General features: G+C 44.0%; 1 long non-coding RNA gene across 1 annotated transcript; it reads left to right on the plus strand.

Moving 5' to 3' along the window:
• The first annotated feature begins 22,839 nt into the window (after positions 1-22,839).
• LOC120991361 lies at positions 22,840-30,504 on the plus strand. Its single transcript, XR_005776640.1, has 3 exons — positions 22,840-22,852; positions 24,709-24,712; positions 30,290-30,504. It is a non-coding gene; the product is annotated as an uncharacterized LOC120991361 (long non-coding RNA).
• The last annotated feature ends 41,585 nt before the right edge of the window (positions 30,505-72,089 follow it).

Below are 72,089 nucleotides of genomic sequence, written 5' to 3' on the forward strand. Positions count from 1 at the left end.
ACTGGTAAACCAGGCAGAATGCTTTGTAGAGCTAGCTCAGCTGAATGTAGTGATGCCATTCACTTATTGATCTGCTGCTTCATCCTGGAGAAAAATGACTTGTATTCCATATGCAAATGAGCAGTTAAGTGCACTGAGGGCGGACCCAAGTCACTCTGTGCACCTTTTCTCCTTCTGCAGGAGAGGAAATGGGGGCACAGAATGGCTTGGTTCCTACCTTGGATCACATAACTGCTCATTTGCCTATGTAAAATAAGTCTAAAGTTGATCAAAATGGACGATTTCAACCAAAACAATTTTTATTGGTGAAATTTAACAACAAATGATCATTTTAGCCAACTGATCACAAATTGCCATTGTCTGAAAAGTAGTAGTTGGCTGTGTAATTTTCATCAGACGAAAGATCAATGGTGGAAAGAACGTTTCTTAGAAAGATCTTTCATCAATTGTTTATTCTCTTTAAATGTTTCCAGTTTGAACAACTAGAACGGCCAATATGAACTAAAATGTGTATTACTGGGAAATTGTCATTCACCAGATAATCATCTGTTCAACTGCTATTCAACCATCAACCTACTTTTATCCGATGTGTATGGACACCTTTAGATCAAGCAGGCAATTGGTTTAGCACGTACCAGGAAAAGCTAACCATGGGAGATCAGAAGAATATAGCCCAGTCCCTCAATGATTTCCTTGGAAGAATTATGTGGAGTTAGGAGGAGGTGGACTGTTGCTTATATACTGTAGCTTTTTTTCTTATTTAGTCCCAGTGGCTATATAAAAAAAACACAGCAAAACTACAAAATGTGAACTTGGTCATTCACTTTGACTTTCTATGGAATAAACTACAGTCTTGTCAACTAAACCTCATAGCTCCATCAATCTATCAACAATAAAATAAGCAACAAGTAATAAGTCTAAAAACATAAGCACATACTAATGCGTTTAAAAGCTGTGTAATGCCAAAGATAACTGCAACACATAAAATCATATAATTTTTCTTACTATAATGTTTCTTTGCTGGAAAACCATAAACAGTTTTAAAATATGGGACTTTTTCCTGACCTTGAACTCTGGCAATGGGATATGATATTCCTGCCATGTACAAATATAAGCAAAATTGCTCCATAAATCTTCTAGGACCACTGGAAATAACTCAGGAGAAAGAATAAAGTTGGAAGGAATCACAAATACAAGTGGTATTGTACTGGAAATGACTGCCTCACAATAAGGCCTCATGCACACGACCGTATGTATTTTGAGGTCCGCAAAAGGTGAATCCGAAAAGTGCGGATACAGGCTGTGTGCATCTCACACTTTCCTCAGTCCCTATTATAGAAATGCCAGGACATGTTCTATAATCGGCGGAAAGGCCCCATGGATGCGGACAGCACATCGATGAAATCCCTATGCTGTGGCATCACCATGATGTCTCTGTGCTGTGACATCACTTTGTTATCCCCGTGCATTACGGAAAAACATATGGCACTAAGTGACGAGCAAAAGAATCACAACTTTTACATTTTCTGAACTTGCTGCTTACATTGGTCATGCTGTACATCCCTATTTAGTGCTACTGGATACAAGCACAAAAGATCTTTAATAATGATGTATACTATTGCAGTAACCCAGTGGGACACTGCAAATGGTTTACTAGTGTAACTCAATGTTTGCCGAGTTGAAAGATCTAATTTTTTGTTATAATACGTTTCTTTCTATACACTGTGTACATTCATTGAAATCAATGGACAACATAGGGTTAACTTTGTTAGAATGCATAGGTTACCAGTGAGATGGACTTGGTCTTCCCCCTTGTTAGAGAGTGTGAATGTAGCAGACTAAGAGAAGTGCAAACTCCTGAGAGCTAGTCCCAAGTCTGAAGAACCTCTGTTTGTGAGACTACGGATGCCAGAGAAGTTGCTTTATTACCTGAGGACTCCTGAGAGAAAGAGTCATCTTAGAAGGTCCAGAACAATCCAGGCAGTGCAAGTTTTTTTACTTGTTTATTGCAAAAAGGCTTTGCTGCTGTGGAAAAGATTTTTGCCTCTGGCACCTACCACAGTTTGAGATGGACTGGCCATCTGTATCTAAAGTCTTTGCCCCCATCCACCCCGTCACTGCAGAAGGAGTTAATAAGGACAGTATAGCACACCTTTGGTTATCTTGTGTATACAGCAAAGGGTTTGGAGTCAGACTCAGGGAGTACTACAGGGAGTACTACAACCAGCATTATTGTTGTTGCCTCTAAACTGCTATTGAGAAAAGGTTGTACTTTGGAACAATTTTGCAGCTCTATGTATTACTATTACTCCTACCATCAACTTAGTAAAGAGACTGGTATCTGTTACCCTGGTTATTGACTCCATCATCAGATCACCTTATCTACCCTCCTGCCTGTCACCCAGACAAATACCTAACATCAATGGCAGCCCACCTAACACCAGGCAGCAGCCCCCAACTCCAGGGAGTGCCAAGGTGAAACAAAGGGTGCGCCCTCCTGTCACTGCATAGCCCCAGGGAGAGCCAGAGGGGGAGATTGCCACTGTGAGTACTACTACCACCAGCATATCCATTACCACTCCCTTTCTCTGCACTTCCCCTGTGGGCTCACTGCACGGTTGATGCCAGGAGACTCATTTTACATGCTGTGTGGACACGTGAAGGTGGCACGCTCATTTTAACCACTTCACGACTGCCCATTGACGATAAACATCAGTGACAGCAGGGTATCCCAGAGAGAAGGCAGGAACAGTTCCCAGGTGTCCCTGCCTTCTAGATGGCTGTATACACAGCGCTCAACGGCTCCACATCCAACGGTCAGTACTGCAAAAAAGTAGTGCATGCACTACTCTTTTGTATTGCAGAGGCATGGAGAGAAACCCATGGAAGCACTATGGAGTGCCTCCGTTCCGCACCGCACCGTCAAGTGAATGGGTCCACATCTGTGATGCGGTGCACAAACGGCCATTGCCTGTATATTTTAGATTAAATGGACTAGTGCAAATGTAACACCCCAGAGTAGTGTTACCACTTCTGCACCTTGCTACTATCTTTTATGGTCTAACCTGTATGTCACCTATATATTTATTTCCAGGTTCTCCACAATGTACATTCCTATTTTGTTATGTAACTGTTCATGTAATGTGCATGGTTTACCAGCAGGTGGCAGCAAACATGGCAGAGCTACAGGTATATAGAATGGAGCTTTCCATTCCATTTTAACCCCCCTCTGTGGAGGAGTGGGTGAGTCCCACTTCCTGCAGGAAGGGTGGGGACCAGTTAGAGGTCAGTCCTAGCTTACCCCAGCTAGGGGAAGCAAGTGCTGGGCACATCGCTGCTGGACGTGCTCAGGCCAAGCAAAGCCAATCCAGCTAGAGCACCTTCAGCTCTGCTTGATATGGAGGCCACAGCCTAGAGCCTCAGGAGCCAGGAGGAAAGATTCCCTGGTATAATCTAGAGTCAGACTACAGAGATAAGTTGCAGCATAGAGAAGAAGCAAAGATTCTATTTAAGCCTGTCAGTACAGCAGAGCCAGAGAGCAACAGATGTAGCAGAGACGAGTTTGCCAGCCAGAGTTTTAATGCCAAAGCCTGCTGGAACCAAGATAAAGTCTGTAAACCGTTTGGAGAAACGTTTATGCAAAGTAAAGCTGCTTTTCAACTTCATCACAAGGTCTGTACTCAATTTATTCTTCATCCCTCAATTACTACCCTTTATTTGTCTGCTTCGCTGCCAACGCCTGGGGTCCAAGCGTATCCAGGTAATGGCACTGTGACACAAGTACACATTAAGGGACATTGTAGGCCACCCTATACCACTCGGCCATTCCTACACCTGGGTACCCCTAATAGGGCCCCAGGGATCGGCCCGTTGTGACTGGCGTCACGAACACCAGGGACCCTGCCTCCATGGCACCTTAAACCCACACCACCAAGGGCACCTGAACCACCATCTGGCAGGAGTCCCTGAACAACAGAGTGTGCCCCGAATGAACTGGTGCTGTCCTTCCCTTCACTGCACGCTAGCCCAGGGAGCGCTACTAACCGGAAGTCAAACTGCTACTACCCCCTGCGGCCCGTTCGCTGCACAAGGTACTTATTAAATCTTTTTTTTTTTAGCTATTTTGTGCATTAAAAATTGTGACTATGGCCTGTAAATTGTGTGATACACCTTCTGACACATCTATTGGATACAATGAATATGTTCCTTTTTCTAAGATTTTGCCACCCTGACGGCTGCTACAGGGACCCGAATATCCTTATAGGATTGCGTGAAGACAGGCTATCTATGCCATGCTTAATAAGGGTTAATAAGCAGAGAAGGGCCTGGGTGCTAGCATGTGTGTTTTGTATGAATGTTGGGAAAATACCTATGATTCTTTAATTTTGATGTGAGAATTCTCACCTTTCCTGTGGCTGTCCCATTCTTGTTTTTTGCGTTATTTGTTTCCTGAAATGCATGAATATTTTCTTTAAGTTTAGTTACCTTTTATGTATATTACATCAAATATTCTGAGTTACAGCCTGTAATATACTGTGCAGTCCAGAGCTGCATTCACAGTTCTCCAGGCTTCAGAGCTGAAGTTTCCACATAGCATCCTCTCATACTTTGAAATCAGTTAAGTATCATCTTTACACTAGGTGCCGTACAGTAGAAAGAGAAACTATTCTTGAACTGTTTTTATTATGCATGTGTGTTCCTATAAATTTGGCAGCTATGGCTGAGTGCACCTTGTGAAATATCTCAAGAAGACCACTATGATCTTCTTCATTGAGTTTTCTATTGAAGCTGAAGAACATCTGGAAACTCAAAGCTAGACATAATTGATATAGGGTACAAGTGATCCCAGAACTTTGAAATCACTCATCCCCACTCTGAATTTACACAACATGAATTCCCATTACTGTAAAGAACACCCCCGTGTCCATCAACTGCTGGAGATGTCAAACTCTCTCATCACTATTATCACTCACTAGATGCTACAAGCTGACTCTGCAAGCTGAAATAACAGCTGAATATTTGCACTACGCATGAAATAAAATAAGTTATGGTGGTAGTTTACATTTTTAGACACTTGCCTCCATGTATGACAGACACGACAAAAGAAAATGTAAAAGCCACATGGTCTCCAGAATCTCAAAGTATTTCAGTGAATGACATCACATGAGTATGTATTGATGGCCTATGTGCCTAAAAGCCAGCAAATGGAGAGAGACTTTTGCATGGGTTCATTATTGGGCCGATTATCGTATGAAATCTCATTCCTAATAATTTCCCTGTGTAAAGGTGCCACCCGTCATCCAATGAACGAGTCAACACTTGTTCCTCAGGTTAAACCATCGATTGTGGCACCTAAATCATTGTTCTATGTAAACAGGAATCTTCTGCCCAGAAACAATGAATCTCTATGGTAGGGATAGCCAACCTGAGGCTCTCCAGCTGTTGCAAAACTACAACTCCCAGCATACCCAGACTGCCTACAGCTATCGGCCTACAGCAGGGCATGGTGGGAGTTGTAGTTTTACAACAGCTGGAGAGCCGCAGGTTGGCCATGCCTTCTCTAGGGGAATGAGCGACCACAGTAGTGATTGCGTGTCACCATACAGAGAAGAGCATTGCTGCATGGAAATGAAGCTCTCATCTCCTCAGATGAGCAGGCAATTATCATGACTGAATGGTCACTTCTAATAATCGCCAGCTTTTATGGCCTGTGTAAAGAGGCCTTAAAGGGGTATTCCCATCACAGACAATGGGGCATATCGCTAGGATATGCACCCATTGTTTGATAGGTGCGGAGGAACGGAGGGCACACTGCGCTGGCTCGGCTATTTATGTCTGCCCCATAGAAATGAATAGGAGCAGGGGCCGCGCATGCGTGGTGCCCTCCTATTCACTTCTATGGGAACAGCAGGCAGCAGCGCTTGGTGGTGGACGGACCCCGGGAAATCCGGGGTCTTCCAGCCACAGCTCTCCCCACTCCGTTCTCGTTGTCGGTGTGGGTCCCAGAGGTGGGACCCGCACCTTTCAGATAATGGGGGCATATCCTAGCAATATGCCCCCATTGTCTGTGATAGGAAAACCCCTTTAACTCTGCAGTGAAGAAACTGATAAAAACTCCTTGATAAATATCAAAAGTATGAAAACTCCTTTTAAAACCTTAGGCTTCTTTCACATCAGCTTTATTGATTTCCATTCATCTGCACTGTTATAGGAGCAGAACAACAAAAATAATGGAAGTGGCATATCTGAAACACAATTGAACCTGTCGTCACCAGACGCACTCCATTGACTATAATGGGATCCATGGGATTTCTCTTATGGAGTCGACCATTTTACCAGACAAAATATTCCTGCATGCAGGACTTTTTGGGAATATTTTTGACAGAATCTGCAACAGAGGATCCAAACAGAGCCTCCGACGCATATGTGAACTTAGACTTATTTCTGTACTAAGATGATATTGGTTGAAGACACAAGTCCTTAGGATGTCCTTATGAGATATCTTAATGACAACATGTCCCCTTCACAAATTAAATAAACATTAAAGAGCGCCCATCACCTCTCCTGACATGTCTATTTTAGTAAACAGCGGTATACCCCCTAAAATAACAATTCTGGAACATCTATTCTTATGACTCCGCGTTGCGCCATTCCTCTGTTATTCCTCCTGAATGTTTGTGAATAAATGAATAACTGGGCATTACGGTACAATATCCCTTGTAAAAAAGGTGTATCCAAACACACTCTGCCACTGTCAGCACTGATTGGACATTTTTAGGCTGAGTTCACACTTCAGTTATTTGGTCAGTTATTTCGATCAGTTAGGCCGCTTTCACATGGCCGTAGTGCTCCCGTGACCGTATTGCGGGCCGCATATGGCGGTTCCGCAATACACGGGGCACCAGCAGTGTGCATTTCGCATCACGGATGCGGACCCATTCACTTGAATGGGTCCGCAAATCCGGAGATGTGGTGCGGAACGGAGCGGAAGCACGGAACAGAACCCCACGGAAGCACTACGGAGTGCTTCCGTGGGTTTCTGCTGCTCAAAAAAATAGAACTGCCGCAAGCAGGTCGCGACACCATACACTTGAATGGGGTCAGCAATCCGTCCGTTCCACAAAAAGATAGAACAAGTTCTATCTTTTTGCAATACGGAAGCACGGAATGGAACCCCCACAAAAGCACTCCGTATTCCGTTCCGTGGTTCCGTTCCGCACCGCATCTCCAGATTTGCGGACCCGCCATATGCGGGCCGCAATACGGCCACGGGGGACACCCGGTTGTGTGCAAGAGGCCTTAGAGAGTGTGTAGCAACCCCCACCTCCTAAAACACCAGCTTTTAGGAGGAACAACTGAATAGTAACACAACATAAAATTGATATTTCATTGGCAATACAAGTATTTACTAAAAAAGACATATCAGGAGAGGTGATGGGTCTCTTTAACCAAAAATGCTTATGTTGCCCATAGAAACCATTTTTAGCAGGGTTGAAAATAGGATAAGTTGGTTTATATGACATTTTGTTAGCATAGTTCATATGCATTAAGATTATTATGCATTATGTATTTTCAGAACCTTTATATCTCCAAAATGTCTGGGGGGTTGGCTCCCTCGTAAGGGGGAGGAGAGGGAGTGAGGAACCTGAGGGCCATACATTCATAAGGACTATGCACTCTGACAAATCTTCGTGATGTACAAATTTGGGTCCTTTTCTTGGAGTGTCTGCTTGGTTTGAAGCATTTTTTTGCACATAAATTTACAAAATGATGGACTCTACAGGGAGTGCAGAATTATTAGGCAAGTTGTATTTTTGAGGATTAATTTTATTATTGAACAACAACCATGTTCTCAATGAACCCAAAAAACTCATTATTATCAAAGCTGAATATTTTTGGAAGTAGTTTTTAGTTTGTTTTTAGTTTTAGCTATTTTAGGGGGATATCTGTGTGTGCAGGTGACTATTACTGTGCATAATTATTAGGCAACTTAACAAAAAACAAATATATACCCATTTCAATTATTTATTTTTACCAGTGAAACCAATATAACATCTCAACATTCACAAATATACATTTCTGACATTCAAAAACAAAACAAAAACAAATCAGTGACCAATATAGCCACCTTTCTTTGCAAGGACACTCAAAAGCCTGCCATCCATGGATTCTGTCAGTGTTTTGATCTGTTCACCATCAACATTGCGTGCAGCAGCAACCACAGCCTCCCAGACACTGTTCAGAGAGGTGTACTGTTTTCCCTCCTTGTAAATCTCACATTTGATGATGGACCACAGGTTCTCAATGGGGTTCAGATCAGGTGAACAAGGAGGCCATGTCATTAGATTTTCTTCTTTTATACCCTTTCTTGCCAGCCACGCTGTGGAGTACTTGGACGCGTGTGATGGAGCATTGTCCTGCATGAAAATCATGTTTTTCTTGAAGGATGCAGACTTCTTCCTGTACCACTGCTTGAAGAAGGTGTCTTCCAGAAACTGGCAGTAGGACTGGGAGTTGAGCTTGACTCCATCCTCAACCCGAAAAGGCCCCACAAGCTCATCTTTGATGATACCAACCCAAACCAGTACTCCACCTCCACCTTGCTGGCGTCTGAGTCGGACTGGAGCTCTCTGCCCTTTACCAATCCAGCCACGGGCCCATCCATCTGGCCCATCAAGACTCACTCTCATTTCATCAGTCCATAAAACCTTAGAAAAATCAGTCTTGAGATATTTCTTGGCCCAGTCTTGACGTTTCAGCTTGTGTGTCTTGTTCAGTGGTGGTCGTCTTTCAGCCTTTCTTACCTTGGCCATGTCTCTGAGTATTGCACACCTTGTGCTTTTGGGCACTCCAGTGATGTTGCAGCTCTGAAATATGGCCAAACTGGTGGCAAGTGGCATCTTGGCAGCTGCACGCTTGACTTTTCTCAGTTCATGGGCAGTTATTTTGCGCCTTGGTTTTTCCACACGCTTCTTGCGACCTGTTGACTATTTTGAATGAAACGCTTGATTGTTCGATGATCACGCTTCAGAAGCTTTGCAATTTTAAGAGTGCTGCATCCCTCTGCAAGATATCTCACTATTTTTGACTTTTCTGAGCCTGTCAAGTCCTTCTTTTGACCCATTTTGCCAAAGGAAAGGAAGTTGCCTAATAATTATGCACACCTAATATAGGGTGTTGATGTCATTAGACCACACCCCTTCTCATTACAGAGATGCACATCACCTAATATGCTTAATTGGTAGTAGGCTTTCGAGCCTATACAGCTTGGAGTAAGACAACATGCATAAAGAGGATGATGTGGTCAAAATACTCATTTGCCTAATAATTCTGCACTCCCTGTATTTGTTCAGTTTGCCGCATAAAATACCTATGGATTTTTAATCTAGTCTGTTTGTACACCAGCAGGGGAGTAGAGTACACTTGTGATTTTTTGTGTGAATTTTTGCAAAACGTTGCAATTATAAATCTGGCTAAAAATGTAGTAAATGCGTACTACTGGGCATGGAGCAAACCACTTGAAATTTGACTACTCCATTTACAAAACAGGCAAAATTACTCCACTTCTCTGTCTTGAGGGGACTTGATACATTACCCTCTATGTGTGCTCAAAAACATAAAAGTGACGGGCATGCAAATGTGGCTACAATGAATGAGATTACACTCCCATTGATTTCCAGATGGCCCTTGGGCTTTACAATAACTTGTTTTGTAGGTTTGATCCACTGACTGCTGGTCACCCATGGGAGCCACCTTTAAGCTCCAGGCAAACATTAAAGGGGTATTCCAGTTGTTAACATAAGGGATAACTATTAGATCAGTGGGGCTCCTCCCGCTGGGGCCCCTACCAATCACGAGAAAGGTGCCACCTGTTCCCCATACAGCCCCTCTAACATGCACATGGGCACAGCCACTCCATTTGTTTCTATCGGAGTTCTGGAGATAGCCAAGAACAGCGCTCCACTATCTCTGGAATTCTCATAGAGAATAATGGAGCGGATAGGGGATAACTTGTAACAGCCGGAATACCCCTTTAAGCACTTTCAACTTATCATGTTGCATAGATCCATTCTGCAAAATGACTTAACCAATTATCAGAACAAATAATACACTAGATCTTAGCCAGAAGGCCAAAATGTGGTCTCAGCAGTATGTGGCACAGGACCTCTGAGGTCAGTGATTGGCTGCAGTGGTCAAGTGCCGTATGCAGGAACATTACTGCTGCCACCAGGAAAACAAAGACTGTCAGCGTGTGATGGAGCTGAAAAAGAGGGGGTTTTGGAATGGAAAGTTAAAAATTTTGTTTATTATTCTGATAAGTTCCCTTCACTTATGAAAAAATTGGACAACCAGAACCATAAGATGCTTATGCATGGTAGGTTTAGCACTGGAAGATTAGTGCTTTAGAGTACGGGAAGAATAATCTCTGCAAATGTGTGCGAGTTTCTTAAAAATCTCAGACTCATTTTCCACTCGATCGCTCTGTTAGTGAACTGTAAACTAACTATGACATGGGCTCATTAATTTGGCAGCAATGGCAAGATGTAGCCATTTAGCGCACCCAAAAAGCTATTGTCTAGGGCAGGGTCAGGTTAGAGGGCAACTTAAACATAGTTAAACCTTTGAGGGGATCGAGGCCATTAGTGTTACAGACTAACTCCTTTATTGTCAGGAAGACTGATCAGAAAAATGATCCAAATTTCTTTCCAGACTGTTTCAAAGGAGCTCACTCCTTTCTATGATAGCAAATGGTATAATAAGCAGCTTCATTTCATCAAATATTTCCAATTTATTTGTCAAATGTAATAACAAACAAATAACAAAATCTGAAAGGACAATGTAGGCATTTATGGATGTCTTCTTCCATGAAAGTTTCGCTAATTTGGTAGCATGGTCTTCCAATGACATAAACATATTTATATGTTGGAAACCTAAATCTGTGAGCTACTCAACATCAGAGCTGGTTTTAGACAAAATGTGGCCCTGGGCAAAATCAAAAGTGGGGTCCCAAATCTTGCAATAATGTGCTTAAAACACAGTCCGACACCTGACACCCCCGCCGATCAGCTGTTTGAGCAGACGGCGCGTGCTGTTCACTGCACATAGACATACAGCGGTGAGCAGGAAGAGAGAAGGGGGATGGCACGTGCGCACAGCTGATCGGCAGGGGTGCCGGGTGTCCCTACAGTACCCTAGTAGTAATAATATAACCATAATGTCCCCCTGTAGTGCCCCCCACTAGTTCCAATATATAATGCTCCCCCCATAGTCCCAGTATATATATATATATATAATGTTCCCCCGTAGTGTCAGTATATAATGCTCCTCTATTTCTCCCCAGTGGTGCCAGGTATATATAATGATCTCCTTCCCCCCTTTCCTGGTGCCCCCAGCAGTGCAGACATCTAGTATAAAAAACAATAAACACCTCACTCCCGTTTTCCCCGCTGCTGTCTGTGATGCAGACCACAGTTTTATATGTAGCTTGTGTTGCTGCGTCCTGATGCATGCGGTCCCAATGACATCACCACTCCTGCTCCAGGTCTCACGTGATTACGTCATCATGCGAGATCCAGCGCAGAAGGTTGCGTTGATGTCATTGCAGCTTCTTGCTCTGTTCTAATGCCTTACAGGCTTGAGGCCTAGCGGCCTGAGGCTTGTGAATTTGGACGGCCATGAGTGTGTCCCCCTTTATGGGTAGCGAAGTGGTGCCCTAGACGGATGACTACCTTCCCCTACCCATCGTCCCGGCCCTAATTCAGAGCACATTACTGCAGCAGGTACAACAGGAGAGGACTATAACTCCCAGCATGTCTAAGCAATTATTATTTAATATCAGAGCACATTACATGGGGACGTATAAGAGGATGGGACTACAACTCCCAGCATATCCAAGCCATTATTATGTAATATCAGAGTACATTATAAGAGGAGGTATAAGAGGAGAGGACTACAACTCCCAGCATATCCAGGGTGTTGTAATATACCCTGATATTACATAATAATGGCATAGACATGCTGAGAGTTGTAGTCCTCCCCTGTTATATATACTCTTGTAATGTACTCTGCTATTACATAACAAGCTGGACATGCTGGGAGTTTTAGTCCTCTCCTCATACCTCATCTTGTAATGTACTCTGATACTACATAACAGGAGGTATAAGAGGAGAGGACTACAACTACCAGCACTTCCCTGGCACTTACCTACATTGAATCCTTCACTTCTTCCCATGCATCACTGGTCTTCTTCTTCATTACTTTACTGCATAGCTCCGCCTCCTGTTCTGGTCACATGATGGTGAGGTCATCGCAGGTCCTTCACCCCCTCTTCTCTGCTGAGCTCCGCCTCCTGCACGTGACATCATCACAGGTCCTACAGCTCCAGTAGAAGAGTGTTGCTGGTGTCTGGAGCTGTCAGTTTGCAGAGCAGCACTATGGTAATGACTTGTGTTATGTGTACAGGAAGGGGGCCTTACACTGCATTGTGAAGTGCAGCTTTTCAGCTGTCCGCCCGTTCGCTTCCACGGACGTTGAGCTGAACAGCAGCAGTGAAGCAGGGGGCCCCTTAGACAATGCGGGCCCTGGGCAATTGCCCAGTTTTTCCCCCTAACGCCGGCCCTGCTCAACATGAACTATTACTGTCGTTAAAATTGATAGAAATCACAGTAGAATATATTTTGGATCCTATACAAATACAGATGTGTCCTTCCTTACTTTGGCTCTTGGCTTCAGATCCTGAGATGAATGACATAAGATGAGCAAACATTTGCTTTACTCACAAAGCTAGTCATCTCGCTCCATTCATCTCGGGATATCTGGAGCCATGAGCCACAGTAAGAAAGGACACTTCTGTATAACAATGATTTGGTATGTGAAATATCACTTTATGGACATGTGTATCGCAAAATAAAATTTATGTCATATGAATACAGCCTTAGAATGTATATTATTATAATTGTTTTCATTCCTGATCACCAATTGAATGGTAATTTCCTCCAAGGTTGTGCTTTCTTCCCTTAGTGTCCACAGACTTTTCAATGGAGGGTTCATGATTTCTGTCATAGTGACAGTCAGCCCCGATAGAGGTGTAAACTTTCCCTATTTATCAATTTGACTCAACACTGATCCAGGACAGTCATCCAAATTACCAATTTATCTCTCTTTTAAATGTGGCCATGCAGGAGCTATACTGTATGTGTCACAGTTGTGCTGACAAGTTATATCACTGCTACTTATCCAATTTATGTTTCCCAGCACTTTCATCATTCACCGCAGCGGAGTTGTCAATTCGATATTATTTTAGCCAAGGCCTAAGTTAAAGCAAGTATAGATATGGTACAAAATTATGACTGTACTGTATGGGTCTTTGACAAATATGTCACAACATACACCTTTCATGCTGGCTAAAATTCTGGCACTATTTATTTTAGGTTTGTCGAGCAGAACAACAGTTTTACCTTTTTGCAATCTTTATTGCGACTTTTTAAAAATGACGTAATTTGTAATACTAACAAAGTTATGTAGGACAGCACCAAATTGAACAGGAGAATCTGGATGCATGAATGACAAAGTGAAATAGCCTTTATGATAGGCGAAGTTCAAGCTACTTTAAGGGGTCAAATTGTTGCATTTTCCGTATGTTGTTAGATCAATAATGAAGTCTAATACATGATGGATACTTTTGCCGCTTCTGCTTCTGCAATGTATAAATGTGTCTCAATTCTGTCCAGGCAATAAGTCATGCTTGCTTTTTATTGCACTCCACAATTGGTTAATAAATTTGTTGCACAGCAGATAAAGCACTAATTTGGAGTGAAAAGCACCAAAAAAGCAGCAAATACGATGATAAATGTTGGGCAGTGTTCTCATCTAAGGCACGCACACAGGAGCAAATTTCAGGGTAAGACCGACAAGACTTTGAAATTCTACCTACCCAAAATTAAAGACGACCTGTCACCACAAAATGCAATACAATCTGCAGACAGCATGGCATAGAGCAGGAGGAGCTGAGCAGATTGAAATATATAGGAAAAATTCAGCAAAACTTTATTTCATTTAAATATCTGCTTTTTCGGAACTCAGTTGTACATCATTGATAGCCTTCCTTGTGTAAGTGTGGCTCACTCGTTAGTAGTTATGGTATGGTGCTACAAGCTCAATGAAGGGAATCACCCTACCCTCTATTGAAAAGTGAAAAAGTTGAGAAATGAGTGGGCACTTGACCACTGAGGAAGGGAGAGTGAATTTACCCGAAACGCGTATGGTGAAACAAGTGATGTACCTGCATTGAAAAGCCTCCGATTAAACTGTATGGCCATACAGAGAAAAATTTCCACAGCAAAGGAATAAATACCTTTTTCGTCGAACGCTGTACCGAAGAAAATTGCGGAACAAAGTGTCAACTCCAGCGATCTTTGGAACTCCCGCGGAATTTGAACTAGGAGCGATCAAACAAGCCGGCAAACATTTAAAGCTCTAGGGAGCAATAGGGAGACAGCAGAACCCAGACAGTAAGCTAAATATCGATTTAAAGTTTACCTCTACCTAAAAAGGAAATGCCATACGAGACTTTAAGCTCAATATTATCGGATTCCTGTGGATGCTTTATGAATACATTGCGCTCCCAGGGGAAATGTACCTGCAATACTTCAAGTGACACTCACCTTCCCGATCTGGGATAGAGTTACAGAGGAAATACCTCCCTCTTTGTAATAACAGCACATATAAGATCTGGATAATACTTGAAGATTTTTGGTGTGATTTATATGATTGAACATTATTGAATTTATCGATTATATATTATCGAATATTATTGAACATTTTTGCATCTACTATCGAATATAATATCGAACATATTATCGATTGTACCCACCATTTATTATATGTGATTGCTTTTTATGTATGTTACTGCTTTAGTACATGGTTTTTATTACTTTTATTACTTGAATTTTATGGGAACTTAACAATAAATATTTTCTGCATATTTCAATTTGGTTGCCAAGTGTATGGGTGCCCGCTCATTTCTCAACTTTTTCATGTATATACAGGGAGTGCAGAATTATTAGGCAAGTTGTATTTTTGAGGATTAATTTTATTATTGAACAACAACCATGTTCTCAATGAACCCAAAAAACTCATTAATATCAAAGCTGAATATTTTTGGAAGTAGTTTTTAGTTTGTTTTTAGTTTTAGCTATTTTAGGGGGATATCTGTGTGTGCAGGTGACTATTACTGTGCATAATTATTAGGCAACTTAACAAAAAACAAATATATACCCATTTCAATTATTTATTTTTACCAGTGAAACCAATATAACATCTCAACATTCACAAATATACATTTCTGACATTCAAAAACAAAACAAAAACAAATCAGTGACCAATATAGCCACCTTTCTTTGCAAGGACACTCAAAAGCCTGCCATCCATTGATTCTGTCAGTGTTTTGATCTGTTCACCATCAACATTGCGTGCAGCAGCAACCACAGCCTCCCAGACACTGTTCAGAGAGGTGTACTGTTTTCCCTCCTTGTAAATCTCACATTTGATGATGGACCACAGGTTCTCAATGGGGTTCAGATCAGGTGAACAAGGAGGCCATGTCATTAGATTTTCTTCTTTTATACCCTTTCTTGCCAGCCACGCTGTGGAGTACTTGGACGCGTGTGATGGAGCATTGTCCTGCATGAAAATCATGTTTTTCTTGAAGGATGCAGACTTCTTCCTGTACCACTGCTTGAAGAAGGTGTCTTCCAGAAACTGGCAGTAGGACTGGGAGTTGAGCTTGACTCCATCCTCAACCCGAAAAGGCCCCACAAGCTCATCTTTGATGATACCAGCCCAAACCAGTACTCCACCTCCACCTTGCTGGCGTCTGAGTCGGACTGGAGCTCTCTGCCCTTTACCAATCCAGCCACGGGCCCATCCATCTGGCCCATCAAGACTCACTCTCATTTCATCAGTCCATAAAACCTTAGAAAAATCAGTCTTGAGATATTTCTTGGCCCAGTCTTGACGTTTCAGCTTGTGTGTCTTGTTCAGTGGTGGTCGTTTTTCAGCCTTTCTTACCTTGGCCATGTCTCTGAGTATTGCACACTTTGTGCTTTTGGGCACTCCAGTGATGTTGCAGCTCTGAAATATGGCGAAACTGGTGGCAAGTGGCATCTTGGCAGCTGCACGCTTGACTTTTCTCAGTTCATGGCCAGTTATTTTGCGCCTTGGTTTTTCCACACGCTTCTTGCGACCCTGTTGACTATTTTGAATGAAACGCTTGATTGTTCGATGATCACGCTTCAGAAGCTTTGCAATTTTAAGAGTGCTGCATCCCTCTGCAAGATATCTCACTATTTTTGACTTTTCTGAGCCTGTCAAGTCCTTCTTTTGACCCATTTTGCCAAAGGAAAGGAAGTTGCCTAATAATTATGCACACCTAATATAGGGTGTTGATGTCATTAGACCACACCCCTTCTCATTACAGAGATGCACATCACCTAATATGCTTAATTGGTAGTAGGCTTTCGAGCCTATCCAGCTTGGAGTAAGACAACATGCATAAAGAGGATGATGTGGTCAAAATACTCATTTGCCTAATAATTTTGCACGCAGTGTATAGATAGCTGTACACGGGGAGGTTTTATCAGTGATTGATAGCATTCTCTGTGTAAGTGTGTATACAGAGATAGCTGTCAGTCACTGATAGTTGTAGACGGGGGAGGTGCTATCAGTGATTGACTGTGTAAGTATGTATACAGAGATATCTGTCAGTCACTGATAGCTGTACACAGGGGAGCTATTTTTTGTGATTGATAGCATTCTCTGTGTAAGTGTGTATACAGAGTTAGCTGTCAGTCACTGATAGCTGTACACAGGGGAGCTATTATTAGTAATTGATAGCATTCTCTGTGTAAGTGTGTATACAGAGATAGCTATCAGTCACAGATAGCTGTACACGGGGAGGTTTTATCTGTGATTGATAGCATTCTCTGTTTAAGTGTGTATACAGAGATAGCTGTCAGTCACAGATAACTGTATACCGAGAGGTGTTATCAGTGATTGATGGCATTCTCTGTGTAAGTATGTATACAGATAGCTGTCAGTCACTGATAGCTGAACACGAGGAGGTTTTATCAGTGATTGATAGCATTCTCTGTGTAAGTGTGTATACATAGATAGCTGTCAGTCACTGATACCTGTACACTGGGGAAGTGTTATCAGTGATTAATACCATTCTCTGTGTAAGTGTGTATACAGATAGCTGTCAGTCACTGATAGCTGAACACGAGAAGGTTTTATCAGTGATTGATAGCATTCTCTGTAGAGTGTGTATTCAGAGATAGCTGTCAGTCACTGATAGCTGTACACAGGGTGAAGTGTTTTCAGTGATGTATAGCATTCTCTGTGTAAGTATGTATGCAGAGACAGCCGTCAGTTACTGAGAATATGCCTCCCGTGTACAATTTAATTCACAAAAGGCAGAGTCTGGTTGGTGAGGGTCCAACAGCTGAGACCGCCATGATTATGAGAACAAAGAATGTATAAGTGGAGCCATGATCAAGTATGTATGCTGTACCCTCATTCATCTCTATGGGACAGCTGAACATAGCCGATCACTGTACTTTGCTATCTTTGGCAGTCCCGTAGAGAATGAATGGAGCTTGTATTCACTCCATTCAAATGAGAGGACACAGGACCCTTGTGATTGTGATTATGGAGGTCCCAGTGGTCAGAACGCCATCGATCAACACATTCGCTATCTTGAGGATCGGGCCTAAGTTTAAAACTTGGCAAACCCCTTTTAAGGTTTTTTTCCCCGTGGATCCTGAATTCTTGGAATTGTAGAGTAACAGCTTAGCCACATTATACAGTTTGTTATTCCCCCTTATCAACCCTTTACTTCACATCTAATTGTTGTAATGAAATTCATACAAGGGTTAGCTTTACAATGTTTTACAATGTAGAACTATTTTTTGTGGTATTTCCATCTGCTTTTTCATCCGTGTTTTAAACAAGGTCTATGTTTACCATCCTGTCGAGAAAATTGCTTTCTATATAACTGTGTAACTGAGTAACTGTGACATGACATCAAACCATTCCCTTGAACTACTGAGAGGGCTGCGCCGCACTTTGTACTCCTACCAGACCCTCATTACAGATGTCAGGAGAAATTTACATAGTCATTACAGACGATTTCAGAAGGGAAATTGAGATCTTAAGTTTATCAAAACTATTTGGAAACCAATTCGTATCTGTTGATAAAATACATATACATGGAGACCTGCTGCAAGCAGTTGCTCTAGATTGCTTAATGAGCTTGTTATCCCTAATGGGACCAAACCATCAAGCATCAGAAGAACCTATTTATCAAAATCTAGGCTGATGTGTTTAGTAAACTGGTATTTATTTGCCATATGGGTCTGTAGATCTATCTAAGCTGGAGAGAAAACAACATAATTATCATGAAATTACAAGATATGTTAAGATATACAATACTGCATCACAAAGTTAAGGGCCTCAGGGGTCAAAATGCCAATTATGACTTCCCATACAATTGGCCATGCTTCAAGATTCTCCTAAGGTATAAGTGTGCCCAGGAATCACTGGGGTTCACTTATGGGATCCACATGTGGATTTCCACTAATTAATTGATGGCCGCTCCTATATTTGCCGGGTTGAACCTGTACTTTCTATTTTTTCAAGCAGCAAGTCCAGGTGCAAACTGTCAATAAGCAGTAATCCACATGTGGATCCTGTGGTTGTAGCAGAGTACAGGTGTGACACATGGCAATTAGCGGTACCTGCAGCTCAAGCCATACGTGTACTAACACCCTTTGCATGACCAATCACAATGACCGGATACCTCAGTAGCATAAAACAAAAGATGACGGCAGCATCTCCACTATATTTCTTTATTCGACAAGCCTTTACAGAATGCGTGCAGTAAGAACCAGACAGCTACGTTTCGGCTATGTCCTATCCTTTATCAAGCCTGGTAAAGAGTGATGTCCATAATCTTATATAGTGCATCACACTCCTCCCCTGGTGTTGGTAAACCAATCTCCTCAGTACACCTCACTTTATTTTACAAAAGCGACAATCTTCATGAGACATAACAACAGTGACACATTATCCAATATTTAAAGTGCATGTGCTTACCCCTAAATGTGAACCATGTTACCCAGCGGTCTTCCTCTTGATAAACCTGTGCCCCAGCAGCGCGTCCGGAATTTGCTACTGCGCATGTCAACCGTGATATTCACTAGCTTCAATCACCGGCATACGGAGTCGCAAGAGCGCACTGTTGCGTGTCATCAATCACATGGCTATCATGTGACCCTCACATGACCGCCAGGTCCGCTCCATCTCGCTCCGCTATCACTAGCTTCACGCAGGAGCGCACTGTTGCGCGTCATCCGTCACATGGCTGTCATGTGACCCTGACATGTCCGCCAGGTCCGCTCCGTATCACTGCGCTGTCAAAATATTAAATAGCCGTATTCTCTCTTTGCTCAAACCTCACACTACAAGCTCAAATAACCATCCTATATAACACAGCAGACCAATATTGGCCTCAGACCATTACAATATGGTGGGAGTAAGTAACCCACATAGAGATTGACTCAACCTCCAAAGTCTTGTCAACCTGCAAATCAGTTACAATACAGTTGGCATAAATACATATAAATAGTGTGACTGGCATGATACATAACCCTCTACTCAACTATATAATCCTACCGCACCAGCTGGTGGAGCACAGGTATATCGGATCCGCATCATCTTCACCATAAAAACTATATCAAAAACATGATATAAATATAGATTAAAACAACATAAAACACTTTCAAAAGTCAGATATACATACGTTCCTTGTTTTAATCAACCCCATTTACATTAAACTCAATATTGAGGCCATATGCTTGTAATGCTTTCAACCAAAAGATCCATTTCAATTCCTTTTTTCTGAGGATACATTCCTTGTCCCCACCCCTTCTCACTGGACCCACTGAATCAATAACACGGCATCTAAGCTGGTGGACAGTGACCACACTCCACAAAGTGCTTCGCCACCGGTTTATCCATTTGTTTGTTTTTTATTGTACTTTTGTGTTTGTTAATACTTTCCCTTACTTCCATGGTGGTCTCACCTATGTAGATCAAGCTACAGGGGCACTGAATCATGTAAACGACATACCTCAACCTACATGTATAGAATTTCCTAATCTTATACATTTTACCACTATAGGGATGGGCAAAAGTATCACCTTTAATCATATTATTGCAATTGCAGCAGCCCAGGCATGGGAAACATCCCCCCTTTCTTGGTGCCAGATACCTCTGACCATCTCCCTGTGTGTCTCCTATTTCACCAATCTATCTCGTAGATTAGTGTTCCTCTTGTACGCCATCAATGGTGGATTATTAAACTCAGTTATCGACTGCAAGTTTTCAGCACAATTGCTATATTTTTAGATAAACTGTTAAGGGTCCATGCGACCAATGCTCCCTCTTACATAAGAGACACTAGCCATTTCTTGACGAAACTACGAGAGATTCAGGTACCTACACAATTTTATTTAGTTAGTTTTGATGTAGTGTGACTATACACATCAATTGAACATGAATATGGTTCGAATGTCGTTGATGTGGCGCTGGCCGGCATGGGGTTCTCCCCTGGTGGACGCCGGTTTGTCCTTCACCTTCTGGAGGTGGTCCTGAGGAGGAATTATTTCCTCTTCAGGGACACCTTTTACCAACAGCAGCGTGGCGTGGCCATTGTATCCAACATAGCCCCCACGTATGCTAACATCTTTATGGTGGAAGTGGAGGACAGACTGGTATACAGATCCACATTTTATGGGAGGGCCGTGTGCTGGTGGCGTTACATCGACAACATTTTTTTAATTTGGAGGTGTTCTGAACGTGACCTGGGTGATTTTCATCAGCACCTGAATGGAGGAGTACCAGGTCTTCAATTCACAGTGACGGCCTCACAGAAGGAACTACAGTTTCTGGATGTGAGAGTGTATGTAGAGGACGGTAGGATTAAGACCTTTATCAGAAACCCACGGATAGGAACAATCTGTTGAGACAGGATAGCAATCATCCTCGATGTATGTTGGATTCGCTCCCCTGGAGTCAGATGTTGCGGGTCAGAAGGGTAGTATCAGATGATAATAGGTTTGAGGACAGAGTTAAGGAGATGAGTCAAAGATTTTCTGATAGAGGCTATCCTCAGAGACTCTTACAGATAACTAGAGAGAGGGTTTCGCTGATTGGCAGAGAGACCAAACTCCACAGTGCATCTAAGAAGAAAACAATGGATCGTATTCCATTTGTCTCCACTTTTGGACCCCATAGCGGTGATTTATCATATATATTACGTAAGGAATGGCATATTTTACAGAGGGGTTTGCCGTCGATAACTGAGTTTAATAATCCACCATTGATGGCGTACAAGACGAACACTAATCTACGAGATAGATTGGTGAAAACTGACATAGGAGACACACAGGGAGATGGACAGAGGTATCTGGCACCAAGAAAGATGGGATGTTTCCCATGCCTGGGCTGCTGCAATTGCGGTAATATGATTAAAGGTGATACCTTTGCCCATCCCTATAGTGGTAAAATGTATAAGATTAAGAATTTCTATACATGTAGGTTGAGGTATGTCATTTACATGATTCAGTGCCCCTGTAGCTTGATCTACATAGGTGAGACCACCATGGAAGTAAGGGAAAGTATTAACAAACACAAAAGTACAATAAAAAACAAACAAATGGATAAACCGGTGGCGAAGCACTTTGTGGAGTGTGGTCACTGTCAACCAGCTTAGATGCCGTGTTATTGATTCAGTGGGTCCAGTGAGAAGGCGTGGGGACAAGGAATGTATCCTCAGAAAAAAGGAATTGAAATGGATCTTTTGGTTGAAAGCATTACAAGCATATGGCCTCAATATTGAGTTTAATGTAAATGGGGTTGATTAAAACAAGGAACGTATGTACAGTATAACTGACTTTAGTATTAGTGTACACATTACAAGTGTTTTATGTGGTTTCAATCTATATTTCTATAATGTTTTTTATATAGTTTTTATGGTGAAGAAGATGCGGATCCGATATACCTGTGCTCCACCAGCTGACCGGAGGTGCGGTAGGATTATATAGTTGAGTAGAGGGTTATGTATCATGCCAGTCACACTATTTATATGTATTTATGCCAACTGTATTGTAACTGATTTGCAGGTTGACAAGACTTTGGAGGTTGAGTCAATCTCTATGTGGGTTACTTACTTCCACCATATTGTAATGGTCTGAGGCCAATATTGGTCTGCTGTGTTATATAGGATGGTTATTTGAGCTTGTAGTGTGGGTTTTGAGCAAAGAGAGAATACGGCTATTTAATATTTTGACAGCACAGTGATACGGAGAGGACCTGGCGGTCATGTGAGGGTCACATGACAGCCTTGTGACGGATGACGCGCAACAGTGCGCTCCTGCGTGAAGCTAGTGATAGCGGAGCGAGGTGGAGCGGACCTGGCGGTCATGTGAGTGTCACATGATAGACACGTGATTGATGACACGCAACAGTGCGCTCTTGCGACTCCGTATGCCGGAGATTGAAGCTAGTCAATATCGCGGTTGACATGCGCAGTAGCAAATTCCGCAAGCGCAGCAGGGCCACAGGTTTATCAAGAGGAAGACCGCTGGGTAACATGGTTCACATTTAGGGGTAAGCACATGCACTTTAAATATTGGATAATGTGTCACTGTTGTTATGTCTCATGAAGATTGTCGCTTTTGTAAAATAAAGTGAGGTGTACTGAGGAGATTGGTTTACCAACACCAGGGGAGGAGTGTGATGCACTATATAAGATTATGGACATCACTCTTTACCAGGCTTGATAAAGGCTAGGACATAGCCGAAACGTAGCTGTCTGGTTCTTACTGCACGCATTCTGTAAAGGCTTGTCGAATAAAGAAATACACTGGAGATACAGCCGTCATCTTTTGTTTTATGCTATTTGATGGACCACTGAGGATCTGTGGACGTTGGTCGGCATTCTGGTGAGGTCAAGAAGGTCTGAGTGCTGTTCTACATTTGTCGTTTGCACGGATACCTCAGTAGGTGACTATTAGGCTTTGTTCACATTTTGGCATTATGTATTCCTTGACCATAACAAGTGTGATCGATGATATGCAAGATGATAGTTCCATCTTCACTGTAAGGGACATTGTTAATGCAATTGCTTGTACACTCTCCACTCTACACTTTACATTATTTTAGTAGCACTCCCCCGATCACACAAGGAGATGTGCTGTTGACAAGCAATCATTTTTGTGGCTGCGTTAAAGATGCAATTAGCCAACATAGATAATTTTCTCATTTGTTGGCTGATTGGTCGACTATGCTCTACCATTTACACTAAAGGTTTATAAAGAGGACAATCCTCCGGTTGTTGTGCACTGGAAAGATAAAAGGATTTTATGCATCTGCATATTTGCACCTTTCCTGCCAAAAAATGTAATGCATAATAGAGTCGATGTGAGAAAAAGTCCAAGACCACATATTTATTACAAAAGTATACAAGGTACTAAGAACATAAATGTTACATGCTCCCGACAAAGACATTTACGGCATATCCAGATAATTATTTCTGTAACTTCTATATACTAGAAAGGACAGAGCAGCAGATATGGGCAGCTAACCTTCCATTCAATCTCTGCCTGGAAGCAGCAGGCACTTCACTGGGGAGATTGTGTTTTCAGGGACCTCCATTCTCCTCAATGGTTATGATTCTGTAGGTCATAACCAACCTATCTGACATTTATGGCATAGCGTGAAAATATGCTATAATTGTATTTATTGGCAAAATACAGGAAATAAATTTAAACAAAATAAATAACAACCATAAATAATAGTAATGATAATCTTTATTTATATAGCGCCACTGTTTTCCGCAGCTCTTTACAATTCAGAAGGTTCATGTACGAAACAAAAGACACACACTAGCTAGCTAATATACAAATGAGGCACTAAGTGGGGGTGACACAAAAAGTAGTTGATTGTTAAATGAAATGGTCCAGCCATCTTTGTACTGAAAGGAACAGCGTAGGCCGATCTGTGTGTGCTAGTGCTTTGGGTGTGGGGATTACTGTCAGAAGATCAAGTTAAGGTCTGAAGAATAAGGGTTGGGGGTGGGGGGAAGAGTCAGTTCAGGAAGCATGATAAGATTGGAAACCTGCCTGAAAAGATGTGTTTTTAAGTCATGTTTTAAGATAGGGAAGAGGATTTTAGAGAGTAGGTGCAGCTCGAGAAAAGTCTTGAAGATGGAGGATGCTAATCTTAGATCACTGGCAGAACGGAGAGTACGAGTAAGGTGGTTCAAAAATGAGGGAGGAAATATATGGAGGTGCAGCACTGTGGAGAGCTTTGTAGGTGAGGACAGCATTTAGGACAGACTGAACGGGGGGAAAGTTTAATGAGAGGAAGACCAATTAGTAATGAATTACAGTAGTCAAGTCAGCGAGCTGCTGCCCAGGAGTTATGATAGTGCTGCAGACCGAAACTGATCAAGCTTAGGTGAGTTAGTAGAAGGGGGCAAGAAGTTCAGTTTTTGAGAGGTTCAGTTTTAGATACAGAGAGGACATGATGTTAGAGACTGGTGTTTTGGAGTAAAGCAGGGGTGATGTCAGGGGATGAAGTGTATAGTTGGGTGTCACCATCATAGAGATTTTACTGAAAGCCAAATCTACTGATAGTCTGTCCGATGGGGGCTGTGTAGAGAGAGGGAGAGGAGTAGAGGACCTAGGACTGAACCCTGAGGTCCCCCAACCTCAAGAGGAAGAGGAGAAGAAGTAGAGAAGAAATTGAGCCAGTGAATGATACACTAAAGGAGCGGACAGAGAGATAGGAAGAGAACCAGTAGAGAGAGGATTCCTTAAAGGGATTTTGTCATATGGATTTTAGCTGCAGAGATTTTCACATCATCTCATCAGTCTCCACGATTTAGTGTAAAATATACTAGTCTTACCCCTATCTGTCTTGTCATGTAGGCTAAAAATCGCTATTATTAATATGCAAATTACCTCTATAAGGAGCCCAAGGGGCTGTCCCTCTGTCCGTTGTAGCCCAGCCATGCCCCGGAAGAGTGGAGTGCGCAGACAGCTGGCGCATGCGCGCTTGCTTCAGTGAAGCTGCTGCCAGGACACCGTGCAGGTCCGGACCAGTGTAACCAGGGCGCATGCGCAAGATTACAGCGCACTAGAAAAAAAAATCAGCATGGAGAGGAGTGAATAAGTAACAGCGAGGCGGTGCTGGGCTCTGAGATAATGGGCACGGCTGGGCTCCAACGGACAGAGGGACAGCCCTTTGGGCTCCTTATAGAGGTAATTTGCATATTAATAAAAAAATTTTTTTTGCCTAAATGACAAGACAGATGGGGTAAGACTAGTATATTTCAAACTAAATCATGGAGACTGATGTGATGATGTGAAAATCTCTGTAACTAAAATACAGATGACAGAATCCCTTTAAGGCCAATTGAGTGGAGCATGGTGAGGAGGAGTTTGTGGTCTACGGTATCAAACGCTACAGAGAGATCCAGAAAAATCTGTAGAGAATAGTCGCCATTCATTTTTGCTAAATAAACAAATAAACTACACAAAATAAATAATAACAGCCATAAATAAATAAATCAACATGCCACAGGAAATTAATACATAATAAATATGTGGTAAATTATAGAGAGCATCTACTGAAAATAGTTCCACTTTATGAAAATAGATTTAAAAATGTTGTATAATGTAAAATAAATGTTAGAAAAAACTATGTAAGAATGTTGAAAAGGTTCAGTTGTAAATTACAGAACAGATGATTTTTTTTACATTGTGCAGTGTCTCACATCAAAACCTACAGAACAAAGTGGTTTATGTATAAAACATAGACTAGCCCCCTACAAAGAGCTCACATCAAGGCCTGAACATTATTAACAACATACTTATATACATACTGTGCATTTGGAAAGTCTTCAGACCCTTTCACTTTTTTCAAATTTTGTTATGTGCTAAAATGAAAAAAGTTTAATTTTTCAGCACTCAATAGCCAATAATGAGACAATGAAAACTGAATATTACAAATTTTTGCTAATTTATTGAAAATGAAAATCTCAAATCTTGCATTGACATAGGCATTCATACCCTTTACTGAGGACTTAATTGAATCACCTTGGGCAGCAATTACACCCCCAGTCTTTTTGGTATGATGCCAGAAGTTTTGCACACCTGAATTTAAAGACTTTCAGCAATTCTTCTCTGCAGGTTGGTTGGCGATTGTCAGTGGACAGGGATTTTCAGGTCTCCCCGGAGATGTTCAATGAGGTTTATTCAGGGCTCTTGCTGGGTCTTTAAGGTCATTGGGGGAGATTTATCATTCCCTATGTGAATGAAATGTGGCGATAAAAAGTTGCAAGTGCAACTTTTTAACTGCTACTTTTTTTAAATTGTCACATCTGCCACTTTTCACTGTCCCCTTTTTAAAAGGGGTGTGTCAAGGGCGGGGAAGAGGGCATGGTCAGCGGCTTCAAACTAATTTATCTTCATGAATACCAGTTTTGTGGTGCAAATCAGGGATGCTCAACCTGCGGCCCTCCAGCTGTTGTAAAACTACAACTCCCATGATGCCCTTCTGTAGGATGATAGCTGTTGGCTGTCAGGGAATGAGTTGAGTTGTAGTTTTGCAACAGCTGGAGGGCCGCAGGTTGAGCATGCCTGCTGTAAATGAAGCCAGAAATTTCCAGCAGCTCCAAGTAGTCGTACATTTCTGGTTAGGTGCATGGACTGCAGGAGAATGCGCATAATTTGTGCTATTTAATTTTAGCACAAGGACACAATATAACAAAATGTGAGAAAAGTGAAAAAAGTTAAAGGGTCTGAAGACTTTCCAAATACACTATAAATATATATATATATATATATATATATATATATACTGTATATATATATATACACAGAACTACATGACTACATGGAAGGACCTGGTCAATGACCTGTCGAAAACTGGGACCACAGTCTCAAAGATTACCATTAGTAACACACTACACCGTAATGGATTAAAATCCTGCAGGGCACTCAAGGTCCCCCTGCTCACGTCAGCACATGCCCAGGGCCGTTTGAAGTTCGCCAAGGACCATCTGGATGATCCAGAGATGGCATGGGAGAAGGTCATGTGGTCAGATGGGAGGGATGGATGTGGCCATGTATCACGAGATTTTGGCCAACAACCTCCTTCCCTCGGTAAGAGCATTGAAGATGGGTCGTGGCTGGGTCTTCCAGCATGATAATGACCCGAAACACACAGCCAGGGCAACTAAGGAGTGGCTCTGTAAGAAGCATTTCAAGGACTTGGAGTGGCCAAGGGAATCTCCAGACCTGAACCCAATTGAAAATCTTTGGAGAGAGCTGAAACTCAATGTAGCCCAGCGACAGCCCCGAAACCTGAAAGATCTGGAGAAGATCTGTATGAAGGAGTGGGCCAAAATTCCTGCTGCAGTGTGTGCAAACTTGTTTAAGAACTATAGGAAACGTCTGACCTCTGTAATTGCAAACAAAAGTTTCTGTACCAAATATTAAGTTCTGTTTTTCTATTGTAACAAATACTTATTTCATGCAATAAAATGCAAACAAATTATTTGAAAATCATACAATGTGATTATTTTTTTGGGGTTTTGTCTTTCACAGTTGAAGTGTACCTACGATAAAAAATTACAGACCTCTCCATTCTTTGTAGGTGGGAAAACTTGCAACATCGCCAATGTATCAAATACTGTATATATAAATTCTGCATGTCCTGTAGCATCAAGAGTCATGGAGCAAGCATCAAAGCTTAGTGATATGCCAATGCTTGTTTTGATCTATTGCTGAATTGTCTCATAAGAACCATGAAACAGCTTGTAGCTATTTTCACTTTACGTGGCTTCTTGCTGTTTGAAAAATGAGCCCTGTCCATCCACTGACAGAAAAAAAGAAATTCTGATCATTACCAGTCTGCATTGGGCAGTTTGCTATAATAGGTGAGGTTATATATTGTTTTCTCTCTAAGGTTTTGCAGATTGCACCAAGGAAGCCCACATCCAAGGTGCGTACGGTATATATGCAGATGAGAGATTCTTTTGGCATATTTGTGATTGTATTTTTGATGACAATGAGATCTCTGGACTGGACTTTACAGATGAGACTTTGCAGGTACAAGCCCTTGTTTGCTGTTATCCAGCCCCCCAGTAAATGGCACACCTAGTTAAAAGGCACAAGACTTGACACTTTCCATTTAGTCAAGAGCCTGCGCTAATATAATACACAAACATGGGCTTTGTCAGTGGATGATGAAACTGCACTGTACAAATTCATTGCTTTGTCACTTTCCACAATTCCCCACCAAACTCCTTTGATATGTAAATTGTCATGTCACAGTCCTACCCCTGGTGGTCCTCAACTACAGGCTGGTTTGTAACTAGAGAAATTGGTTTAGAATCCCCTAATCGTTGGGAGTTTGCTGGGAAGAGGTCTGGCTCCAATCATTTCTCCATGTGTGTAAGGGATCATTTTATTTCTCTGGGAAATTCACTACCCTGGTGGTATTTTCCTTCAGGCTGCTGGAGTACTCAGGGTGCAATAAGAATTATAACATTATCGAGCCATTCTCTTTTATGTCACTTAATGTTGTATGTGTGACTGTTTACTGTGCAGCAATTTACACGGAGCAAAAATATAAACGCAACACTTTCGGATTTGCTCACATTTTGCATGAACTGAACTGAAAGATCTGAAACGTACATTTTCTACATACACAAAAGACCCATTACTCTCCACAATAAAAAAAACACTCTGAAATGTGCACAGTTTTGCCTTACTGTGTGTGCGTGGGAGGGTCATAAAACCAGTCAGTATCTCGTGTGGCCACCATTTGCCTCCTGCAGTGCAACACATCTCCGGCGCATAGAGTTGATCAGGTTGTTGATTGTGGCCAGTGGATTGTTGGTCCACTCCTCTTCAATAGCTGTGCGAAGTTGCAGAATATTGGCAGGAACTGGAACACGCTGTCGTATACGCCGATCCAGAGCATCCCAAACATGCTCAATGGATGACAGGTCCGGTGAGTATGCTGGCCATGCAAGAACTGGGATGTTTTCAGCTTCCAGGAATTGTGTACAGATCCTTGCAATATGGGGCCGTGCATTATCCTGCTGCAACATGAGGTGATGGTCGTGGATGAATGGCACATTGATGGGTCTCAGGAACTCGTCACAATATCTCTGTGCATTAAAAATGCCATCAATAAAGTGCACATGTGTTCGTTGTCCATAACATACGCCTGCCCATACCATAACCCCACCGCCACCATGGGCCACTCGATCCACAACGTTGACGCCAGCAAACCGCTCACCCACACAACGCCACACACACTGTCTGCCATCTGCCCTGAACAGTGAAAACCGGGAAAATGTTTCAGATCTTTGAGTTCAGCTCATGCAAAATGGGAGCAAAACCGAAAGTGTTGCGTTTATATTTTTGCTCAGTGTAAATACATAATAGATTATTCATACGATGTGGAATGTACTGAGCCTGGTTAATTAAGTCTTAAAGGAAAACTCAATTTTTCAACAAAATATTTTCATTTTGAATCTGTCCTTTAATGTATTCATTTATAAAGCGCCAACATATTCCAAAGAGCTGAATAACCTAGCGTTATGTTATGGGAGTGTGAGAGAATACTTGAATACCTGGAGGAAACCCCTAGAACACAATGGTTACATACGACTCCATACAGATATTGTATTTGGTTGGGCTCAAATCCTATAAGGCAACATTGCCTATGTTAGCTCTGATGAATAATTTCGTAAGTACTTTGCTTTACCTAAATTGTATTGATTTGTATTTTTAAAATGTTTGATTCTTTGTTGCAGGGGTGTCGCCAGATCAAAACATCCGGGGCTGGATGTTATGTCAAGGGCCACAAATGTTGTGACCAAAGACTATATAGTATTACACAATAAACAATGTAATAGCGTGTTATAATAATAAATATGTTCATATAGTGTTAGGCTACTTTCACAATTGGGGCACAGCAATCCTGCAGGCTGAGTACTCGAGATCCGGCATAGCCAGATAGTGCCGCATGTCCGCTGGACCCCCTAGACTATAATATTGTGACCAAAGACTATTCAGGTGGCAATACAGTTTAATTACCATAGCGGGACACAGGAGCCAATGGCTCCATGACCCACCCATAGCCATAGCCATAGACCCTACAGGGAAATTTCCCAGTGGGCCGATGCCAAGGGGGCCACTCAAGCCCTCTTGATGGCCACAGGCCAGGTACACATTGATCTGATGCTCAACAGCCACAGATGCCCTCCTGAACTCGACTGTGATACAGTTGAATACTGTGGCTGGGGCTGCAGTATTTTATGCTGCCCTGTGGTATTTGGTTCTGCTGGGGTGGTATTCTGTGCTGCACTACGGTATTGCAGCCCTGCCTACTTCTGTTTTCCCCGCCTACTTGTTTTGTCCCGTCTTCTGTCAATTTGGATCCAGCTACAATATGGGGCCACTTTTAGTTTTTTTTTCCAGGGCCACTTTAAGTTCTCAATCCGCCCCTGGACCCACCACTCACTATCATAGGAAAATTCAGTGACCATTTAAGTAATTTTAAAGTTAAGGTCCCCATACATTAGTTTATTGTTGGCCAAATCTGCTGATAATAGTAGTTTCACACACACACACACACACCAACAGAAGTACCTCTGAAAACATTATAGGGTTTTAATTTAAGTACACTAAATTAGCAGGACTCATTTTCAAATTTAACTTAATTTTATGGGAAGAAGAATGCACAGCTAATGCTTAATCGGGTTGTTTCATCTGTCACATTAATGTCATATATATAAGCCCAATCTTTAGATGCTGACGCAATGTCAAGAAAGGGTCCCCGAAGCGAATGGAGAGTAAGCTGCATATGCACAACTCCTCTATTCAACGCAACAGAACTTTAGAAGCAGTGAATTGAGAAGATGGTGTACCTATGCAGTAGTAGTCGTGCTCCACCAAGCTCATTACATAAACACAACACAAGAACCATGCACAATTAAAAAATACAGTACCATAACAAGCACGGCACATATATACACCAGAACCAAGCATAGTTCATAAATACAGCACAAGAAAGATGCTCGTTACATAAATATAGCACCAGAACCAAGCATGGTACATAAGCACAGCACCAGAATCAAGCTCATTACACAAATACACCACCAGAACCAAGGATGGTACGTAAATACAGCACCAGAACCAAGGATGGGATGTTGTAACGGTTGCGTACACACACACACAGGGGAGAAGGGAAGTGACCACTGCGCTCCACCCTTACCCCTGGCCCTGCCTACTTGCCTCGCGAGTCCTAATGACAGGGGACAACTGGACGGCAATCCCTAACTTGGAATAAGTGCAGGGATGACAGACAGACAAACAACAGGATGTGAACGGACCGAGTCAATACCAGGAAAGCTACAAAGTACAAAGGATTAAGCAAAGAATGGTCAGGAGAAGCTGGGGTCAAATATCAGGAGAGCAGAGAAGTACAAGAGGAGTCCTAAGAGAGTAGTCAGGTGGGAGCCGAGGTCACAATACCAGGACGGATGCGCAGTACAGGAGGATCAGGCAAAAGGATGGTCAAGGAACAGGATCAGGTAAGTATTCAGCAGTCCAACAAATAGCCAGGAACCTAGAAATTAACAGGCAACCTGTAGCCAGCAGGCTGCCTGTATTTATAGTGGGGAGTGAGGGTCATGTGACGTGGCCAGCGTCACATGACCGACAGACCAACCAGTCGAGCACCGAGTGATCAGCTCAGCGCTCAAAGCAGACTTAAGAGCAGGGAGCCACCCAGCTAGTAAAGCCGCCCTGGGAATGAGATCAAACACAGATCCTCATTCCCAAAGCTAAGCAACAGGTCTGCGGGGGATGGGGGACCGAGTGCACCTTCGGAACCCCGTGACAGTACCCCCCCTTTTACGAGGGGCCACCGGACCCAAGACTTCAGGCGATGGCTTTTCAGGGTGTTCTAAATGAAATTTACGAACAAGTCTAGGAGCATGAACCTCCCTGGCAGGTACCCAAGATCTCTCTTCAGGTCCATACCCCTTCCAGTGAATCAGGTACTGCAAGTAATTACGCACCTTCCGGACATCCACTATTTTAGACACCACATACTCGACAGCATCATTAACAAGAACCGGCGGAGGCGAGGCTTTTGATGGTACTACCGGTTCAAAATATTTTTTAAGCAGAGATTTATGGAACACATTATGAATGTGGAATGACTCGGGCAGCTCCAACCTAAAAGATACCGGGTTAATCACTTCCGTGATCTTATATGGTCCAATAAAACGAGGAGCAAATTTATTAGAAGTTACCTTGAGAGATAGATTGATGGAGGACAACCATACTTTATCCCCAACCTGAAAGTTTACCCCCCTTGAACGTCTCCTATCGGCCTTGAGTTTTTGAGAACATTGAGCCTTTTCTAGGTTCGATTGAACCCGGGCCCAAACTGTGCACAGTTCGGAGGAGAGTTTATCCGCTTCAGGGTTAGAGGAGGAGACGGACGACCCAGAATGAAAACGGGGATGAAAACCATGGTTACAAAAGAAAGGGGAGACCCCAGCGGAAGAATTGACACGGTTATTCATAATAAATTTACGATAGTAATTGGCGAAACCTAAGAACCGTTGTAAGGCCTTTAAGGATGAAGGTCTTACCCATTCCTTAATTGCTAGTACCTTACCAGGATCCATCTTGAAGGCGTGAGGAGTCAGAACATGCCCTAGAAACAGAATCTCCTGCACACCAAAGACACATTTCTCTTGTTTAGCGGATAGCTGATTCTCCCTCAACACCTCTAATACTTGTCTAACATGAGACACATGGGATTCGAAGTCAGGAGAGAATATCAAAATGTCGTCAAGATAGACAATAACAAATTTACCTAAGAACTCCCTAAGAATGTAATTCATGAAGTTTTGGAACACAGCTGGGGCATTGCTGAGTCCAAAAGGCATCACCTGATATTCAAAGTGTCCTACCGGAGTATTGAACGCCGTCTTCCATTCGTCTCCCTCCTTGATTCGGATTAGATTGTATGCCCCTTTCAGGTCAATTTTGGAAAACCAGGTTGCCCCCAGGACCTGGTTAAATAAATCCGGAATCAATGGGAGGGAGTATCTATTCTGGACAGTGATTTTATTTAATCTCCGGTAATCGATACATGGCCTAAGACCACCATCTTTTTTCTTAACGAAGAAAAACCCCACCCCCATAGGAGAGACAGAAGGTCTAATATGCCCTTTACCAAGGCTCTCCTTAATATAATCTTCCATGGCCTTGCGTTCGGGCATAGAAAGATTATAAATTCGTCCTTTAGGAAACTTGGCCCCCTCTACTAGCTCTATGGTACAATCATAAGGTCTATGGGGGGGTAGAACCTCCGGGGTTGGTGATGAGAATACAACAGAATATTCTCTAACAACAGAGGGTAAAGTATCAGACTTTACTGAGACCCCAGCCTGTACCACGGACAGGCACGAGTCACACTTAGGCCCCCATCTCACCAACTCCCCATTGGACCAATCTATAGTGGGGTTATGTAGTCGGAGCGAAGGCAACACTAGTATCACCTCAGCAGGTAGGTTCTCCAGGACTAGAAGCGAACATCTCTCTGAGTGGCACACACCCATGGTTAGAGAAATCTCTGAGGTACATAAGCTCACCGTACCACCAATAAGAGGATTAGCATCAATAGCCATGACATGGATAGGAGTTGGTAAGGCAAACATAGGAATACCCAATCTTACAGCATACTCAGAGACAATAAAGCTAGCCGCTGAGCCAGAATCAATAAAGGCCTTACCCGGCCATTTATCTACTCCCAGAGAAATCGTAATGGGTACCGAAAGCTTACATTTAGAAAATTCAGGGTGTACCTGGTCTTTAGGTTGCCTTGCCTTAGGAGACTTGACAGAGAGGACCTTCTTAGGACACTGGCTGATCCAATGGTCAGAATCTCCACAGTAAAAGCATTCTCCACGTCTGCGGCGAAGATTCCCTCGGGTCATGCCAACCTGCATGGGTTCCTCGGTGGAGACCTCAGCATTGTCTCTGGGATAGGCCTCTGGCTGGACCACCATCTGGGAAGAGAACTGTTGTTCCTGTCGTCTCTCTCTAACCCGTCGGTCAAGTCGGACAACAAGGGTCATCATCTCCTCTAAGGTCTCTGGAAGTTGATAACTGACCAGAAGATCCTTTAATTTATCAGACAGACCTGACCTGAACTGACTCTTCAGGGCTGGTTCGTTCCATCCTGAGGGGACACACCACCTTCTGAATTGGGTGCAATAATCCTCCGCTGGTAAATTGCCCTGAACCAGTGCCTTTAGAGCCGTCTCGGCTACTAGAGCCCTGTCTGGTTCATCATAGAGGGTACCTAGGGCCTGAAAGAACCCCTCCACAGAATATAAACAACTGGCGTCAGCAGGTAAAGAGAACTCCCAGTACTGGGGATCACCCTGTAATCGGGAAATGATAATGCCCACGCGTTGACTCTCGGGCCCAGAGGACACGGGGCGCAAACAGAAGTAAAGTTTGCAACTCTCCTTAAAAGAGAGAAACTTCTTCCGGTCTCCAGAAAAGGTTTCTGGGAGCTTAATCTGGGGCTCAAAATGCGGACTGGAGGCCTGAGGAGTGGAAGAGCCTTGCCCTAACTCAAAAGAGCTGAGTTTTTCCCCTAACTCCTGCACCATCTGCGTCAGATTAGAGACATAGTCAGTCAGGGTCACCAGAGGATTCATAATACAGTGGTTATTGGGCCTGTTAATCTGTAACGGTTGCGTACACACACACAGGGGAGAAGGGAAGTGACCACTGCGCTCCACCCTTACCCCTGGCCCTGCCTACTTGCCTCGCGAGTCCTAATGACAGGGGACAACTGGACGGCAATCCCTAACTTGGAATAAGTGCAGGGATGACAGACAGACAAACAACAGGACGTGAACGGACCGAGTCAATACCAGGAAAGCTACAAAGTACAAAGGATTAAGCAAAGAATGGTCAGGAGAAGCCGGGGTCAAATACCAGGAGAGCAGAGAAGTACAAGAGGAGTCCTAAGAGAGTAGTCAGGTGGGAGCCGAGGTCACAATACCAGGATGGATGCGCAGTACAGGAGGATCAGGCAAAAGAATGGTCAAGGAACAGGATCAGGTAAGTATTCAGCAGTCCAACAAATAGCCAGGAACCTAGAAATTAACAGGCAACCTGTAGCCAGCAGGCTGCCTGTATTTATAGTGGGGAGTGAGGGTCATGTGACGTGGCCAGCGTCACATGACCGACAGACCAACCAGTCGAGCACCGAGTGATCAGCTCGGCGCTCAAAGCAGACTTAGGAGCAGGGAGCCCCCCAGCTAGTAAAGGCGCCCTGGGAATGAGGTCAAACACAGATCCTCATTCCCAAAGCTAAGCAACAGGTCTGCGGGCGATGGGGGACCGAGTGCACCTTCGGAACCCCGTGACAGATGTAAATATAGCACCAGAACTAATCTCATTACATAAATACAGCACCAGAACCAAGCACAGAACATAAATACAGCACCAGAACCAATTTCATTACATAAATACAGCACCAGAACCAAGACAATGCATATGTGCAGCACCAGCTCAAAAACAGCTCAGTAGTCAACTTGTATAGTCAGGTTAGACCTTGACATATAAGTATCTAAAGTGGCAGTATGGCCTAAACAGGTGTAAAGGTATGCGCAGGGCTGTATTTGCATCCTGTGGACACAGATACAATTGAGTGTAGGGGCTCCCAGGTTAATAATCCCAGTGACTGGGTGCCTGGCAATGGGGGGTGGTTGTTGTCCCCTTCAGGAGTTCAGGGTAGTGCACTGGGTGCAGTCATACAGGTTGCACATCCCAAAGATATATTCTTCAGAAGTGGAGTTTTCTTCAAAATAACTAGAGCCACAAATTTTATCTTTCCTGTATAGGAAAGTTCAACAGGCTACACGTCACTATATAGTAAAAAAAAATGCACTGAAGATGTACATGTGGTCTGAACATTGCCTAACAACTAAACTTCACATAGTGCAAGCAGGAATCCCAAAAGAATCTAAATGCTGTTCTAGATAATAAATCATGCGTTGACCACGGGTGCAGTACAAACTCTGGATGACAATGTATTTACAAAATTTAAGGATAAAATTCAAAGTAGTAGGGCACACCACCACTTGATGTCACACGGAGAATTGATATAAAAATATTTATTAAATCAATATAGATGTATAGTGGAACATATAATATTAAAATTTACTAAAAAACATAAATATATAAAATTCCTAAAACACAATCAATAATATAATCTGGGTTATAAACGAAATTCTATATGCAACAGTCTCTCCTAAGGGTTAATTGACCCAAATAGTATCCCAGGAGGGGATAATGTACATGGGAGACTCGGTCCGATGGTCGGATATAGTATTTGGAGATAGTCACTTGTATATATTTGTGGTTTAATTGCCACTTCTCCTAATCGCAGTAATACCGCACATAAGTCGCTGCCTAATTGTAGAAATAAACCGGAATAGTTTTTACTCACTGTTTTTGGGTAATGCCGGTTTTTGTTGTATCACTCGTGCCGTCCCACGTGTGGTAAAGATCTTTAATAGGTTGCGGTATGATGCGGTGTTTGGCTTGCTGCAGAAAGGTCTTTTGTAGGTTGCGGTATGATGTAGTTGCGGAAATAATTAAAAAACTTTCGGGATCCTCTGTGATTACATGTAGCTGTGCTGTCTTGGAGATCGCCTGGAAACAGGTACCTTCTGCGCTGTTTGTTCGTAATACGCACGGTTGGTTTTCACCAGGGAAATAGATCTCAATGAAGAAAGACAGGTATCCAGCTTTTCTTTGTAACGAAACACAGATTCACCGATTCCTTTCTTGAATCGCTTATTCTTCTCCGGTTGTGTACTCTTGTCTCATGGGATTAATTACCATACGCGTTTCGGAGTGGACTACGACTCCTTCTTCAGTGGCTGAATTTCCCATGGAAATGGTCTATCTTTATATACCTATACAGGTGTGGTTTTAATTAATTGATTTGTGCTGTGTATAGGAAGTGATGTGGATTTCCTTTTAAAGTTCACGGTCACAGGCTGTGTATTTTCAATCATTTATAAATAAATGTTTTTAAATGATTGAAAATACACAGTCTGTGACCGTGAACTTTAAAAGGAAATCCACATCACTTCCTATACACAGCACAAATCAATTGATTAAAACCACACCTGTATAGGTATATAAAGACAGATCATTTCCATGGGAAATTCAGCCACTGAAGAAGGAGTCGTAGTCCACTTCGAAACGCGTATGGTAATTAATCCCATGAGACAAGAGTACACAACCGGAGAAGAATAAGCGCTTCAAGAAAGGAATCGGTGAATCTGTGTTTCGTTACAAAGAAAAGCTGGATACCTGTCTTTCTTCATTGAGATCTATTTCCCTGGTGAAAACCAACCGTGCGTATTACGAACAAACAGCGCAGAAGGTACCTGTTTCCAGGCGATCTCCAAGACAGCACAGCTGCATGTAATCACAGAGGATCCCGAAAGTTTTTTCATTATTTCCGCAACTACATCATACCGCAACCTACAAAAGACCTTTCTGCAGCAAGCCAAACACCGCATCATACCGCAACCTATTAAAGATCTTTACCACACGTGGGACGGCACGAGTGATACAACAAAAACCGGCATTACCCAAAAACAGTGAGTAAAAACTATTCCGGTTTATTTCTACAATTAGGCAGCGACTTATGTGCGGTATTACTGCGATTAGGAGAAGTGGCAATTAAACCACAAATATATACAAGTGACTATCTCCAAATACTATATCCGACCATCGGACCGAGTCTCCCATGTACATTATCCCCTCCTGGGATACTATTTGGGTCAATTAACCCTTAGGGGAGACTGTTGCATATAGAATTTCGTTTATAACCCAGATTATATTATTGATTGTGTTTTAGGAATTTTATATATTTATGTTTTTTAGTAAATTTTAATATTATATGTTCCACTATACATCTATATTGATTTAATAAATATTTTTATATCAATTCTCCGTGTGACATCAAGTGGTGGTGTGCCCTACTACTTTGAATTTTATCCTTAAATTATTTTAGAGGATTGGGTGAATCCTCCTTGCAGGGGCACCCATACCACTCTTGAGTAGTAGGTGAGCCCTCTCTAAATATTAGTATTTACAAAATTACTTGTTTCTAATGTAGATTATATCATTATGCAAACTGTAAAAGGATAATGATGGACCTTCACTTTATATTTCCGATGCATGATTCTGAAGTGGCTGAATATGCTGACTTCACAACTAAGATAAAGCTACAGTCCATTTTACGGCCTTATTTTCCTCTGAAACCCATATAAAACCACATCTGAAAACAATTACTTGCTATTACTGTTTGACAAGTGTTTTTTTTTCCCTGTCAATCCCCTAATTATGCCCTGATCCAGTAATTCCTGACACACTTGGATAAACACTGTGGTACAGGTGGATGTTCCACTATCTTTAACATGAGCCACCACCATGTTCTCATTCTGATAATGGGAATGGTATGCAAAGTGACTTGTAGTTCTGCTGCTTCATGACTGCATGTATTTATTTTATTCTGTCTGTCTGCTATTACTATGAGATAGTGTAACATAATAAACAATGTAATAGCATGTTATAATAATAAATATATAATGTCATATAGTGTTAGTCTACTTTCACACTTGGGGCACAGCAATCCAGCAGGCTGAGTTCTCCAGATGCAGTATAGCCATGTCCGCTGGACCCACTAGACAATAATGAGATCTGGCAGGAATCCGGCCACTCCCCAGCATAAATGCCAGGATTTGTCCGGACAAATATTGCTGCATGCGACAGTTTTTGTCTGGCCGAATCCCAGCATTTATGCCAGGGAGCAGCCGAATCCCTGGCGCTTCCCATTATAGTCAATATGCTCCGGTGGAGAACGGACGGATCCTGCTAGGCCAGATCTAGAGAACTCTGGCAGACTGTTCCTCTGCCAGAACAGCCTGCATAATTTCTTTAGCGCATGTGTGAAACTAGCTTACTTGTAAATGTTCTATGTCCTTCCCTGCTGGTCTACCCGACATCCTCCTGTAGTTATAGAGGATGCTCTTGGACCAACCACAGTATCAGAGTCTCTTTCACAGGCGGTGAACCTGCCCCTGTAAGGGTAGACTCACACATGGCCGAATTTTTCACAACAAAATACACACCATAAAGACATTCCCAATGTAAGCCTATGGGGCTAAAAAAAAGTGCCAATACCTGTGTTCTGTTCCGCTGTGGAATTCTGCAGCATAACAGAATGCAAATAAAGTTTTGTTGTGCATTTCCTATAGCTGGATGTCTCGATTTATTTCAATGGAGATGCAACCCACACAGAAATCCTCAATATAATTTACAAAAAAAATAGCCGTCCTATTCTGTTGTGGAAAAATCTGCAGCATAAGCCACAATAAATACCACAGCTTTGAAAAATCCGTACATGTGGATTTTGTTGGGAAAATTCCGCCTCGTCTGAGTGTACCCTAAAGCTTGGGCTACAGGTGACCAAAGATCGCTGTGCAGCAGTGCCATCTCACCAAAGAATGGAAGTCAATAGGGTCACAGCACAACTTGCAAGTTGCCATGACTGTAACCCCAGAATGGCAAAATATCTAACACATTTACTGGTTGCACACCGCTTATTACAGTCAGAGTCACCAGGTAGTCCTAGCTTTATAGTAACAGGTACTTGTGCTGCACACAGAGTTGGTTTTAGGGGGTGGCAAACTGGACAGTGTTCCATGGCTTTTATTTACTTATTAGCCACCTAGGGTTGGACCCCCAGGAGTGTCATGAAAGTGGATCATGTGAACCTTCACTATTAAGAACCACTGATATTTTTACCATTAACCCCTGTCCGAGAGCACCAAAGACCATTAACCCCTTCGAGAGAGTAATATTATTTAAAAACTAATTGACAGTACTAATTGGGGAAATATGTATTGCAGTGTTATATGGACACTATATGGTAGTATTATTTGGATACTGTAAGGAGGTATTATCTAGACATTGTATGATGATATTATTCTGTCACCACTAGTGATGAGCGGCAGGGGCTATATTCGAATTTGCGAGATTTACCAAATATTTGGGCGAATATTCGTCATATATTCGCGAATTCGAGATTATTTTCTTGAGTGCGAAAAATCGGCAATGTAATATTCGCGTAATGCGCGCGAAATACAGGCGTGGGTCACTTTTGCTACATTTTCCAAGCAGCTAGAAGTTTCCTGAGACTGGTGAAAATGGTTGGCATGGCAGAACATTAAAAATGGCTTTATATGCAGTTAGAGTGCTCCAATATATTCGCGATTGCGCTAATCGGCACTAATGATGTGAATATTTTGCCGCAATATGTGAAACTTCACATTTTAGCAGGTCTGCATGTATGTATGGACAGCAGAACCTATCACAATACCTAACACACTGCACTGCAACAGCTACACTATATCAGGATATAACCTACACTGACTATCTCCCATTAACTACCTGTATTATATATATAAGCTAACTAACTAACTAACTAACTAATGTAGTGTGGAAAGCACAGAGCACAGCAATGACACTGATGTCTCTCTCAGAACTTTTAAAAACTGCAGAAAATGGCTGCTGGGGAGGTTCTTATATAGTAAGGGGTAGGCAACTTTCCTATTGGTTGCTAGGGATGTTACTAAGCTCAGACAAAGACATTGCAGCCTTCTCATTGGCTCACAAACAAGAAGGGAGGTTACTGTTGAAAAAAAAATCTAGATTATTCGAAATTACAAATATATATCACTATATTCTAAATATCCGTGAATTCTTGAAGTGCCAATATTCGCAATTGATATTCGCTATTTGAATATTCGCGCCCAACACTAGTCACCACATGGCAATATTGTGAGAAAGTTGTTTTACTCCGCATTGCATGACAGTTTACATGTATACACATTCTGGGTAAAAGGAGAATCTGAGCTGTAATATGCCCCCATAAAAGTCTATGGGTCCATAATATACCTCTTGATCCCACAGATTTCATAAGGCTGAAGTATGACACTAACGGGAATTAGCCAGCATGTTTTAAAATACTGTATTTGAAGTTAGTATTTAGACTGGAGTTGATATGCACATCTACGCTAAATTTATATAACTGTGTGTCAGTTATTTATATAACTGACACACAGTGATAATAAATTTGGTGAGTTGCACCTATTTCTACAAGCCTACAACCTACAGTAACCTTGCTGCCACTATACCATAGTATCACCAGCTGTACCCTCACCCAATGTATCCTTCCCCATCCCTTGTAGATTTTCCTCCCTCCCTTCCAAGGGAGGCTGCATGAGGATTTTTTTTTGTGTGGGAGTTGTAGTTTTTAATGCACCATTTCATTTACCATGGGGAAAAAAGATTCTTTGTGAAATGAAATTAGAAAAAATGCAAGTTTTCCGGACTGCACCCGCCCAATCAGCACAGCTCCTGCACCCGCCCAATCAGCGCCCAATACCTGTATGGCGCTGGGGCTTAAGTCACATCCCACAAACGTACAGCGCCAGTCGGGAAGGGGTTTAACCCCTTTCCAACCTCCACTGTATATGTGGAAATCGGGTCTTTAAAGATGGTGCCCGATTTAAACAGAAGACACCTAGGGCTGATGTCTCTAATTAGTGTTAATGCCTCAATTGTGACCACGGCATCTAAGGCGGCTTTCCCCAGGAGTGCTTAACTCCCAGAGCCTGAACAACTCCTCCAAACAGCAATTGGGTGAAATGTTTGTTCACTGTGGTAGCTTCAGTCCCTTTGAGCCCAGCATACATGTCCCATAGTCTGAAATGGTAATTTATTGCTATTTATGGGACAAGTAATCTAATGATTTCATGTTCCAGTCCCCTTAGGGGGCTTAATATATGTGTAAAAAAAAGAAAAAAAGAAAAAGTTTTTAAAAATATAAAAAAAATATATAAAAATGTAAATCACCACCTTTCCCCACAATAAAATAAACAATAAAAAGACTAGATAATTTGCTTCACTGCCTCCCAAAACTACTGAGCAATTAAAATATAACTGTATTTATCCCATAACGTTAATGATGTAATGAAAAAAATATATTTTTCTTGCTTCACCTCCCCAAAACCTTTGAATAAAAAGTGATAAAAAAGGCATACACACTCCTGAAAACTACATTTTAACCTACAAAAATGAGCCTTCGCACAGCTCCTTATACATAAATATAGATAAAGGGGTCTTTTATTGTCTATCATCAATAAAAGACCCCTTTATCTATCCACTGAGGTCGTGTCTTTGCGCCAGAAGGTATCAATTGGTGCACCACATCAGTGCACCATCAATCTTTTTCCTATTGCAATATATATCATTCCTCTGGAGCTTTGGCTACTCCACCTACGAGGACTGAGAAGATACCGGCTGCACCGACCCCTTGTCCTCACGAGTGTTGTGCCTACGTATGCACAACACCAGAAGGTGAGCATAACTTTCGATGTCTTGATTTCATATATTTATTATTGAACCTATTACCCTATGAGCGCCTTCCTATCTTTTTTCGCCACAATCGCTATACATAAATATAAAAAGTTATGGGGTCAGAATATGGTGATGCAAAGCAAAAATCAGTTTTTGCAAAATTGATTGTAAGTATCAAAACACAGGCAAAACTGTACAAATGGGGAATTGCTGTCATCATGTTGATGCAGAGAATGAAAAGAACAGATCTTTGTTACTGCGTAGGGAACACTGTGAAAATGAGATCCATAAAACTATGTCTTTTTTCAATTTCACCATATTTGGAATTTTTTAACAGCTGCTCACTACTTTCTATGCAATATTAAGTGGTGCAATTACAAAGTGTAACTTGTTCTGCAATAAACAAGCCCTCATACGGTTATGTGAATGGAAAAATAAAAAAGTTATGGATCCAGGAAGGCAGGAGGTAAAAAACAAAAATGGAAAATCAGAGTCTTGAAAGGGTAAAAGAAATATAAACCTTTGAAAAAATCTTTTGTTTCTTTGCACAGCCATATTCTTAAACCCATAAGTATATTTTCTCCTTTCTGTCAACAGAGCCATGTGTGGGCTTGTTTTTTAAGATGCAAGCTGTAGTTGTTATTAGAACCAGTTTAGGATTAGAGATGGCCTTGCAGTTCGCCCTGCGGTTGTTTCACAGCGAACTTTGCACGTTCGAAGAAACGTGCGAACATAAGGCGCCATATTCTTTTGCATTGCGCCGAACTTTGGCCCATGACACATCCATCAGGTGGGAAAGGACAGCCAATTGAGATGTTTCTGCACATGGACACCCCCCCCCCCCACCCTATAAAAGAACCCAATCTGGCAGCCATTTTACATTCTGTGTTTTGCCTGTATAGGGAGAGGTTGCTTTGTGGAGCAGGGACAGGCTGTTAGGGACACAAAACGCTAGCTAATAGGGCCACAATAGTCCTTTTAAGGACTGGTATAGGTGTGATATCGATAGGTGTGATATACTGAGGGTTGTGATATAATTATAATATTCTTTCTAACATAGAAAGTATATTATAGTGCATTTGCATTGTGCAGCAGTTGTGTGCGGTTCTGCTGCAATACCGCAGCTATATAAAGGGACAAACGTTATTGGAACAACTAATTGCAACTGGTGTGATATACCTGTTTCCACCAAAAAAAATGATTGAGGGGTGTGATATATCTTCTTCCACAAAATACTGATTGAGGGCTGCAATATACCTGTTGCCCCAAATAAACAGGGTGGTGTGATATAACTGTTGTGACAAAAATAATAATTGAGGGGTGTGATATACCTGCTTCCACAAAATACTGATTAAGGGGTTTGATATACCTGCTTCCACCAAATATTGATTGAGGGGTGCGATATACCTGCTAACACAAAAAACTGATTAAGGGGTTTGCTATACCTGCTTCCACTAAATATTGATTGAGGCCTGCAAAATACCTGCTTCCACAAAATACTGATTAAGGAGTTTGATATACCAGTTTCCAACAAATATTGATTAAGGCCTGCAATATAAATGCTTCCACAAAATACTGATTAAGGGGTTCGACATACCTGTTTCCACCAAATACTGATTATGGGGTTTGATATACCTGCTTCCACAAAATACTGTTTGAGAGCTGCGATATACTTGCTTCCACAAAATACTGATTAAAGGGTTCGATATAGCTGTTTCCACCAAATATTGATTGAGGCCTGCGATATACCTGCTTCCACAAAATACAGATTAAGGGGTTCGACATACCTGTTTCCACCAAATACTGATTATGGGGTTTGATATACCTGCTTCCACAAAATACTGATTAAGAGCTGCGATATACTTGCTTCCACAAAATACTGATTAAGGGGTTCGATATAGCTGTTTCCACCAAATATTGATTGAGGCCTGCGATATACCTGCTTCCACCAAATATTGATTGAGGCCTGCGATATACCTGCTTCCACAAAATACAGATTATGGGGTTTGATATACCTGCTTCCACAAAATACTGATTGAGAGCTGCGATATACTTGCTTCCACAAAATATTGATTAAGGGGTTCAATATAGCTGTTTCCACCAAATATTGATTGAGGCCAGCGATATACCTGCTTCCGCAAAATACTGATTAAGGGGTTTTATATACCTGCTTCCACAAAATACTGATTGAGGGCAGCGATATACCAGCTTCCACAAAATACTGATTAAGGGGTTCGATATACCTGTTTCCACCAAATACTGATTATGGGGTTTGATATACCTGCTTCCACAAAATACTGATTGAGAACTGCGATATACTTGCTTCCACAAAATACAGATTAAGGTGTTCGATATATCTGTTTCCACTAAATATTGATTGAGGGGTGCGATATACCTGCTTCCACAAAATACTGATTAAGCGGTTTGATATGCCTGCTTCCACCAAATATTGTTTGAGGCCTGCAATATACCTGCTTCCACAAAATACTGATTATGGGGTTCGATATACCCTTTTCCACCAAATATTGATTGAGTGCTGCGATATACCTGCTTCCACAAAATACTGATTAAGGGGTTCAATATACCTGCTTCCACCAAATATTGATTGAGAACTGCGATATACCTGCTTCCACAAAATACTGATTAAGGGGTTCGATATACCTGTTTCCACCAAATATTGATTGAGGCCTACGATATACCTGCTTCCACAAAATACTGATTTAGGGGTTCGATATACCTGTTTCCGACAAATATTGATTGAGGCCTGCAATATACCTGCTTGCACAAATACTGCTGTTCTCTAGAGTCATTTTGAAAATAACAGGCAGAGGATGAGGCAGGCAGTTCTGCAGGGGTGGTAGGGGTCGGGCAGGTGCACCAGGCTGGAGCCTAAGTGGGAAGTTGGAGAAGGCACTTGCAATTACTTCAAAGGGCGCACCAGAATTGGTTGAGTTGCTCACTCAGCCTTCCGCTTCTTCACCCTCCTCATCTTCTGTATGTGTGCACCCACAAATACACCACCACCATAGCCCCTCCACTCAAGTCAGAGGAATTATTTCCCCATCCATTCCCAGACTTTACCAATGCGCAGCCATTCTTGACATCAGATGAGGAAGAGGAGGTAGCAACGGCTGCCACCCAGCGGTCTGACGACAGTACCCGGATCGGCCCGAGGAGGGAGGTCTCCACTGTTGCTGCCTACTCCGAGATATCAAATTTCAGTGGTGGTGAAGGTAACGATGATGACGTGTCGATGGACGTCACGTGGGTGCCCACAAGAGAGGAAGAGAGGAAGAGGAGGAGTGTTATTAAACTGGTTCTAATAACAACTACAGCTTGCATCTTAAAAAACAAGCCCACACATGGCTCTGTTGACAGAAAGGAGAAAATATACTTATGGGTTTAAGAATATGGCTGTGCAAAGAAACAAAAGAGGGTGGGAGAAGGAGGAGAAGCAGGCAGAGCTTGCAGGCACTGGCAGTAGGCAAAAAGCAGACTTCAAATGTATTTGGAGCAAGCCATCCACCATGCACGGTCACTTCTGGCGCTCCCAGGACACCGGCACATGGCTCCGCAGTGTAGACTTTTTTTAACTTGTCAGCTGCTGACAATAGTGTTGCCATCTGCAGCCTGTGCTGTCAACGTATAAGGGCATCCCAGAGCTATATATGGCCAAGTGACAAGCGGCAAGTGAATATATCTCCGGCACACAGTGTCGGTGCGAAGATACATCTGACCACAGACAGGGGGTCTAGCAAACACGGGCAAGGAAGGTACGTAACTTTTACTGCCCACTGGGTGAACCTTCTGACGGCCGTCAAGCATGTAACCCATGGCTCCTGTGTGGATTTAGTGCTACCACCAAGGATTGCATGCAGGCCTGCCTCTTCTTCTCCTCCTCCTACTCCATCCTCCGTCTCCTCCCCGGCTGACTCCTCCTTTTCCACTGCTTCTTCCGCTGCACCCCACCAAGCTCCCCAGAACCTATGTGACGTCCCAGGTGAGACGCTGCCATGCTGTGCTGCGGCTGTTGTGCCTGGAAGCCAAGAGCCACACCGGTCCTGCACTGCTTTCAGCTCTGCGGTCACAAGCCGATCAGTGGCTAACCCTGCTCAATTTGACAGTTGGTAAAGTGGTGTGCGACAATGGTGCCAATCTGATGAGCGTGCTGAAACAGGGCAAAATGACACACGTGCCGTGCATGGCACACGTCCTGAACTTAGTCGTGCATCGATTCGTTGCCAAATACCCTGGGGTCCAGGATGTCTTGCGGCAGGCCACGAAAATCTCTGGCCATTTTAGAAGATCTTACACAGCCATGGCTCATCTTGCTGACGTTCAGCGGCGACACCACCTGGCCGTCAGACATCTGATTTGTGACAGCCCGACACGCTGGAATTCCACCTTTAATATGCTTGATAGTCTGCTCCAGCAGCAACGTGCCGTTGATGACTACCCGTGCGAACTCTGCAGCAGGACAGGTTCTAGGGAGCTTGGTTCCTTTTCACCACGCCAGTGGCTGCTCATGTGCAACGCATGCAGACTTCAGCGGCCATTTGATGAGATCACCAACTGGTCAGTCGCAGCCAGGGCGCCATCAGTGACATCGCACCTTACGCCTTCTTTCTGGAGCGTGCATTGCGTAGTGTCATTAATCAAGCCATCGAGAAGCAGGAGCTGGAAGATGAAGAAGTCGCAATGCTGAATGAATTCACAGGGGCTGCTACTCCATCTGAGACAAGTCAGCAGGAGTCTGAAGAGGAGTCAGAGGAGGATGGTGGCTGGGGGGAGGAGGAGCAAGAAGAGCATGGTTTGAGGGGGACTTTAAACTTTTCGGGGATCCCTGGTGTTGTCTGTGGCTGGGGGAAGGAGACCGAGGAGGAAATTCTCCTGGGCGATGAGCAGGAGCTAGGGCACTCCACCACTTCCAATTTAGTGCAAATGGGGGCCTTCATGCTCCAGTGTTTGAACAGGGACCCCCGTTTAAAAAGCATAAAGGGCAAGGACCAGTGCTGGGTGGCAACTTACTTAGACCCCCGGTGCAAGCACAAAATGGCAGACATGGAACCAACATCGCAGAGGGCTGGCAGAATGCAGAATTTTCAGGCCTTGCTGCGAGAGATGCTGCATTCTGCTATTGCCGGCGCTGGCAGAGGAATTGCCACCCACAGCGAAACAGGTGCGTGTACCAATCCTACCGTGCCTGCAAGAAGAGGGCGGTTTGAAGATGTGTTGGTTACTTCGGATATGAGATCATTCTTGCAATCAACCCATCGAGAGCCGCCCTCCAGATCCAGCTTCAGGGAACGCCTAGACTGACAGGTGTCCGACTACATCGGGTTAACGGCCAATGTGGACGCTCTGAGAAGCGAGGAACCCCTGGACTACTGGGTGTGCAGTCTTGACCTGTGGCCAGAGAAGGCACAATTTGCCATGGAATTCTTGGCTTGCCCCTCGTCGAGTGTCCTGTCCGAAAGGACGTTCCGCACAGCAGGCGGGATCGTGACCGATAAGCGCACTCGCCTAGCTCACGACAGTGTGGACTTCCTCACATTTCTAAAAATGAATGAGGCATGGATCTCTGAGGAATTCAACACCTGTGATGACCACGTGTAATTGCATTTCCTCATGCCAGCCCACACATATCCGCCACCAAGCAGAACAAAAAATGGTCCTTGTCTTATGTATATACAGCGGAATAAAAGGCGACCTGGGGGGCCTGTACTCCAGTGGCCTACAGTAAACTTTTTATCCAGTGACCGCCTAATGTACCTCCAGCCAAAAAATCACAAGTTCTTTTCTGTCAGGTGAATGCCTATTTTTTTGGCCTAAAATAAAAAATTTCTAGGCTTCAGCAGGGCACATTTTTGAGAGTTTCCCTTTAAGACGCAAAAAAATGGCCCCTGATTAAAATATATATTTTTTGTGGGAATCTTTGCCAATTATCCCCCTCTGGTATGTCACTGTCCAGGTTGTGGGACTATTTGTACACTTCTAGTAAGTATTTGGTGGCTTGAAATATGACCTAAAGGTTTTTCAGGTTCGCCTGCCATTAAAGTCAACAGGGCCCGCCACGAACCGTCCCGGCCGATGTTCGTCCATCACTACTTGGGATACATACAACTTTTTGATCACTTTTTATTTAGTTATTTCGGGGGGAAAAGTGACCAAACACACGACAAATAGGCTATTTTTATAATTTTTCTCCTGTTACAGCTTTCACTGAGCATGACAAATATTTGCAGTTTTGACATTTTCAGATGTAGCGATACTAATTGTGTTTCTTTGTTCTTTTTTATTTTTTTATATGTAAAATTAAGAAAGGGGATTGATTAGAATTTTTTATAATTTTGCATTTTCAAAAAAATGTTTTACTTTTATATAGTGTCATTTTCAGTCTTCTTCGATAATTGGAATGTACGATCTGCCGATCACTTGTACTATAGAGTGCAATAGGATACTACTGCATTGTATGGGATCCTGACAGGCTTCCTTTTAAGCCGTGCCCAAGGCATATCTTAAAGGGATTGTCTTACCTCAGACATTGGGGCATATCTCTAAGATATGCCCCCAATGTCTGATAGATGCGTGTCCCACACCGATCTTTCGAACTGAGCCGTGAAGTCAAGGAGGACGTGCCGCGCATGCAGGGCCGCCCTCCCCTCATTCCTATGGGAGCGCCAAAAATATCCGAGCACTGGCTTGGCTATTTCCATCAGCCCCACAGAAGTGAATAGGGCAGTGGTCATGCTTGCGTGGTGCACTTCCCATTAATTTCAATGGGACTGCTGAAAATAGCAGAGCGAGCTGCTTGTCTATTTTCGGCGCTCCCATAGGAATGAATGGAGGGTGGCTCCACATGCGCTGTGCGTCCTCCTTCACTTTACGCACTCCGTTCTAAAGATAGGTCCCAGATATGGGACAAGCACCTATCAGACATTGGAGGCATATCCTAGTGATATGCCCCAATATCTGAGGTGAGACAACCCCTTTAAATAGAACCTGTCACTGCAAAATGCAGTGCAATCTGCACTGCCACGTGTTATAGGAGAAGCTGAACAGATTGATATATAGTTTTATGGGGAAAGATTCTGGAAAGCTTGTAATTTATACATTTAAACCTCTGCTATTTCTGATGTTAAGACCACCCCTCTGTACAGCTATCAGTGACTGACCGCTATCTCTGTACACAGAGAATTCCATCAATCACTGATAAGAAGGCCCCAAGGTACAACTGAGATCAGAGACTTAAAACATTCCTCTAGTTATGAAAAAAAACTTACTATAAATCTACATATAAGATAAACTTTGTAATATACAGTATATTGTTTAAGAAAAATGCCTCTATCTGCTTTTATCAGGCTGTTTCACTCTTTCCTGCGAACATTGATGTCTAGTTAGAGAGGAGGGAGAAGAAGGATGCTGCTGGATGAGAGACACAGAGACACACAAACTGCAATCTCTTAGTTCTGCTCTTTTGACTCTACTATATCTAGTAAGATAAGGCTCTACCACTCTTCAGAGTGAGGTATTAAATCACATACTAGCCGGCAGCAGCCTCCTCAACCATCATCCTATCTCTACAGACTTTTGTGTGTGAGGCTGGAGCTGGAGACCAAGAGCTAATAGAGGGGAGGCTCAGTGAAGAGAAAGAGAATGAAAGCCCCCTGAGAAGCCTAGGAGGAAACAATTCTTTAATAAGATATATTACAAAGTTTCTTATTTTCACCAATACTATTCATCTCTGAAAAACACCTGTTTTTAACTAGAAGAACATGAAATGTATAAATTAAATTCAGTTTTATTGAATCTTTTCCCACAAAACTCTATATCAATATCTGCACAGCTGCTCGTGCTGTATAATATGCTGCCTGTAGATTGCACTGCATTTCATGATGACAGGTTCTCCTTATCAGGCAGTTTTCTGCGACAGGACTGGGAGCCTGCACAAGGCCCCAGACTGTCATAGCAACAGATCAGAATCCGATAGTGATTCTGATTCTGACAATTGTAGCCCCCTCCTTCTGTCTAACTGCTCAGATGCTGAGGTCACTATTAACCGCTGAACTTTAGGGGTTAAAGGGATTATCCCACTTCGCCTTTTTATACTTACTTGCTGCCACCGCGCCGTTCACTTCCTGGATTCTGGCTGGGGGCGGGCTTCATCTTGATTGAAGTCTTCTCCTGGCCGGGCCGCACACTGGACTGAACGCGCACGCTGCCGCACATGCGCCATGTGACTTACTCCTGGCCAGTATAGTACAGAGCCGGCGTGCGCGTTCGCAGCTCTGTACTATTCTGGCCGGGAAGAAGTCACCGTCGGGCATGCGCGGCAGCGTGCGCGTTCAGGACAGCGAGCGGCCCGGCCGGGAGAAAAGAAGGAGTCTTCTGAGCAAGCGAGACATTCGGGATTCTGGAGAAGAGCGGTGGCCGTAACCAGGGGAGACAGAGTCACAACAATAAGGTAAGTGGGGATGAATTTTATCCTAAACGGTGGGAATTTGTTAATCAAGTATATTTACAAAAATGATCACTGTCAAATCATTAACTGATTTAACAGTGATCATTATGATGGGATAACCCCTTTAATGACCAGGATTAGAGTTATCTCCAATACTGGACATTGCGGCTGGGTGCATCACGCATCTCCTGAGCCCACTCCATACATTTACACTGCACCAACAACATACAGTTACGTTGCAGTGTGTATAAGAGTCAACTACTTATCTCCCACCTGTACAAATATGGTGGTCATTGGTCACCCTACTTGTTCCTAGACATCTTGAACTCAAGGGATAGATAAAGAGGGCATTAAGAGTGTGTGCTGTTACTTCAGACAACTTAGAAGAAGCAATCGTTAAAGGGGTTGTCTGGGATTTCGGAGTTTGGTGTAAGTGTACTAGAGTGACATACATATTACACACATGTATGTCCTATCTTTGCCACACATTTCTGAAGCCCCGTTTTGATATAGCAAATTCTTAGCCGGAAGTGGCTATTTTCTTATACTCAGTGACGTACCTGGTCCCTTGCAGGCGAGCGAAGCCTCTTCTTCTGCTTCGCAGGGAGCTCGGTAACGTCACCATCAGCCTAAGTAATTATGCAGAGCACCCGGAGGGGCGGTAACTAGGCTAGCAGACATTGCGCTAAGCCACGCCCCTCTGGTCCGGTGACGTCACCGGGCATGGAGCTTTCTAAGGCAGATCACTATGCTACTTAGCATAGAAAACACCTCCCATGTAAAATACAGGCTAATGGGGCAGAAGGCTGGAGAATCAGGGGGGCAGATACATGGAGGCGTGGACGATGTGCGGCAGGAGGCGGAATATGTATGAGGGGGGCGGGTGCAGGGACGAGTTGATAGACAGTTGACCCACAGTGGAGTGCGGCAGGAAGTCATCAGTTCACACACATAAACATCAATTTTAGCAATCTGTTGGGGACCGTAGGAGCCATGCAGAAGTGTAAAAAATACCTAAAAACATCGGGGGAACCTTGACTTGGCTAGTAATAGTAAGTAAAGTATTTGAAAAATAATAATTTTGAGTTTAGGCAGCTTCACTTTGCATCAATCCTCAGTGAGTTTTCTACCTGCCAAACCAGCTAAAGCTAAACGTACCTCATTATGAGTAGGAATGTACATTGAAAATGCACCAAACAAAAAGCTGTTTCAGTAAGAATAATTCTCTTTTTTCTGTTTATTTACTTTAGTTTTTCGAATCCGATACCAAGCGTTCCCTCGAAATGTGTAATTTCACCAAAATATAAAACAAATGTTTAGAGGGCAAAAAAAAATTCCTCTGACCTCCCAGCCTCCGCGTGATGCCTGCGTGTTCACCGACATTTCAAACAAAAACGGGCTCAAATTCATGTATAAATTTCTTGTAGGAGAATAGTTCAGTTTTACACATTACAATCAGTGAACAATAGGGTTGCTTTATTTGAAACATATTACCGATTTTACCCCCCTTCCCCCCGAATACCACAGACGCAGCAGTCACAGGACGTCTGGATTAGCCTAACATAGGTTTGTTTAAAGCAGAATCAGTGCATGAGATGAGATAGACAAATGTTAAATGTCTTCATCTCTCCTCAAGACTTTGAAGGTTGAGTTACAACATGCAGGACTGGCTCATAGCAGCTAATTACAACAGACTCAGCATCTTGTGTTTTTCACAATTTCATACAAATATACCCCATGGATGAGTGTGCTTTATATCACTTTTCCTGTGTGATAGAAACTCTACTGTTTAAAGAAAATAAATATTTTATGTAGATCACTTACATTTATGCAACAATGTATACTTTAGTGTATCTATATACTGTTTGTCTCTTCTGATTGTCCCTTCTGAGACATTGGTGGCATGTCGATAGGCTATGCTACCAATGTCAGACAGGTACGAACCCGCAGTTCCTGAGCCTGACTCGGCTATCTCCGGCAGTCCATAGACTAGCTTGCGTGGTGCGCTTTCCATTTATTCTTATGGGACTCCTGAAAAAAGCTGAGTGCTTATTTGGCTATTTTCAGAACTCCCATAGAAATGAACGGAGAGTACACATGCATGCTCAGGGCGCTGTCATTCACTTTCGGTGGCTTGTTTTAGAGATAGGTGAGACCTGCAGCTATCTGACTTTGATGGCATATCCTAGCGATATGCCACCAGTGTCTCAGATGAGACAGTCCCTGTAATTTAGGCTACTGTACTTGCTTAGCTCTTTTCCGACCTCTCATAAACTTCAGTAGAGAAAGCTACATACTGTACAAGCAGACCATCTCTCAGAATTCTATTAGGGCACCATTAACCATTAATAAACGAATGATGAAGATCACTGGACCCACCATTTTCATAATAGAAGAGGATCCACTGGTAATGCTCATTGGGCCATTGTTTTGGCCCATGTTACTTTTCGGATTGAGTATTTAGTGATCACCCATGTAACGTACCTGGTGTTAGTTATACATTGATGAGTTTTAGGGAACGACCACACAGCATGGTCGTGATCTGGTCGAGTTTGCACTGTGCTGCGGTCAAGAGCCGCACAGCCGATTAGCCCGCAGCTGCCTTTCATTTAACCAATGAAGACCGACTATATAGTGTGGTCTTCATTAGTTAACTGAAAGGCAGCTGCAGGCTAATAGGCCATGTGGTTCTTGACCGCAGCATGGCCACAAGCCGACCGTATTATGGCCATGCCATGTGGTCATACCCTTAGTTTCTTTGGAGAACCAGGATCCCATCAAGGTCCTGTGCCTCCACCTCCACCTTCCTCTCTACTCATTCTAATGTCGAATGGTTTATTTAGTTACACTTAGGGTCCAGTCACACGTCCGCAACTGTTTTGCGGTCCGCAAATTGCAGATCTGCAAAACAAGGACACCGGCCATGTACGCTCCGCATTTTGCGGACCGCACATGGCCAGCACTATGATAGAAATGCGTATTCTTGTCCGTGGCTGCGGTTCTACTTTACACCAGTTTGATAAATGACCCCCAATGTTGCTGCAAACTGTTAGAGATAATATTGGAGAGGGAGAATGCAGGGAGAGAGGAGGGAGGGTGCAGGGAGATCATAGGAGACTGCTGACCTACATACCTACTGTATGTGCATAGCTACAATGATTCAGCCTTGAAATAAACCTGATCGTTCTTCACACATGTCTTGCAGTGGAGTTGAACATTGTCTAAAAGATATCAGGTGAAGTCCTGGTCAGTACAGACAAGCATAGCCATATTGCCTCACGAGCCTAACGCTTCGGCCTAGGTACTAAGTCAGAACTCTTGTGTAGCTTGCATTAGTAATTGTAAGAGAAAACCTGGAGTGGAACCCACATAGAAGAAGGATTAATACCTCCTGTGTGGTTAGCATTCACGGCTAGTTTTGGCTTACAAATACTGGTGCAAAATTCTGACCAAAACACACCAGTGGGAATGTGGCCATTTTCAAATGTATGGAACATATTTCCAGTGACAAAATATCTGCAACAAATTTGTGGCATGTGAAACTTCAGGGTAAATTTATTATTGCAAATTGCACATATGATGATTCAACCTTCACCTGCACATGAGGGGGTGTACAGGGTGAGGCAGGAAGACAGCGAGGATGCCTAGCCCTATAACCCAAGAGGAGAAGTGTAGTGGCGGAAAAGCGGTGGTGAAGCAGTGCTTCAAAATGCTAGGCCCACCCTCGGTGCTCCGAACACATAATTCGCATATGAAATAAAGTGCATATTTCTCTACAAAGGGTCACCATTTTCAACTTAAGGGATCATTTAACTCAGCATTATCAACCCTAACAGGCAGAATGCCTGGTTTATTTGAGTTGATCATTCTAACAGAGGCTCTTTAACTAAAATCCAAAAGCAGAGCTATTGTCATTCTTACACAGTTTGAAAACGGAACAGATCCATCAAGCTAGGATGGCACTTAAATATTTGGTAATTATTTATGGAAAGTGACCCTGAGGGGAGGCACAAGTCAGAGAGCATAAGAGTGATGGTTCTGGCCCTGAGAGTGGCAGTAGTACCCACAGTTCACTGTGGCTCTCACTGGGACCATGCAGTAAATGGTGGATGAACCCTTTCATCCCTCGGGGAACTCCCTGACTTTCTCAGGCTCCTTCATGGCGGTAGTTGATTTGCCCTTGATGGCAGATGTTTGAGAAGGTGCAAGGCAGGAGTACAGGAACATGGCCTGCGTCAGGTTGAAGCAGTCAATGACCAGGCCCATTTGGTTGAAACAGATAACAGTCTCTTTACCAAGGATGATGAGAGTTGCAGTGAAATAGTAGCAATTGGTACAGTCCTGAGGTATATCACAGAGCTTACTTTTCCCCAATGGTTGTTGTAAAAGGGGGATATTAATCACCAATATTTATGTAAATATCGGTAATTAATATTCATAAATAGGAGGAGTCAGCTATTGATAACTCCGCCTATTTATGCCTTTATATAACAATAACAATATTTTCACTATGCCTTACACTGATCGTTACACTAGCTGCATGCGCCTTACTAACTATTGCCAATAACTACACGTTACACAGATAGATACAAATATAACAGTATTTATTAACAATACACTGCGCAATACACTAACAATACCGCATTAATTATACAGTACTCAACTACACTACACGTTCCCAATTCCACCCATAAACTAACTATACGATACACACATTCAATATTAACAGCCCACCCACCTAGTACTATAAACTGTCCCTATGGGGTAGACGAAGGTTGACGGTGGTCTTACACGGGTGTAAGCCAACCTCAAAGCATTAAAGGGTTATTGGGGGTATATAGGATTACCAGGGGAGTATACCAGGGGAGTATAGGGTTACCAGGGGAGTATAGGATTACCAGGGGAGGATAGGATTACCAGGGGAGGATAGGATTCCCAGGGGAGGATAGGATTACCAGGGGAGGATAGGGTTACCAGGGGAGTATAGTAGTGGGGTATATATATAGTAGTAGTGGGATATATATATAGAGTGGTAGGGGGTATATAGGGAGAGAGAGTAATAGGGTGGTATATAGTGGGGAGTGGTAGGGGGTATATAGGGAGAGAGAATAAGGGGGTATATAGTGGTAGGGGGTATATAGGGAGAGAGTATATTGCAGGGGGGGTCCGGAGGGTACTTAGGATTGATGCTCGTTGGTCCAGGGGTCGCTCGTTCGTCCAAGGGGGATCTCCTTCAGCGGCGGGGGGGCGGCACGGCTCTTCTACCCCAGTGCTGGGTCCGTGGGATATTTATATCCCACGGCCCGCACTGCCGCACCGCCCACAGGGTGGCGCGCGCGCGCACGCGCGCACACCACTATTGGAGACACGTGGGCCGGCGCAGTGAGATGATGTCATTGCGCCGGCCCGTGCGTCTCCTGAACGAGCGCATCGGGGCTGCGCTTTCATACCAACAGGCGGGGGAAGCCTTTGATCTCCCGCCTGTGGTATTTAGCATTCCGGCCAGCGAGATGTTAATTTCGCTGCCGGAATGCGCATAATAGAAGAAGGGGAGAAACCTCCTCTCCTTCTATCATGCATAATTGTCTCCAGCGGCGCTGGTGACAATTATATCAAAGGGCTCAGATTCTGTGGAATCTGAGTCCTTTGAAGTTATCAGGATGACCAGACCTTAGTCTGGTCATTCTGATACAATCAACCAGATTGCATCTGTGTGAATGCTTGGGGGACATTCACACCGATGCATCTGGTTTCAGATGTATGGAGGGGGGGGAATATCATATAATATATATCTATATATGTGTATGGATGCATGGGGCACATCCATACACATGTATACACCAACATAGGGGACAAATACACACACATCAGGGGGCATAAGGGGCCCAGTTATATACATGTATACATATCCTAATATGTATACACATGTATATAAGGGGCCACTGCCCTATACATATTATAAAGGGGGATTATGGAGATACATATATATATAGAAAAGGGGGCCACAGTATATATGCTAAGGGTGCATATATTTCCCACAGGGGCCACCATGAGTCCCTGTGGGCACCCATGGGCAAACGCGCACAGATGCTTGGCACATCTGTGCACATCATCCCAGGATGCGGTAGTACATGTATGCATATATACCATACATGGCCGCACGTGATTGCATGCATGTATGGGTATATATGCATACGTCTCAACCCTTCCTCAACAATCCCCCTGTTGTCGGGAATACGACAATATCTTGGGAGAAGGGTTGAGATGTATTTGCCCCCTCTCAATCGCACTCTAGGTGATAATTCAGGAAGGACTGAAGTAGTATGACCCTTAGGTACCTAGACATAACCATTATGACCAACATCTCCGAACTGCCCTTCACCAACGCCTCCGTCCACCGAATACACCGTCTTTTCTTTGGATAACTTCCTCGGCATCTTACATTATGTTCCTCAGGTGTCAGCCACTCCCTATGTAGTCTATTTCTGACTCCGGAATGGCTTCACCCTTGCCGTATTTAGGTCACTCCACTCGGTGACCGTGTTCTCTCTCTTGGCCAGTGTTGTTCTTCTGGCGTCCGTTACCCCCAATGTTAGTGCCGGTAATTCATGTAGCACCTCCTTATGGGGTATGGACGGCCGTACCTTTTAACACCAGTATGATTTTCATCTTAATTGAAGACTCAGTTGTTAGAGAGGTTCTCCCATGGACAGATACCTAGGTTTTTACAAGGCAGGTCAGATTTTCTGGGGGGGGGGAGGTGATGTCATAGTACCTAAATTCTACCTGCGGGAAAGAACCCCGCACTACCATCATTCAATCCAACCCTTACAAAAAGTCACCATTGTCGATATTGAAGCTGCAAATACTTTAATAGATGAGGGGCCTGACCCTAGGGAATCTACTCTACCCCACTCACACGAACATGTCATATCCCTCCCAATACAGCCCAATTCAATTCAGTGTGTACCCATGGAGACTCATGCCACCTGGCCTACTCTCTATACCTCCCAAGACACTGGTAGATAACAGACCTTTGTGTCCTTGGGGAAACGACTATAGGATGCAAGTGTGCGTCCAGCCATATTGTAGTATGGCTGTCGCACATCTACACCTAGAGTGTCCATGGGTACATGAGGACACATATATACAAATAATCAATGTAAATCTATACACAATATGATGAGGACACAGGGTGGCCTATGATTATACCCCTATCCTTCTTACGAAAATCTACTACAATACGTGATATACATGTACATAATGCTATGAGGTCACAGGATGGCTTTTGGATTTTCATCCCGACCCTCATAGGAAACAGTATGTCCATGCGATATCTGGCTCCAGGACTTTGTTGGAGCTAAGTCCTGAGCCTCCTACGATTAACTTCGTGAAGTTCTGTCTGGTTCTGGTTTAGTTGGTCCGCAAGTCTCTTGACCCTCCTGTAGATTAGACACAGTCCCGTGTACATGATGATTACCAGAACCAGAAGAACTATCACCGGATGAATCAATAGGTTGAAGAAGGATGTTGCCTTTGGACTGTAGCCGAACAGACTTTCCCACCAGGAGATCTTGGAGTCTTTGTCCAACGCAGTTGTGATTGCCGTTATTTTATTCTTGTCGTGCATCAGTTGGATGGTGGCCTGTTTCTCTGTTTCTCGAAGATTCTTAATTATTTCGTCTTCTTGGCTGAAGTCTAGCAGGAGATGTTTGAGTTCTATCCCAAAGCCAAGAGGGATCTTCTGGAGTCTCACGGGTACGTCAGGGCGGATGTCGAGTCTCTTCTCCGGGGTGATTGGTGTCCTTCCTTGTAACTCTGCGACATCTAAACCTAGGACGGGACTAAGGGTGCAATACGCTCCAGGGAGGAGCTCTCCTCTCTCAGTGCAGTTAGTTCCATAGATTGTATAAGACATGTTTTGCCTTTGGTACCAGCACCAATACCCCTGTCCCAAGTATTTAAGGGAGGAGGGTATTGGGCTGGCCTTCATCTCACAGGACCCCTCGGTGCTCCAACATTGGTGTCTTAACACCCGATCCTGACTACCTTGACAGAGGATAGCATCCTCTTTCTTCCAACATCCCTCTGTGTCTAACAGATAAGGATGGCCTCTCTCATAGGTTAGAACGCCCGGGGGGAGCTGTGGATGAAGCACCGTCTGGTTATTTATGACAATCCCTAAGTTAATTGCACTGTAACCCTGTCTAAGATGGCCAGATACAGGAGCCAATGATGAAGCAGTGCAAGTGAGATTCCTACAGCCGTGCCACTGGACTACCCACCAGTTGGTGTGATTGGCTGCAAAAGGAGATATAAGAGGACTTACCCGTTGGCGGAGGTTAAATGGGAAGTGGCCGCCGTACAATGATGATACAATATGTTTAAGGTTGCCTGAGAGTTCACTCTGGACCTGCGTACACGCCAGAGCGAGCTGAGCTCTATCCTGTTCTTCCAAGAGACCCACAACTAACCTTCTAAACTTCTCTCGTAAAGCAGAAGATAGGGAGGTAGTGGCATCTATGTGCGAATGCTGCAAACCCTCTAAGACGTGGTTTACATCAAGCTGGGTCTCGAATCCTTCTCCGGCGTGTCGCGCAACATCCCCAAGTTTACCTCTCAGGACTTCCATATCCATAGTGTTCAGGGCGCCCACTCCCAATGCACCTCCGCCTAGTCCCATGGCTATCAGGTCTCTTCTTCCCCTGTGATTTCTGTGTATGAGATCGTCCTTTCTTACCTCTTGCCCCGCCTCTATCCAACCTCTTATCATGTCAATTTGGTTCCTCACAAACTCCCCACATCTGTGATCCCACTGGTCGACTCGGAAGTCATCTACAGAAATTCTCCAAGTAAATAGGACGAATTTTGTCCCCGTGATGATCTTCCATGGGGAGGACAGTTGAGGAGCTATAGGATCTGCCAATTGATGGATAGGGGCGTTGCAAGAGTCTAAATGCATTTTTACAGGTTGTAGACCTGTCGCTTCATAGGGGATCCTTACCACCGTTACACAAACTTGCCCTCTACCTCTGAACGGATACCATTGGTCATTTTCTCCAACCTGTAGCACTAGTTTTCCTACGGGTTTGGATTTAGACAGATAGGCCCATTGTGTAAATGTCCAGCACCCTTCATCTACTGCCTCGCAAAAAGGCCATCTAAACGAACCATCTATATTGATGTCAAAGTTAATATCCCTGCCACTGGGGTCTTTCCAATCGGAAGACACATACCTACCCCGGTATTCCTCATTCATAGGGGTACCGTCCATCCATACATCCACTGTAGGGGTATCCACCCCATTGCACACTAAATCCCAACTCCAGGGATTAGTGTCCAAGGTTACCATCTGGGTATCTTGTTCCCAGTGGGCATAGGTGACGAAATAATATCCAGTCACCTCCTGAACACAATTGTCTCTCATGATGGTGATCATAAAGGACCGTATGGATGGAGATCCCTTTAACTGAGCATACCTGGGATCCTTGGCATCTGTCCGTACTTTTAAAACGGTGGCTCGGTAAAAGCCTTCCAGTTTTACCGGACCACTCTGGTCATTCCATAGGGCCTGGCCAGAGTTACTGCAGTTTAACTTTAGCATCACTATACTGGTTCGTATGTAATCTGTGGACACATGTCCTTGAACATAACTGGATTCCCTAGTGATAATCATCTGGGAATCTCTTAACATACAATAAGCTTTTAGGGTGCCCTTTACCGGAATGGGTCTGTCAAAATATGTCCTTACCCTCAGCCCATCTTGGCTATCCCTCCTTATGAAGGTAGCTTTAAGGATATACCAGCCACTATACTCTGCACCCGTGACATCCTCGGGACTCAGAACCCCCTCCTTGGTACACAACACTGTGGTAGTGTTGGCTTCCACTTGTTTGTAAGGATGTAAGTGAGGGTCCTTAGACACCCATCTTAAGGATCTCATAGGAGTAGGGTCAGAGTCCCGAAAATGTCTGAATTCTTTGAGGCAGAGTGCATGTAAATCATGTTGTATGGCAGACACATTCTCCACAGGGGTATAATGTTGAATTACACCTTGGGCAAAACTCTCCCTCTGGAAACCATACAGATACCACTGTCCTGGTGTAAATGAAAAGTTCTCGTATGGTGTCAGGATTTTGCCCTCCAAACATTCCACCATTAAAAGGCCGGGTTTATTCATAGATATGTCAGCCATATCTATATTAACTCCCAGGCCCTCCCCCAAAGAGGTTGAACCTGCCATCATCATGCTTACCACCAGTACCACAAGTTCGGGATATGCCATGTTCAGAGGATTTCTATATCTTTTCAGGCTAGTCGTAACCTTGGTGAGTCTCCCTCCCGTGATCTGTTAATTCAATGTGAATGTAATTAGCTTCATGGATCCACCTTCGACCCCACCAAAACACCCCCCCCTCCCCCCGGTCACCCAACTCTGTGAGGGTTCATGTTATTGAGTTGGGGAGGCTCGGGTGGCCTTGGCCTGGTCGATATGGATCCATAAAACTCCCTGTCGCCTACGTGACTTTTTCTTGGTCGTCATCGGCCTTTGCACCTTTAGCATGGTGTCACCCATTACTTCAAGGACCTGATAAGGTCCTTCCCAGTTTGCATCCCAGGGGCCGGCCCGACGGAAGATTTTCACCATCACTAGCTCTCCTACAGAGGGCATTGGCGTTTCCCCCTGTAGATACGGTCTGTGTAGCCGTATCGCTGCATGAGGCAATAACTCCTTCAGGTTTAGTTGTACCTGTTGGAGAAACAGGTCTCTGGCGATGGCGTTCTTCACTGGTCCTGACACTAGGGGTTCATTGGGTAGGCATAGGGGCATTTTGCGTCCGGTCATTAGTTCAAATGGGGTGATACCGGTACTAGTAGCCTCGGTAGCTCGGATTCCCATTAGCACGGCTGGCAGAGAGGTTACCCATGAGGAACCTTTCTCCAGTAGTGCTTTAGCAAGTCGTGTTTTTATGGTCCGGTTCATCCGCTCCACGATGCCCGCAGACTGAGGGTGGTAAGGCACATGAAACCTTTGCTTTATATCTAAAAGACCACAAAGTGCTTTCATTACCTTACCCGTGAAATGGGTCCCTCTGTCCGACTCTATCAATCTGGGGATACCCCATCGTGACAGAACCTGTTCCCAGAGAACACGGGCAGTGGTTGTAGCCGAATCATTAACCGTGGGGATGGCTTCTACCCACTTAGAGAAGACATCCACTACCACCAGTGCGTAACGATAGTTACGACTTCCTGTTGGTAAAGGTCCTATAAAATCTATTTGTAGTGCGGACCATGGACCATCTGCAGGAGGGACTCGCTGCAACACCGGCTTCAGGGCTGATGCCCTTGGGTTAACCTGAGCACAAACCAGGCACTGTTGTGTTACTTCCTCTACTGTGTTGGACATTCCCTGCCAGTATAATTTGTCTCTCAGGAGAGACAAGAGTTTATCCCGGCCCAGGTGTCCAAACAGTTGGTGGTTCAATCTGGTTAGCTCTGCTTGCAGATGCTGTGGAACCACGGGAAGAGGAAGTTGCTGTGTACCGGTATCGTAACACAGGATCCCCTGCTGTATTGACCAGGGATGCTGTGGAGATGTGAGGTGTGTCATTAGAAGAGGATCTTTTGCTTGTTCCTCCTCAAATGACACCGGGCCTTTACTCAGGTTGGTACGAACTGCAATCTGGTAAGCCGGTAACGGCTCAGTGTCTGTTTCCTGAAGGATCCCAGACACTGCCGCTAGTTTGGCCAATTCATCCGCCTTGTTGTTACCTAACGTCAAAGGCTCATCCCCTTTCTGATGCGCAGGGATTTTTATGATGGCTGCTTCCGCCGTGTGTGCCATGCCCCATTCCCAAAGTTCTTTCAGGACCGACAAATGAGCCAGAGGTTTGTTTTGGCTATCCACAAATCCTCGTCTTTTCCATGTGTCCAGGTGTAGGGTGAGAGAACGAACTACATATGAACTGTCGCTATATATAGTTCGTTTCCCTGGGGGTCGAAGAAGCAAGGCTTCCTTGACCGCCTCCAGTTCTGCCCGCTGTGCCGACATGTGACCTGGTAACTTGACAAGATTCTGGGTACCTGTGGTCTCATCCAGCACAGCAAAACCTGTGACATAGGTCCCATCCATGAAAAATCGAGAGCCATCCACAAAGATGACTCTGTCTTCTGGATGTTTATCGGTCCTGAAAATTTGTGGCGCGTTGATATGCGCTGGTTGGCCACAGTCATGTTCGGTGCCAGTTAGGTTCAATAACTGGGACAGAACATACTTGGCTTTGTGGTTCACCTGTAGACTCCGGCCACTGAGATCCATAATCCACCTCCCGAATCTCTGTTGGGAGACTCCAGGGAGTGTATCACGGAGCAAGAGGGCCAATGGAGAGTGTGGAGTCTGTAAAGTGAGGGGCCTGAAGCCTACAATATGCTCAGTGGTTTTGACGGCATAGTGTATGGCTGCCAGTTGTTTGGCACACTCATCGAACCCTCGTTCAACAGGCGAAAGTAACCTGGAGAAGTATCCCAGCGGTCTAGTGTCATATCCTATCTGCTGTAGGAGGACCGCTGAGATAGACTCCGTCCCTGCATGCGCCTGTATGGCTATTTCCCCTTCAGGATGGGGAGTGGCCAATACAGGGGCAGAGGAGAGGTCCCTTTTCAAAGTAGAAAAGGCCTCTTCCTGTGCATCAGACCAACCTTTGATTGAGGGGTCTTCTCCTCTGAGGAGTTCATAGAGGGGTTTTGCTTTGGCAGCAAAATCCTCTATGAACTCCCTCATAAAATTAGCAACTCCCAGGAATTTTCTCAAATCCTGTAGAGTGCCCGGTCTAGGTAACTTTACCATGGCTTCCACTCTGGCTGCCACGATCCCTTTGGCTCCAAAAGAAATTTGGACTCCAAGGAAAGTCACCTCTGTTCTGGCCAAATTTGCCTTGTGGGGACTCAGCTTGAGTCCTGACTTGGCCAGGAGTCCCAATAGCTCTTTTAACAGAACCAAGTGTTCTTCTATGGTTTCTGTGTGTAAGAGCAGGTCATCCACATATTGCAGAAGGCATTCCGGCCGTGAGAATACACTCAGAACGGCTGCCAATGCCTGGTGAAAATACGTGGGACTACTGTGGAACCCCTGGGGGAGTACACCGAACATGTACTGTTTGTCCCCTACTGTAAAGGCAAATTTGTACCTACAGTTTTCAGTGAGTTCAATTGAGAAGAACCCATTGGCAACATCTATGGTTGAGAATATGCGACTTTTGCCGCTTATTCTGGCCATGATGTCAGGAGTCTGTGCCACCACTGGAGCGGACATTGGGGTGTATTTGTTGAGGACCCGGAGGTCTATGGTGAGCCTCCATGCATTGGTGTCCTTTTTCTTTACTGGCCAGAGGGCATTGTTGCATTTAGAATTGCCCTCTATGACCACCCCCCTAGTTTTTAATTCTTGGACGGTGTCCAAAATTGAATGGGTGGCTTCTGGCGGAAAGCGGTATTGGCGTTGAGGTGGAGGGTCGGGACCCTGTATGTCCACCTGAACACCAATCAGTCTGCCACAATCGTTTTTTCCCTGGGCCCACAGATCAGGGTACTCATACACAATAGCCTCAAGGTCTGGATTATGCGAGATCTCAGGCCATTTGTGTTCAAGTACTTCAGTAGAGTCATCTATTGTTGGCAATGGTGGTCCCAGAAACTGGCGTTGGATGACAAACACCTTGGATTGTCTGGGACCCCTCCATACAATACTATTTGCCAGATCTAAGATCCACCCATTTTGTGTCATTACGTCGGTTCCAATAATGTTGTCAGAACCGGGGTAATACCACATGGGGATCCTAAGGGTCGTGTGACTGGTAATCTGGACAATTACTTCTTCTATTCTGTGGGCCCTCACCCCCCCTTGTTGGTGATCAAATCCGATCACCACACACTGAGGGCTGTTGGGATGTAAATCATGTTTGACATTGGTAATGGAAATTTCCGCACCAGTGTCAAGCATGATTTCGGCGTCCTGATTTTTGATTTTGGCCTTTATGTGGGGTCTCCCTGAAGAATCCAGTATGATGGGACATACTGGCGCCAGATCTTTAGGGATCCCTGATCTTCAATCAATTTCTACCAGACTCCCAGTAGGTACCTGTGAGGTACATACTGCCACTTGTGGGTTCTTGCTATGAACCCTTCGTGTGGATTCCAGGGATTCCACACTCATTACCGAACGCGCTGGGTCATTCACAACAGCCACACGTTTTGGTGTCTGGACCTGTGAATGTCCCAGATATTCCCCCACTGGTTTGGCATAATTAGGTTTCATCTTGAAACCGTTATTATTGCCTGTTCTCTCAGGATTTGTCCGGTTGTTACGTGACCATTGTGGACAATTCCTCTTTATGTGCCCGTATTGTAAACATAGGAAGCATCGAATGCCTCCCATCCTTTCCAATGGTGGGGCTGTGGGGCGAATAGCCGAGTTACCTTTTGTGTGCTGTACCCGTTCATCTTGAGATGTATCGTGTACAGGCGCACGCTCCGTCACTTTGACGGATTTCTTATTGAGCAGTGTATCCTGTCTGCACTGCTCAATAATCATAGCAGCATCCGTGAGGGATGGCTCCCTAGCTGCACTCAACCGGATTGCAGTGTCAAGGTATGGGAATTTTTCCACAAACATACGTATCATACCCTGTGGAATTCCAATACCGTGATCTTTCGTAACCCTTCTGTACATTGCTTCAAACCGACTACACATAGACAGAGGTTCGTCATGTATAGTGGGTTTGAACTTGGACAGGATATCCGGAGTGACGTCCCAATGGCCCGTTGCCAGTCTCATGAGTATGGAGAGACGTTCCTCCTTGTCATAAAACTGTCCATTCATGGGTTGCGTCCTCCCCGTTACCTCATACCTTTGGTTTAGGTGTGTAGGTAACCATAACTTGAATAACTCCATGCGATATTCGTGAGCCACTGAATACTTGTTACAGTGACCCTCGAAGATATCACATGAAGTAAACGGATCTACACTGGGATCGTATTTTGGGATCTCCTTGCAGATCCGTAACAGGAAGTTTATCCTTTCCATACTGGAATGGTTAGGATAAAAATCTTCCTGTCTTTCCGGACGCGTTGGCGGATTGGAAGTGGTAAATGGCCAACCACTTTCCTCTCTCCAATCGTTGCCCTGTTCCTGGGATCGGTTGCTACTATTCTCCCTGGGTGTGTGGGTGAATTGTAGCGTCCGTTCCACCTGTCCCCTAGTGTCTACTGTATCGGATGTTTGATCCGTGGAAGATCTTGGCGCTGTCGCCGCTATCTCCCCCTGTGCCGTTTCCGAAACACAAACCTGTTTCGTGGGCACCATACTGTTAGCACCAGGCCGTGACAGATTCGAGATGACCTGCTGCAAATCCGCAATGGTTTGCGTTTTTGCAGCCAGGTCCTCTCGAAGTTGAACAATCATGTTATCCATAGATACCGTATTGTTCCTGAACTGGTTTATCTCAGTGTACAGTCTGAGCAGTTCCTTATCCATGTCAGAGTAGAAACTCTCCTTGTCCGAGAGTCTAGACTCTAACACGCAAATTTCCCTGCCCCTCTCGACCGTACACTGGGATTTCTCTTGTAGTTGTGTTTGTAATGTGTGTAACTGTTTAATGTTCTCAACACAACAATTGCAGTGGAAGTTTGCAGTGTTGGAAACTTCCTCTGCCTTTGCCGTGCTGTTAAGTGTTTCCAGATGTTCCGGCTTCCAAATGATATCCTCAAAGGTGTGAACCAATTTGGCTAACATTTGGAGCCGTTTTTTGTTTTTTTTAAACATGCTGCGATTAATGCAGAGTTTGTCATGAGCGTATGCCTGGTCCAATAAAGTGGACCATAGCAGCTCAGTGGATTTGTAGGTGGTGGGAATGATGGGGTTGTATGTGCTATGTTTGCTGAGGTGTTGCAGTGTGGCGAAGTTCATACTTACTTTTTGACGAGAGGCCATCTTCATTGGTGTCGTTTGTTGTGCTGTGTTGCTGCGTGGAGGAGGTCCTTCAATATTCGGAACGCCTTCTCCCGACCAGCCAGACGACTTATGTTCGACTTCAATGACGACGGTTCTCTCTTCAGTGGTGTAGGTGATGACTTCTCTCCAGTGGGCGTGTAAGGGAATCAGAAAATATTAATACAGAAAAATCAGAAAAGATTTTAGATTCTCTGCTGTAGAGATTGCTCTGTGTCTGGTTCTGATTGAACAAACCGCTTTACCTATACGAACTATCAGGCAATGGACGCTCAGAATCCACTGACCGCGTCCCTCCCGCCTGACTAGTTCACAGCGTAAGCGATTCTTTTTGCCAAAACCAAACACAGAAAACAAATTCTTAGCAGTGGGCCTGGCTCGCCAATGTAAAAGGGGGATATTAATCACCAATATTTATGTAAATATCGGTAATTAATATTCATAAATAGGAGGAGTCAGCTATTGATAACTCCGCCTATTTATGCCTTTATATAACAATAACAATATTTTCACTATGCCTTACACTGATCGTTACACTAGCTGCATGCGCCTTACTAACTATTGCCAATAACTACACGTTACACAGATAGATACAAATATAACAGTATTTATTAACAATACACTGCGCAATACACTAACAATACCGCATTAATTATACAGTACTCAACTACACTACACGTTCCCAATTCCACCCATAAACTAACTATACGATACACACATTCAATATTAACAGCCCACCCACCTAGTACTATAAACTGTCCCTATGGGGTAGACGAAGGTTGACGGTGGTCTTACACGGGTGTAAGCCAACCTCAAAGCATTAAAGGGTTATTGGGGGTATATAGGATTACCAGGGGAGTATACCAGGGGAGTATAGGGTTACCAGGGGAGTATAGGATTACCAGGGGAGGATAGGATTACCAGGGGAGGATAGGATTACCAGGGGAGGATAGGATTACCAGGGGAGGATAGGGTTACCAGGGGAGTATAGTAGTGGGGTATATATATAGTAGTAGTGGGATATATATATAGAGTGGTAGGGGGTATATAGGGAGAGAGAGTAATAGGGTGGTATATAGTGGGGAGTGGTAGGGGGTATATAGGGAGAGAGAATAAGGGGGTATATAGTGGTAGGGGGTATATAGGGAGAGAGTATATTGCAGGGGGGGTCCGGAGGGTACTTAGGATTGATGCTCGTTGGTCCAGGGGTCGCTCGTTCGTCCAAGGGGGATCTCCTTCAGCGGCGGGGGGGCGGCACGGCTCTTCTACCCCAGTGCTGGGTCCGTGGGATATTTATATCCCACGGCCCGCACTGCCGCACCGCCCACAGGGTGGCGCGCGCGCGCACGCGCGCACACCACTATTGGAGACACGTGGGCCGGCGCAGTGAGATGATGTCATTGCGCCGGCCCGTGCGTCTCCTGAACGAGCGCATCGGGGCTGCGCTTTCATACCAACAGGCGGGGGAAGCCTTTGATCTCCCGCCTGTGGTATTTAGCATTCCGGCCAGCGAGATGTTAATTTCGCTGCCGGAATGCGCATAATAGAAGAAGGGGAGAAACCTCCTCTCCTTCTATCATGCATAATTGTCTCCAGCGGCGCTGGTGACAATTATATCAAAGGGCTCAGATTCTGTGGAATCTGAGTCCTTTGAAGTTATCAGGATGACCAGACCTTAGTCTGGTCATTCTGATACAATCAACCAGATTGCATCTGTGTGAATGCTTGGGGGACATTCACACCGATGCATCTGGTTTCAGATGTATGGAGGGGGGGGAATATCATATAATATATATCTATATATGTGTATGGATGCATGGGGCACATCCATACACATGTATACACCAACATAGGGGACAAATACACACACATCAGGGGGCATAAGGGGCCCAGTTATATACATGTATACATATCCTAATATGTATACACATGTATATAAGGGGCCACTGCCCTATACATATTATAAAGGGGGATTATGGAGATACATATATATATATAGAAAAGGGGGCCACAGTATATATGCTAAGGGTGCATATATTTCCCACAGGGGCCACCATGAGTCCCTGTGGGCACCCATGGGCAAACGCGCACAGATGCTTGGCACATCTGTGCACATCATCCCAGGATGCGGTAGTACATGTATGCATATATACCATACATGGCCGCACGTGATTGCATGCATGTATGGGTATATATGCATACGTCTCAACCCTTCCTCAACAGTTGTGTATGGTCAGCGGCAATGATGGTAGTAGTGGTCCCTGAGTTTCGTTCCAAATACACTTTGCAACTTTTAAAGTAACCACAGGCGTGCACTTACGTTCTTATTAACTCTTTTTGAAATTCCTGGGCTGAGGGGTGCAGACCTTAAAGGGGTTATCCCATGATTAATGTAAAAAATTAAAATTAGACATCATATAGTACATAACAAGATACTTCCAACAAAGCTAGAACCAGCCCTGTACCTCACATGGATCCAGAGATTTCCCTATTCATTACTCCAATTGCTCTCCTAGATATATATCAAGATGGCAGCTCAATGGGAGTGTCTTTCTTGTGTAGCTCTCTCCCTATCATACATTTCTAATTACATGCAATTACAAAAGAATTCCAGGTGCTGGTCTGAAGACTGTAAAAAATATTTAGTGGAACAACCCCTTCAAGTACCGATAGCCAGTCCACCTCATAGTGTGGTAGGTGCCAAAAGCAGTTAACCCTTTCCTCAGCTGTAAAGTCTCTTGCCATAAACGAGTGGTATCTTACTGTCTAAATCCTGCATAGCCCAGTAGTTCTGAACCTTCTAAGATGGCTGGTCTCTTCCTTTCAGGGCTACTCTGAAGGTAAAGTATCTTCTCTGGCAGCTGAAGTCTCAGAGATAAAAGTTCTGTCACGGCTGTATGTGAGCAACAAGAGCATACACAGTTAATAGAGCTACTGACCGGACCCAAACTAGGGAGGATAAAGGGTGACCCCTGTCAGACCCTCAAAGCTCTCCCTATGCTGCTAAAGCACATGCCCGGATCCAAATGGTGGAACGGGGCATGCCCACGTACCTAAGACTGATGACCACTGTAACCCCTACAATAGTGGAAGGGGCACGGCCACCGGTGCCCTGCTCAGTATATGGAGGGAACCGTGGCCGCCTCAGATCCAGTCAGAAAATAAACAGGTACACAACAATGTCTGCACACTTAGCTGAAGGGGCTGCAGCCGCAGAGAAGATGGATCCAAAGACAGCTGGCAATATCCGGAGTGCTTGCTGCAGCAGAACACAGGTCCAGTGAAATGAAAGCTAACAAGTGAAGATACTCAAGCAAGAGCTACAACTCAAATGAGAACTATAATCCACAGCCTAGAAAGGAGGAGGGGTGATTTAAAGGCAGGGAAATCAAACGCAGGAGGAACAGCTGGGAGGACTCCTCCAAGCTCTAGTAGTGACATCACAGGGGTGGAGAAACAGAGCTGTGAGAACGTCTCAAAACTCTGGTAGTGACAGTACCCCCCCCCCTCTACGGGTGGACTCCGGACACCCAGGACCCACCTTCTCAGGATGAGCCCTATGAAATGCCCTGATGAGGCGAGTGGCTTTAATGTCCGACACCGGAACCCACATCCTCTCCTCAGGACCATAACCCTTCCAATGAACGAGGTACTGAAGAGAACCGCGGACAATGCGAGAGTCCACAATTCTGGAAACCTCAAACTCCAGATTGCCATCAACCAAAATCGGAGGAGGAGGCGGCAAAGAGGAGGGTACCGTGGGCTGGACATATGGTTTTAAGAGAGATCTGTGAAATACATTATGTATCTTCCAAACCCGTGGAAGATCAAGATGGAAGGCAACAGGATTGATGACTGACAAGATTTTATAAGGCCCAATAAACTTGGGACCCAATTTCCAGGAGGGAACCTTCAGTTTAATATTTCTTGTAGACAACCACACCAGATCACCCACATTCAGGTCCGGACCAGGCACACGTCTCTTATCAGCCACACGCTTATACTTCTCACTCATCTTTCTAAGATTACTCTGAATCTTTTGCCAAATGGTAGACAAAGACGAGGAAAATCTCTCCTCCTCAGGTAAACCAGAAAGAGCCCCTCCCGAGAATGTCCCAAACTGCGGATGGAACCCATATGCACCAAAGAATGGTGACTTATCAGAAGATTCCTGACGACGGTTGTTCAGAGCAAACTCAGCAAGAGGGAGAAATGAACACCAATCCTCCTGGTTCTCTGCCACAAAACAGCGCAAATATGTCTCCAGATTCTGATTGAGGAGCTCAGTCTGACCATTCCACTGCGGGTGAAAAGCAGAAGAGAAGGACAGCCGAACCCCCAGGCGAGAACAGAAAGCCTTCCAGAACCTGGACACAAACTGCGTGCCTCTATCGGAAACAATATCAGAGGGAATGCCGTGCAATTTAACAATATGGTCGACAAAAGCTTGCGCCAACGTTTTAGCATTGGGTAAACCAGGGAAAGGTACGAAATGAGCCATCTTGCTAAAACGGTCCACCACTACCAGGATCACCGACTTCCCTGAGGAACGAGGAAGATCCGTGATAAAGTCCATGGACAGGTGTGTCCAAGGACGGGAAGGTATGGGTAACGGGAGAAGGGAACCTGAAGGCCATGAACGAGGGACCTTAGCGCGAGCGCACGTCTCACAAGCAGCCACAAAACCCTCCACCGACTTACGAAGAGCCGGCCACCAAAATCTCCGAGCAATGAGATCTACCGTGGCTCTACTCCCGGGGTGACCAGCAAGAACAGTATCATGATGCTCCTTGAAGAGTTTGTGACGTAGCTCAGGAGGCACAAACAACTTCCCAGAAGGACAACGGGCAGGTGCCTCAGTCTGGGCAGCCTGGACCTCGGCCTCCAAATCGGAATATAGAGCAGAAACAACTACCCCCTCCGCCAA

The sequence above is a fragment of the Bufo bufo genome, chromosome 2, assembly GCF_905171765.1.
Source record: "Bufo bufo chromosome 2, aBufBuf1.1, whole genome shotgun sequence".
Lineage (NCBI taxonomy): Eukaryota > Metazoa > Chordata > Amphibia > Anura > Bufonidae > Bufo > Bufo bufo.